The sequence below is a fragment of the Triticum aestivum genome, chromosome 4B (genome assembly GCF_018294505.1).
Source record: "Triticum aestivum cultivar Chinese Spring chromosome 4B, IWGSC CS RefSeq v2.1, whole genome shotgun sequence".
NCBI classification, from domain to species: Eukaryota; Viridiplantae; Streptophyta; class Magnoliopsida; order Poales; family Poaceae; genus Triticum; species Triticum aestivum.
In genome coordinates, this window is record NC_057804.1 from 219,437,260 (window position 1) to 219,509,348 (window position 72,089).

The following is a 72,089-nucleotide window of genomic DNA, read 5'->3' on the forward strand; positions in this document are numbered from 1 at the left end:
GAGGTAATAAAGATTTTGTCGTAAAGAGTTACATTGATGCAAGCTTTTACACCGATCTAGATGACTCTGAGTCTCAATCTAGATACATATTGAAAGTGGGAGCAATTAGCTAGAGTAGCTCCATGTAGAGCATTGTAGACATAGAAATTTGCAAAATTCATAGGGATCTGAATGTGGCAGACCCATTGACTAAACCTCTCTCAAAAGCAAAACATGATCACACCTTAGTACTCTTTGGGTGTTAATTATATAGCGATGTGAACTAGATTATTGACTCGAGTAAACTCTTTAGGTATTGGTCACATGGCGATGTGAACTATGGGTGTTAATCACATGATGATGTGAACTAGATTATCGACTCTAGTGCAAGTGGGAGACTGAAGGAAATATGCCCTAGAGGCAATAATAAAGTTGTTATTCTATATTTCCTTATATCATGATAAATGGTTATTCTTCATGCTAGAAAAGTATTAACCGGAAACTTGATACATGTGTGGATACATAGACAAAACATTGTGTCCCTAGTAAGCCTCCAGTAGACTAGCTCGTTAATCAAAGATGGTTAAGTTCCTAGCCATAGATATGTGTTGTCATTTAATGAATGGGATCACATCATTAGGATAATGATGTGATGGACAAGACCCATCTGTTAGCATATCATATTGATTCTTCAGTTTTATTGCTATTGCTTCCTTCATGTCAAATACATATTCCTTCGACTATGAGATTATGCAACTCCCTGATATCGGAGGAATGCCTTGTGTGCTATCAAACATCACAACGAAACTGGATCATTATAAAGATGCTCTACAGGTATCTCCAAAGGTGTTTGTTGGGTTGGCATAGATCGAGATTAGGATTTGTCACTCTAAGTACCAGAGAGGTATCTCTGGGCCCTCTCGGTAATACACATCATAAGAAGCCTTGCAAGCGAAGTGACTAATGAGTTAGTTGTAGGATGGTGTATTATGGATTGAGTAAAGAGACTTGCTGGTAATGAGATTAAACTAGGTATGAAGATACCGACGATCAAATCTCGGGCAAGTAACATACCGATGGACAAACAGAATAACATATGCTGTCATAATGGTTCAACCGATAAAGATCTTCATAGAATATGTGGGAACTAATATGAACATCCAGGTTCCGCTATTGGTTATTGATCGGGGAGGTGTCTCAGTCATGTCTACATAGTTCTCGAACCCGTAGGGTCTGCACGCTTAATGTTCGATGACAATATAGTATTATATGTTTATGTGATTTGGTGATCGAATGTTGTTTAGAGTCCTGGATGAGATCACAGACATGACAAGGAGTCTCGAAATGGTCGAGAGGTAAAGATTGATATGTAGGATAATGGTATTCAGACACCGAAAGTGTTCCGGAGTGTACCGTGTACATATAGGGTCACTAGAAGGGGTTGCGGGCACCCCCGGCAAAGATATGGGCTTAATGGACCAAGGGAGGGACAGAACAGCTCACAAGGGGCTGGTGCACCCCTCCAACAGGCCGGCCAGCCCCAGGGAAAGGAAAGGGGGAGGGCAAGTCCCTCCTTCCTTCCCCTTCTCAAGGGAGAAAGGAAAGGGGAGGCGCCACCTCCCCCTTCCTTCCTCTGGCGCCTATAGAAGGAAAGGGGGCCGAACTAGGGCAGGAGTCGGGCGCCCCATGGCCTCTTCCCTCTCCCTCCAACCTATATATATATATGAGGAGGGGGAGCCTAACACATACACAACATCAATAGTTAGCAGTGTGCGGCGCCCCCCTCTACAGTTTACACCCCGGTCATATTCTCGTGGTGCTTAGGCGAAGCCCTGCGTAGATCACTTCACCATCACCTTCACCACACCGTCGTGCTAGCGGAACTGGTTGATGTCTACTACACAACCTTCTTCTTGTAGACGTTGTTGGGCCTGCAAGTGCACAGGTTTGTAGGACAGTAGCAAATTTCCCTCAAGTGGATGACCTCAGGTTTATCAATCCGTGGGAGGCGTAGGATGAAGATGGTCTCTCTCAAGCAACCCTGCAACCAAATAGCAAAGAGTCTCTTGTGTCCCCAACACAGCCAATACAATGGTAAGTTGTATAGGTGCACTAGTTCGGCGAAGAGATGGTGATACAAGTGCAATATGGATAGTAGATATAGGTTTTTGTAATCTGAAAATATAAAAACAGCAAGGTAACTAATGATAAAAGTGAGCGTAAACGGTATTGCAATGATAGGAAACAAGGCATAGGGTTCATACTTTCACTAGTGCAAGTTCTCTCAACAATAATAACATAGATAGATCATATAACAATCCCTCAACATGCAACAAAGAGTCACTCCAAAGCCACTAATAGCGGAGAACAAATGAAGAGATTATGGTAGGGTACGAAACCACCTCAAAGTTATTCTTTTGGATCAATCTATTCAAGAGTTCATACTAGAATAACACCTTAAGACACAAATCAACCAAAACCCTAATTTCACCTAGATACTCCATTGTCACCTCAAGTATCCGTGGGCATGATTATACGATATGCATCACACAATCTTAGATTCATCTATTCAACTAACAGAAAGTACTTCAAAGAGTGCCCCAAAGTCTCTACCGGAGAGTCAAGAAAACATGTGCCAACCCTTATGAATAGGTTCATGGGTGGAACCCGCAAGTTGGTCACCAAAACATACATCAAGTGGCACGTGATATCCCATTGTCACCATAGATAAACATGGCAAGACATACATCAAGTGTTCTCATCACAAAGACTCAATCCAATAAGATAACTTCAAGAGGGAAACTCAATTCATCACAAGAGAGTAGAGGGGGAGAAACATCATAAGATCCAACTATAATAGCAAAGCTCGCGATACATCAAGATCATCTGATGTCGAGAACACGAGAGAGAGAGAGAGATCAAACACATAGCTACTAGTACATACCCTCAGCCCCGAGGGTGAACTACTCCCTCCTCGTCACGGAGAGCCCCGGGATGATGAAGATGGCCACCGGTGATGGGTTCCCCCTCCGGCAGGGTGCCGGAACAGACTCCCGAGAGGTTTTTGGTGGCTACGGAGGCTTGCGGCAGCGGAACTCCCGATCTATCTTGATGTTCGATGGTTTTAGGGTACGTAGGCTTATATAGGCGAAAGAAGTCGATCGGGAGGTGCTCGAGGGGCCCACGAGACAGGGGGCGCACCCTACAGGGGGGCGCCCTCCTATCTCGTGGCTGCCTCGAGTATCTTCTAACGTGAACTCCAAGTCTCCAGGATTATATTCTTCCAAAAAATCACGCTGCCGAAGGTTCCATTCCGTTTGGACTCCGTTTGATATTCCTTTTCTTCGAAATACTGAAACAGGCAATAAAACAACAATATGGGCTGGGCCTCCGGTTAATAGGTTAGTCCCAAAAGTAATATAAAAGTGTATAATAAAGCCCATAATCATTCAAAATAGATAATAAAATAGCATGAATGCTTCATAAATTATAGATACGTTGGAGACGTATCAGTATCCCCAAGCATAATTCCTACTCGTCCTCGAGTAGGTAAATGATAAAAGAAAGAATTTATGAAGTGTGAATGCTAGAAGGTGCACAAGTTTGATCAATGATAATTTCAATCACCTTTTCTAGCATGATAATATGTCATAACAGCAGTTCATCTCATAAAACTTCTCACGATAAAGTAACAAGCAATTCACATGTCAAAGCATAGACCATAAACTTTCTTGAAAACTAGCAAACTTCATTCTCAGTAATCAAACAATTGCAATTCATCTTATTTTTAGGAATAGCAAACTCCACATACTCAACTATCATATAGTCTTCTACAATTGCTAACACTCATGCAATACTAATGGTTATGGAGTTTCAATCGGACACTGAGAAAGATAGGGGCTTATAGTGTTGCCTCCCAACGTATTCACCTTTGGGTGATGTCAACAATAATAGTTCATGCTAATTTACATCCAACTGGATATATATATCAGGATCTCCCCAACACAAGGTGCTTGCCAAAGGATAAAATGAAAAAGGGAAAGGTGAAGATCACCTTGACTCTTGCATAAAGTAAAAGACATAAAGTAAAAGATCGGCCCTTCGCAGAGGGAAGCGGAGGTTGTCATGCGCTTTTAGGGTTGGATGCACAGAATCTTAATGCGAATGAACGTCACTTTATATTGCCACTTGTATATGGACCTTTATTATGCAGTCCATCGCTTTTATTGCTTCCATAAAAATATCGTATAAAACTATTTTCTTCACACCAAAAGATCATACATATTTAGAGAGCAATTTTGATTGCTTGCACCGATGAAAACTTACTTGAAGGATCTTAATCAATCCATAGGTAGGTATGGTGGACTCTCATGGCAAAACTGGGTTTAAGAATATTTGGAGGCACAAGTAGTATCTCTACTTGGTGCAAGGAATTTTGGCTAGCATGAGGGGTAAAGGCAAGCTCAACATGTTCGAATGATCCATGACAATATACTTTAACTGAGATGTCGGAAAACATAACCCATTACGTTGTCTTCCTTGTCCAACATCAACTCTTTAGCATGTCATACTTAATGAGTGCTCCCAATTATAAAAGATGTCTACAATAGTATATTTATATGTGAAATCTCTCTTCCTTCAATACTCTTTCATGAATTGTTCAGATAACCAATGCAATGCTTGCTAATCTTCAATAAATTTACAACCTCTACTTCTTAGATGTGAAGTCATTAATCCCCATGGGATAAGCAAATGAGACATATATAATTTCAGATTTATGACATTCAACTCATTCAACCATTTACTCATAGGATATAAGTGAAGCACACGAGTAAATGAAAAACTACTCCAAAAAGATATAAGTGAAGATCAATGAGTAGCTAAATAATTATGTAACTATGCGAAGACTCTCTCTCATTAAAGAATTTCAGATCTTGGTATTGTATTCCAACAGCAAGCAAAGTAAAATAAAATGACATTGCAAGGATAGCACAACTCATGTGAAGAAGCATAAACTTAGGCTCAACCGATACTAACCGATAGTTGTTGAAGAAGAAAGGTGGGATGCCTACCGGGGCATCCCCAAGCTTAGGTGCTTGAGACTTCTTGGAATATTATCTTGGGGTGCCTTGGGCATCCCCAAGCTTGAACTTTTGTGTCTCCTGACTTCCTCTCATATCATGGTTTCTCTTTTTATCAAAAGCTTCATCCACAACAAACTCAACAAGAACTCGTGAGATAGGTTAGTATAAACCAATGCAAAACCTTATCATTTTCTACTGTAAAAAATCACTAACATTATTATTCAACGTTGCATACTAAATGCCTCTGCATATTTAATACTCCTATCCTCAAATAGAATCATTAAACAAGCAAACATATGCAAACAATGCAAACATAACAGCAATCTGCCAAAACAATACAGTCTGTAAAGAATGCAAGAGTATCAATACTTTCATAACTCCAAAAATTATGAAATAAAATTCCAACTGTAGTAAATTAATCATATCTCATTATGCAAAAGGTTTCATCATTATATCATTCTCTGAATTTTCTAGGAAATTTTTGCAACAGCGGTAAACTTTCTGTTTTCAAATAGCAACATGTATACTAGCAAAATAAGCATGGTAAAGGCTATCCTTGTCTTTTTCATTGAAAATAAAGATGCAAAAGATTATTCTAAATAACATCAAGCAAATACTAACAAAATAAAATGACGTTCCAAGCAAAACACATATCATGTGGTGAATAAAAATATAGCTCCAAGTAAAGTTACTGATGAACGAAGACGAAAGAGGGGATGCCATCCGGGCCAAGCTTAGGCTCTTGGTTGTCCTTAAATGTTACCTTGGGGTGCCTTGGGCATCCCCAATATTAGGCTCTTTCCTCTCCTTATGCCATAGTCCATCGAATCTTTACCCAAAACTTGAAAACTCCACAACACAAAACTCAACAGAAAACTCGTAAGCTCCGTTAGTATAAGAAAATAAAACCACCACTTAGGTACTGTAATGAACTCATTCTAAATTCATATTAGTGTAATATCTACTGTACTCCAACTTATCTATGGTTCATACCACTTAATACTAGCCATAGATTCATCAAAATAAGCAAACAACACATAGAAAACAGAATCTGTCAAAAACAGAACAGTCTGTAGTAATCTGTATCAAACGTATACTTCAGGAACTCCAAAAATCCTACCAAATTAGGAAGTCCTAATACATTTGTGTACAACCCACAGAAAAAAGAATCCGATCAAGATAACGTTTCTGTGAATTAACAAAACTAATTTACTTGGTGCAAAAGTTTCTGATTTTCAGCAGGATCAACACAACTATCACCGTAAGCCATCCTAAAGGTCTTACTTGGCACTTTATTGAAACAAAAGATATAAAACATGATTAATATAGTAGAATAATCATGTGGACACACAAAAACAGTAAGTATAAATATTGGGTTGTCTCCCAACAAGCGCTTTTCTTTAATGCCTTTCTAGCCAGGCATGATGATGACAATGATGCTCACATAAAAGATAAGAATTGAAACATAACGGGAGCATCATGAAGCATATGACTAGAACATTTAAGTCTAATCCTCTTCCTATGCATAGGGATTTTGTGAGCAAACAACTTATGGGAACAATAAATCAACAAGCACAGGAAGATAAAACAAGCATAGCTTCAAGATTTTCAACACATAGAGAGGAAACTTGATATTATTGCAATTCATACAAGCATATGTTCCTCTCTCATAATAATTTTCAGTAGCATAATGAATGAATTCAACAACATAACCAACACCTAAAGCATTCTTTTCATGATCTACAAGCATAGAAAATTTACTACTCTCCACATAAGCAAATTTCTTCTCATTCGGAATAGTGGGAGTATCATAAAAGACTTGAATACTATAAATTGTTTCCACATTAAAAGAGTAATGTTCAGAAAAATGGTAATCATAATCATGACAAGTTTCATAAATATAATCATCACTACTTTTTATAGCAGAAGTTTCATCACAATAATCATCATAAGTAGCAACTTCGCTCTCATCATAATCGATTGAAACCTCTCCCAATATAGTGGAATCATCACTAAATAAAGTTGACACTTCCAAATCCACTTTCATATTCATCACAATAAAATTCAACATCCTCCAAAATAGTGGGATCACTACTTCCTAAAGTTGACACTCTTTCGAACCCACTTTCATCAATATAATCATCATAGGTAGGAGGCATGCTATCATCATAACAACTTTGCATATCAAAACTTGGGATGCTAAACAATCATCTTCATTAAAAGTAGCTTCCCCAAGCTTGTGGCAAACATTAATTTCAGCAAATATATTCTCAAATATGTCATTCTCATCAAACATAGCTTCCCCAAGCTTGGGTCTTTTCATATCATAAGCATAATCACTCTCATCATTAATAGTATGGATAGCACCAATAGTATAGCAATTATCATCATCATTTGGAAGTGTCGGGGAGGCTGATTCCACCAACACCTATGGGGACAGGGCCCCTTTCGGTTCGGTGAGGGCGGAGGCCGCACAAAGAGCGGATCGAGGCGGTACACGCGAGCGGTTTTTACCCAGCTTCGGGCCGCACGGATGCGTAAAACCCTACTGCTGCTTGTTTGTGTGTATTGAATCCTTGCTCAGGAGCGATGGACGCTATCAGACTGAGCGTGGGAGCGTTTTTGGTGCTTCCGAATGAGCCGAGCCGGCCGAACCCCTTCTACGTTGCGCTTGGGCCTCCTTTTATACTTTCAAGGGGTCACCGACAGGGGCAACGTAGACTAGAAGGGTAAAAATGGAAAAGGATGCGGTAGGTGCAGCTACCGCTACTGTGGATACAGTGCACCCTACCTAACTCTGACGGCAGGGGACAAAGTCATTGAATGCCTGTCTGAGTTGCCTAAACAGTGCAAAAAGTGACCGTTAGGAGCGCCACCGTTTGCCACGATGGCCTTCTCTTCATCTCCGCTTGCCACCTCGCACCCCTAGCTACACAGCCTCCTGCCACGTGTGCTTGGGAGAGTCCTAGAGCGACACGTTAGCAGGTGTGCTGGAGCGCGGGCACGAAGTGGGGGTTTCCCGCGGCAAGCTCCTTGCCGCGGTCGTCGTCTTGTCGTGTTTGGGAGCTTGTCGCTCACCGGGCCTTGCCGGGACGCAGGGCATGTCGCGGCAAGCTTTCTTGGTATGCCTTGAGTGGCCTTCCTGGCAAGCTTCTCTTGCCGGGGTCTTTTCTCTTCCCGGCAAGCTCCTCTTGCCGGGGCCTGGGTTGGCCTTCCCGGCAAGCTCCTCTTGTCGGGGCCTTGGTTTGAGTACTTTGTTCTTTAATGGTCTTCAAGGGAACCATGGAGGGTCTTGGCGGTCACCCGGCAAGCCTTGCCGCGGGATGCTGCGACTGCCCATGCACGAGTTCGGGATACTAGGGTACCCCTACTCTAGTACACCGACAGGAGCCCCCGGGCCTGGGCCATACACGGTGCCGACCACTGTTGGGCCAGGCCCAAAACAGTGCACGGGCACGCGCAGCCTAGGTCACGCCGCATATCTCTCCGCTCCCACCGCGCACGCCCAGAACGACACGCGTCAAACGTGGCGTCGTGGGTGACGCGGACGGCGTGCGTGGGGCTAAGCCCCTCGAGCATGCGTCAGGCCACGATGATGGGGACGGTTCACGCCCTCCTCCCTAAGCGGAGGTAGGCGTGGGGGCGTGGTGCATTTACTGGACGGGGCCGGTGCGCGGTTTTTGGGACGTCCACTCCCCGCGATCACGGGGCGGAGCGAGGCCGCCTCATCTGTCGCCTTGGTTCTGCATCTCCGCCACGCGGCTCCCATGCGCTTGGGGTCGCGGTCGGTGGAAGTGGGAAACTGGGCCGTCGCGAGCAGAGGTAGCGGGTTGGCCTCGACTCCCCGCTCTTCCCGTGCCTTGATTCGCTGAGCGGGGCGGCGAAGCCCCCACCTCGCTCCTTTATAAAGAGTGGGAGGGGAGCACAGAAACCCGCACTCTCTCATCTCCTCATTTCTTCAGCTTCAGCTCCCCTTTCTCTCATTCGCCATGGAGAAAGGGAACCCGGGCCCTTCATCGGTGGCTGCGAGGGTCGCCGCCAGATAGCGCATCCCTCCCTCTCCCGCGCCCGTGGTGGCAGAGCCAGCCATAAGGGGAAGAGGGAGGGGGCGAGGTCGCGGACGAGGTCGAGGACGAGGTCGAGGCGCTCAGGGAAGAGGCGGGCGAGGTGGTGTGCCCGCTTCGCCTCCGCCGGTGGCTCCTCCCCCCACGGCGGTCCATATAGGGGACGACCCTTGTGAGTTCTTCGTCAAGCTGCGCCGGGCGCCTCGTCGTCGCCTCTGGCTTCCAGCTCCGTTTGCGCGCGCGATGGAGTTGGACCCGCCCGAGACACTGAGACTGCACATGAGGGGTTGTGGGATCAGCGGCATGCGAGTCCGCGTTGTATTCCCAGCCCCTAATGTGATGTATCTTGATCGAGGGTGGAAGACGTTCGCCCGCATCCACAGCCTGATGGAGGGGTTTACCCTCCATTTTAAGTTGATGGAGGGCGATCTCCTCTCCGTCAAGGTCTTCGGGTGCTTCGGCACTCGGGCGAAGTGCTGCGTGGACAGCTCCTTCGACAGTGAAGGCTCCTCCTCGAGCGAGAGTGACGAGGAGGAGAGCGACAGCGAGATGAGGGTAGCGGGCGGCGTGGTGGTGGGTCCGACTAGGCATCGGGCGCCGCTTCGCGCGGCACCGGCGACCCCATCATCCATGTCGCCGGCTCCTTGAACTTCCCGGGGTCGTCTCCTTGGGCGACTGGCGTAGGGAGGCTGCGGAAGGGGAAGAGGGCTGGCGACAAGGCCATCAGGTCGGAGTACGAGGGTGTGGTGCCCTCGACAGCGTGCTGACGTCCTGCCGCCCCGTCTTCGAGCCCCGCTTCCGGCGCCGCCATCGCCGTCCAGCCTTCGGACGGCCCCCGGGATGTTCTCTTGGTGTCTTCTGGCACCCGTAGGTCGCCTAGGCGCTCCTTTTGCCCTTTTCGCCTCCTTGACCTGCCTCCTGAAGAGAGGGACAGGAAAGGGATTACGGGCATCTTATCTTTTTAATTTGTAAGCCTTCGGGCCTTAGCTGTATCTAAAACTTGTAATCCTCTCTTTCATGTTTTTCATCCTCTATGGACTGTACCTGAGTGGGATGTTTTTTAATGAAAAGGGGATGCTTGCCGGGTTATTTGTCTCGCGAGTTAAACCCACGCCAAGGAGCAAATCCTTGGTATCCCTCGGACAGACATTTCATCTCCCGGCAACAGGCCCTGCCGCCTTCCCACGTCGCTCGACCTTTCTCACGCCTTTGACGGAGGCGGGAACGAGGTGGGTGCGGTCTCCTCGTTTCATCCCTTTGCTACCGCGACTACGACCAAACTTGGCCCCGGGAACGAGCCCCAGGGCCTAGAGTTGAGGGAGCACGGCAGTTTCTGGGAAGAAACACGGTTTCGCATTCCCCAGTCCATAAGAGGATGCATGATGAGGGATGAAAGACTTATCTGATATTGCAGCCCCCGGCAACTCTGGTTTGCCGTGGACGATTCTTGGCACTCGCAGCCCCCAACGATACTGGCTTGCCGGGGCCCAGGTGCCGTCTGTTTTCTTCTTCTCTTGTCGTTGCCAGTCATGTCATAAGAACACTTTATTAGAGGCGCGACAAGTTATTTTTGTAATATAACTCTATCTTAGGCAAAAAGTTGCTGTGTTACTTTCTTTACTCGACTCTTGGCTGTATGGCTCTGCCCTACGCTTTCTAGGGAAACTTGCCGGTGCAGGTACCCTTGCCGCGAGCGCCGAGTGCGGAACTTCAGCAGCCTGCTGGCGGGGTCGCTACCGACAAGCAACCTTGTCGCAACTAGTTGCAGCTCACTTAAGTTGTTGAGCGGACTCGAAACAAAGTAAGGGCGCTAGCGGCTCACTTAAGTTGCTGAGCGGACTCAAAGCAAAGTAAGGGCGCTAGCAGCTCACTTAAGTTGTTGAGCGGACTCGGAACAAAGTAAGGGCGCAGCTAGCTACGAGTTGGTTCCTCCACGCACAGGTTTTCCATACAAAGCACGGTCGTTCAAGGAAAATAACTCAAAAACTTAAAAAACTGATTGCTCAAGCTTTAGCAACTTAGCTTTTCTGTCGTCTGCTTCCCGGCAAGGAGAAACTTTCTTGAACGGCCTGGTCCACACCATTATCTTCTCCTCCCCCCCCCCCGGTAAACCTTGTGGGCGAGGGAACCTTCCTTCTTTTGAGAAAGAAACAGAGAAATAAAGTAATGATATGGAGCCTTGGGCTCGTTATTGCTTACCGGGGTCTGGTGCTGCACAAAGTGTCAGATAACATATGCGAAAAAGGATTATAGCATAAAAAACTGACAAGATGTGCGGGGCACATGAACTTTACTGGTGCACGGGGTCTGCGCCCGGCTTTGTACAAAGGATTACATGCAACAGCGGCAAGACTTGTACAAAAGGTGGTTGCCGGAAAAGCTTCCGGCAACCGCGCCTTACGGGTAAAACTTACGAAGATGTTCAATGTTCCAGGAGTTGCTCACCGGAATGCCATCTTCGGTCTCAAGGCGGACAGCGCCGGGCCTAGTGACTCGTTTCACCCGATAAGGGCCTTCCCACTTCGGCGTCAACTTGTTGGAATTCTTGGCGGACTGAACACGCCGAAGAACAAGGTCGCCTTCCTCGAAGCTTCTGGCTTTAACTTTGCGGCTATGGTAGCGACGCAAAGCTTGCTGGTAGCGAGCGGCTTGCACAGCAGCCTGAAGACGGTCTTCCTCAAGGAGCAGCGCGTTATCTTGTCGCAGCTGCTCTTGCTCGAGCTCATCATAAGCGAGCACTCGAGGTGACCCGTAAACGAGTTCCGTGGGGAGAACTGCCTCTGCTCCATAGACTAGAGCAAAGGGTGTCTGGCCAGTGGCTCGATTTGGCGTCGTCCTGATCGACCAAAGAACCACCGGCAGCTCCTCGATCCAGTTTCTTCCGCACTTGTGCAGCTGTCGAAAGTTCTGGTCTTGAGGCCTCGCAGCACTTCAGCGTTTGCCCTCTCCGCTTGACCGTTGCTTCTCGGGTGAGCAACAGAAGCGAAGCAGATCTTGGCGCCAAGATCTTGGACATACTGCATGAAGGTGCGGCTCGTAAACTGCGTGCCGTTGTCGGTGATGATCCTGTTAGGAACCCCGAAACGGCAAACAATCGACCTGAAGAACTTGACTGCTGACTGTGCTGTCACCTTCCTCACTGGTTCCACTTCCGGCCACTTTGTGAACTTGTCGATTGCAACGTACAAGAACTCAAAGCCCCCGACAGCTCGGGGGAAGGGGCCGAGGATGTCGAGCCCCCAGACCGAAAATGGCCAGGATAAAGGGATCGTCTGGAGAGCTTGAGCTGGCTGGTGTATCTGCTTGGAATGGAACTGGCACGCTTCACACTTGGTTACTTGTGCAGTTGCATCCTGGAGGGCTGTCGGCCAGAAGAAGCCTTGTCGGAATGCTTTGCCGACAAGTGCTCTTGCGCCAATGTGGTGACCACATATGCCTCCATGTATCTCTGCCAACAGCTGTTGTCCATCTTCCCGGCGAATGCACTTCAATTTCACACCGTTGAGTCTTATTCTGTACAGTGTGTTGTCGACAAACTTGTACATACTTGACTGCCGGGCTACTCTTTCAGCTTCTTCTTGCTCTTCGGGAAGCTCTCCTGTCTGAAGGAAACGGACAATCTGCTGCGCCCATGCTGGAGCTTGTGGCTCGACAACAAGGACTAAAGGTGTATCTGTTGCTGCGGGAACATCCGCTTCTACGGCAAGAACCTGCGGTTCGGCCGGAGCGTGATATTCCCCGGCAAGCTTGCCGGAGCAAAACTTGTCGGGAGCGTTTGCTTCAACGGAACAAACCAAGAGGTTCGCCGGAGCAGACTGCTCCTCAGCACTCTTGGCGTCGATCTTGGGGACCTTCTTGGCGGCGGCTTCGGGAAGCTCTGCCGGAAAGTAGTCACCAGAAACCAACTTCCTCTTCTTATTCTGTCCAGTTGATGGTGTCACGGATGGTTGAGTCAGCTTGAGCACAAAGATCCCTGGTTCCACAGGTAACTTTAGTGCAGCGCACTTTGACAGGCCATCAGCAATGTCATTCTGAGCTCGCGGAACATGCTCCATTTGCAGGCCGTCAAAGTGTGCTTCTAGCTTCCTTACTTCATCAACATAAGCTTCCATCAATGGACTCTCGTAGTTCTTGTTCACTTGGCGGACGACAAGCTGCGAGTCACCCCTTACAATGAGTTTCTTGATCCCAAGGTCGGCTGCGATTCTGAGCCGGCAAGCAAACCCTCATACTCTGCAGTATTGTTCGTTGCTTGCTCCTTGGGAAAGTGCATCTGGACTACGTACTTGAGGTGCTCTCCGGTGGGTGCGATAAGCAACACGCCAGCACCGGCGCCTTGCAGCGAGAAGGCACCATCAAAATACATCAGCCACTCTTTGCTTGTCTCCTTGACGGGGATGCTCGTTTCTGGAATTTCTTCATCTGGAGTTGGCGTCCCTCTGCTATGAACTCTGCCAATGCCCTGCTTTGGATCGTTGCAGTGCTCTCAAACTTGAGGCCAAATCTTGACAGTTCCAATGCCCACTCGACAATCCAGCCTGTTGCTTCTGGATTCTGCAGTATCCTCTTCAGCGGAAAGCGAGTGACAACTGTGATCTCGTGTGCCTGGAAGTAATGGCGCAGCTTTCTCGAGGCCATGAGAAGGACGAAAAGCAATTTTTGCACACCAGAGTACCTCGACCTAGCCCCCTGGAGAAGGGAGCTGACAAAGTAAACTGGGCGCTGCACCATCTTCTTCTGCACCTCCTTGCACGTCTGCGCAGATTCATCTTTGTCGGGACCAGAGCTTGTCGGAGAAGCCCCCTGCTTGTCGCTGGATTCACTTGTCGCGGTCGCTGGCTCATCATCCGCCTCCCTCTCCGCTACTAACGCAGCACTAAACACTTGATTGGTTGCCGCTAGGTACAGCAGCAACTTCTCTTGTGGCTTAGGTGCGACAAGTATTGGAGTGGAGGACAGGTACCTCTTCAAGTCCTGCAGCGCGGCCTTCGCTTCCGGAGTCCATTTCATTGGACCTGCCTTTTTCAATATTTTGAAAAACGGCAGGGCGCGCTCAGCAGACTTAGAGATAAACCTGCTGAGAGCAGCCACGCAACCGGCAAGCCTTCGCACATCCTTGACGCGCTTCGGTGCTTCAATCTGCTCGATGGCCTTGATCTTGTCGGGGTTGGCTTCAATTCCCCGTTGAGACACAAAGAACCCGAGAAGCTTGTCGGAAGGGACTCCAAACACGCACTTCTCGGGGTTGAGCTTGAGGTTGATCTTGCGCAGATTTGCAAAAGTTTCTTCTAAATCTTGGATCAGGGTAGCCTTGTCCTTGCTCTTGACCACTATATCATCCATGTAGGCTTCCACATTCTGTGTATCTGTGGCTCAAAAGCGACATGGACTACCCTTGCAAATGTTGAACCAGCATTCTTCAACCCAAAGGGCATCCGTACAAAAAAGTATGTGCCGCAAGGGGTGATAAATGCGGTTTTTTCCTCATCCTCTTCTGCCATGAAGATTTGATGGTATCCTGAGTATGCATCAAGAAATGAAAGCAAATCACATGCAGCTGTGGAGTCAACAATCTGGTCAATGCGCGGCAAGGGAAATGGATCTTTGGGACAAGCTTTATTGACATCAGTGAAGTCTATACAAAGCCTCCATTTCCCGTTCGCCTTGCGCACGACTACAGGATTGGCCAACCACGTGGGATGGAGCACTCCTCTGACAAGGCCTGCTGCTTCCAATTTCCTGATCTCTTCTGCAATGAACTCTTGGCGCTCCAGTGCTTGCTTCCTGACTCTCTGCTTGACGGGCCGCGTATGAGGACAGACGGCAAGGTGGTTCTCAATTACTTTCCTGGGAACACCAAGGATATCAGACGGTTGCCATGCAAACACGTCGACATTTGCCCGCAGGAAATCAATGAGCGCGCTTTCCTATTTGGGGTCAAGTGTGGCACTGATGGTGAAGTTACCACCAGTGCCGTCCTCCTTGGCGGACACCTTCTTAGTCTCAGGTGGAGCTGCCATTGCCTTCTTACACTTGCCGGTGGAGCTCGATGGTGCGTCCTCGACGGTAGCGCAGCACTCCGAAGAGGTGCGCTTGCCGGAGTGGGCATCAGAGCTCTTGCCGGACTTTGTCTTCTTCTTCCCCCCGGGAGCTTCAGCGGCAAGTATGTTGTGATCAGCTGTGGCTACTGCTTCCCGGTAGATCTTGTCGGTGCAGATAAGGGCATCTCTCTTGTCGCCGGGGACAGAGATGACACTTATCGGGCCTGGCATCTTGAGCATGTTGTATGCATAGTGAGAGGCTGCCATAAACTTGGCGAGCGCTGGGCGGCCAAGGATCCCATTGTAGGGTAATGGAAAATCGGCAACGTCAAATGTGACCCTCTCAGTTTTGAAATTCATCTCGCTGCCAAATGTGACCGGCAGCGTGATCTTTCCCTTCGGCTTGCTTCTTCCCGGGCTGATTCCTTGGAATGTGCCGGTCTCCTCGAGCTCGCTGTCAGGAATCTGGAGTTTTTGAAGGACCGCAGAGGAGATCAGATTCAAGCCGGCCCTGCCGTCAACTAGCATCTTCGTGACCTTGAGGTTGCAGATAGTTGGTGAGACCAACATCGGCAAGCACCCGACCGCAGTTATGCGATCAGGGTGATCCTCAATGTCGAAGATGATAGGCGTGCTAGACCATTTCAGAGGCTTGCGTGACTCTATGGATGGCTCTGCTGCATTCACTTCCCGCATCCACTGCTTGAGTTGCGGTGCGAAGTATATAGAGAAGTACCACCGTCAACGCACAGGACCTCTGTGGCTTTCTGAAATTCCTGCTCATCGGCCTCGTCATCATCCATGTCTTCATCGTCGTCGTCATCTTCATCCTTGTCGCGGCCGCGGGGAGGTCTGTCCCCCGGCAGCCTGCACCGCAATGGTGTAGATGCTGAGAAACTCCGACGGATGCGTCTTGCCGTCGTACTTCTCTGGTACGTCTGGTTTGAAATTCTTTGCGCTGGGCCACTGGACTTGCCGCAGCTCACGGGTGAACGCAGGACAACCTACCGCGTACGGCAGATCGCCTGGTTCCCCTGGCGCATGCATGTCAACAGAGGGCCCAGCGCGCTTGTCGAATTGATGTCTTGCTTCTCTTCAGCGCTCGATGCGGGTTCGAGCGTCTTCTTGTTGTCGTTCATGGAGAACTTGGCGCTGGTTGCGACGAGCTCGTGGGTCCGACGATGCGGTGGAGCCGCTGTCGGGGTGGACCCGACGAGTAGGCGATTTTGGCCTTCGTAGTGGAGAGTGCATGGAAGTCGCACCTCCCCCAGTCTTGTTGCCATCGGCTCGCGTCCGGCTGTCCTGCCGCGGCAGCGAGGTGCTTGGTTGCCGCGCAGTGTCGCCGTTGGCGAAGCCGATGAGGCTCTGGATAGTGGCCCTCCATTCGTCGGTCTTGTCCGCCGTCGGAGGATAATCTAGGAGTAGCTGGGCCCGCGCCAAGGCTTCCGCCGGCGTGGTGGGCGGCAGAGGTGAACGGTGTGAGGAGCGGGACATGCTCAGACTCCTAACCAAGTTAGAAGGAGCAGTGTCCTGTCCAGGCGACCGGACCTCGCTGGGGCCAGCATGCTGGCGTGCATGCTGGTCTTGAACGCCACGTGAACCACCAGCTTGATCTTGGGCCAGCGGACGTATGGCGCTGCGAACGCCATGACGCTGCTGGTCCCGCGCCTCCTGAGATGCGCGTAGTGGGCATATGGACGCCGAGGTCTGCGCGGCCTTGTCCTTGGACTTGGCAGCGCTATGGGCACCCTCGTCGATGTCCATTCTTCCGTCGGCGTCCACTCCACCGTCCGCCTGCTCCGGAGGTGGTGGAGGCGACGCAGACGGGGCTGTTGCCCCTGAAGCCTTCTTTTTCGGTGGCATGTCGGTGAAGACGATGAAGATTTAGCTCGCGTGCACGCCGGATCGGGTTCGCACGATCTCGACGCCCCCTACCTGGCGCGTCAGATATGTCGGGGAGGCTGATTCCACCAACACCTATGGGGACAGGGCCCCTTTCGGTTCGGTGAGGGCGGAGGCCGCACAAAGAGCGGATCGAGGCGGTACACGCGAGCGGTTTTTACCCAGCTTCGGGCCGCACGGATGCGTAAAACCCTACTGCTGCTTGTTTGTGTGTATTGAATCCTTGCTCAGGAGCGATGGACGCTATCAGACTGAGCGTGGGAGCGTTTCTGGTGCTTCCGAATGAGCCGAGCCGGCCGAACCCCTTCTACGTTGCGCTTGGGCCTCCTTTTATACTTTCAAGGGGTCACCGATAGGAGGCAACGTAGACTAGAAGGGTAAAAATGGAAAAGGATGCGGTAGGTACAGCTACCGCTACTATAGACACAGTGCACCCTACCTAACTCTGACGGCAGGGGACAAGGTCATTGAATGCCTGTCTGAGTTGCCTAAACAGTGCAAAAAGTGACCGTTAGGAGCACCACCGTTTGCCACGATGGCCTTCTCTTCATCTCCGCTTGCCACCTCGCACCCCTAGCTGCACAGCCTCCTGCCACGTGTGCTTGGGATAGTCCTAGAGCGACACGTTAGCAGGTGTGCTGGAGCGCGGGCATCAAGTGGGGGTTTCCCGCGGCAAGCTGCTTGCCGCGGTCGTCGTCTTGTCGTGTTTGGGAGCTTGTCGCTCAGCGGGCCTTGCCGGGACGCAGGGCGTGTCGCGGCAAGCTTTCTTGGTATGCCTTGAGTGGCCTTCCTGGCAAGCTTCTCTTGCCGGGGTCTTGTCTCTTCCCGGCAAGCTCCTCTTGCCGGGGCCTGGGATGGCCTTCCCGGCAAGCTCCTCTTGCCGGGGCCTTGGTTTGAGTACTTTGTTCTTGAATGGTCTTCAAGGGAACCACGGAGGGTCTTGGCGGTCACCCGGCAAGCCTTGCCGCGGGATGCTGCGACTGCCCGTGCATGAGTTCGGGATACTAGGGTACCCCTACTCTAGTACACCGATAGAAGGGATACCTTTTTACCTTTGTTGCCCCTTCTTTTCCTTTTCTTCTTCACATTATGTGTGCGTTCAACCTTCCTCTTTGAGCTCCTTATTGATGAGATTGGTTGAATAGAAAGCTCCTCCTCGTTATCTGATTCATCATAAGAACTAATAGGAGGAGATTGGGAAGTCTCTTCCCTTTCATTAGTATTCTCATAATCTTCTATTTGCTTTATTTTCTTTAGGTAAATGGCAATATAAGGATTTTCAATGCAATTCTCCGCACAAAACATATAAATCTTTTCTAGATCAATATCAAGGAAATGCTCAAGATTAAATTCAGGAATGGGCTTAGTTAAACGTTTCAACTCTTCATAACCCAAAAGCAAACTAAGTTCATTATAATGTGCAAAGGAAATCAACTCATCACAATTTTTGGACACGATTCGGTCATGAAACAGTTTGCATTGGAGATGTCAATGACCATGTTCATTGCAAAGTTCACAAGTACGGCAAAGGAATTTTAAATTTTCAGCACTCACATCTAGCCTTTCTTGCAACCATTTAGTTTCTAAATGCCTATGCCTCTTGCAATTTATATCTTCTCTATTTGGTGCATTCATGCAAACATGCACTCCACAAAAGTTGACATGCTCATAAGAGATTTCATCATGACTAGAGCAATCATCATTAACACTATGGATATTCAAGGAGTTCATACTAACAACATTGCAACATTCAGAGCATACAAACCATGGCACATGCGGAAGCTTAACATGTCTGAGTACAGACAACTACAAATGAAAAGGGCTGGGAAGCCTGACTATCTGCAAGACCCTCTAGAGGGCACAAGATCGTAGCTGAGGTGACAAGCTAAATGTCGAAGTCCACGCAGAACTACTAGCGAGACTGAAGTCTATCTGCAAAAACATAAATTAAGCAAACGTGAGTACAATTGTACCCAGAAGACTTACATCAGAACTAACTACATATGAATCAGTATCAACAAAGGGATGGTGGGGTTTAACTGCAGCAAGCCAGCTTTGACTCGGCGGCTATCCTGAACTATGACTGCAAGTTACTCTTTTGAGGTGGCGCACACGAGTCCACATATCCACCAATCAATACACCGCTATGGATCCGCTCCTGTCTCCCTACGAGAACGCCATCCATAGCACTCACGCTTATCTTGCGCATTTTAGAGTATCCACTTTCACTTGTCTATGAACTGTATAGGCAACCTAGAGGTCCTTTACCGCCGACGCGGCTATTCGAATAGATGATGTTAACCCTGCAGGGGTGTACTTCACACATGCTCTCGCCACTTACCGCCGTGTACACGTCATGTATCTCGGCAACCTTCAAGCGGAAGCCTGGCGAGGGTGTCAGCCACGACCTGACTAACCACATAAGTCCCTAGTCCAGGTTTATCGCCTATTCAGGTTCCATCCGTAGGGAGTCCGGCCGAGGTTTCCACATCCGGCCCCGAACGATGTGTACAGGGTTCCGTGACACCAAACGGGCGCCCGGCATACCCAACCATGTACCTACCGCATCACAGCCCACCCCATGAGTCAGCGCTGCGCACGGCCTCTAGCAACTACAAACACCAGAAACTACTTGCAACTCCCGGACAGAGGACAAGGGCGGTTAATAAGTCGAGAGGGTCCATTGGTTTCGGGCCCAACGCGTAGTAGTAGCTGTTCATGGATCACAAACACAAAACTCAGTTCCTGAGGACAGTTTCAATGAGACAACCCGCCATGTACTCCTACATGGCTTCTCACCGCTACCTTTACCAAATCATGTTCACACACTTAGATCACACAAAGTAGGACATGTTCATCACCATTCCAATTCATCCCCGATGAATCAGACCTGACCCAACTCTAAGCATAGCAGGCATGACAAACAAGCATGAATGAGTAGGCACATCAGGGTTTAAATAACTCCTACTCATGCTAGTGGGTTTCATCTATTTACTGTGACAACGACATGTCATGCAGAGGAAAAGGGGGTTCAACTACCGCAATATGTAACAGATGAATTGTTGTTGTCCTAATGCAGTAAAGGAGAGAAGGAGCAAGCGAGTGGGATTGTATCGAAATGAACAAGGGGGTTTTGCTTGCCTGGCACTTCTGAAGATAGTATAGTTCTTCATCAGTGTCATCGAACTCATCATCGAAACCACGTCTATCGAGAGGGGACAAATACTGGCAACAGAGAAAGAAACACAATCAATGCAATGCATAATACGATGCATGATCATTTCATGGCAATATGTTGTGGTTTGAGCTAATGCAGCTAGCAACCAGATTAAATGAAGTTGGTTTGAATCAAAGATTCAAATTCAAACTCCATATGTGATGGTTTAAATGCCCTTTATATGATTTTTCATAAACAATAGTCATAAGTTGTTATAACATGCATGAAACTAGTACAAATGGATAGATTGGATTTTTCTGATCATTTTTCATATATAAATTATTTCATTCTGATTTAGGGTTGAATTTATATGATTTTTAGAAGTTTAAAGCAATTTCTGGGCTTTCCTGAATTAAATTTAATCCAGAAAACCATTACTGCATTAGCACTACGTCACTGTGACGTCAGCAAGTCAACTGACCTTGTCTAGGTCAAACCTGACCTGTGGGGTCCACTGGTCAGTGACTTAGTTAGTTAACTGAGTTGATTAGGTTTAAATTAATCCTAACAAAAAATGTCAGCAGGGTCGGGCCTACATGTCAGTGGCTTAACTAATTAACTAAGTTAATTAACGCTAACTAATCTAACACCTAATTAAACAGGGGCCTGGCCCACGAGTCAGTGACCCTGGGGAGGTCAAACAGGGGTCAAACCCGGGTCAACTCACCGGAGTTGACCCGCGGCTCGTCGCCGGCGATGCCAGAGATGGCGGAGGGGCTCAGGATTCCTCCTCCGACAACCCAATGGACGGCGGAGGGCATCTAGGTGACGCGGGCGCTTGTCCGCGTCGAATGGTGGCAGTGGTTGGGCCTGGGATGGCCGGAGTTGACGGCGGCGAGCTCTAAAGCGGCTGCCGGAGTTCGGGCGGTGACGAAACCAACGATGTAGCGCCCGGCGAAGTCAGTGGTTAGTACGTACGGGTTCTACGCGTGCTCACGAGGCCAACGGGCACATGCATGGGACCAAAAGGTCATTGGAGCCTCATCGACGATGAGCTCATGTGGTGGCGTGCTACAGTCAGCAAGGGGGCGAAGTCTACAGCTAGCAAACGAAGGAGAGGAGAGGGGGGTTCGATGCAGGGGCTCACATGGAGTCGGTAGGGCAGCTCAGCAAGCTTGGGGAGGCACCATGGACGACGAATGGGTGCCGATGATCTCGGTGGCCGAAGCTTGAAGAAGAGGTCGGGGAAGCTGCTGCAAGGCTTCCGGCGGGGTGTGGCTCGGTGAGGAGGAAGAGGTGGTCGAGGCGGAGCTTCTGAGCGCATTGGCGAGGCGAGGCAGTGGTTGTGGCCACGACAACGGCGAACGATGATGACGGTGGCACTCGGGTGCATGCGAGAAGAGAGCTAGAGGAGGGGGATAAGCTCGGGGGGGGGGGAGTGAGAGAGGTCCAGGGGGTGCGTGTCGATGCGATGGACGTCTAGGGGGAGGAGGGGATAGCCAGGCATGGTGGAGGTGGCCGACATGCGCCGGGCACACACCCTCTGCCTACTAGCGAAGGAGGAAGACGACAGGGGTGCCAGGTGGGCTGGGCCAACATTGTTGGGCCGGTGGGTGGCCACAAGGTAAGTCCCTTTCCTTTTTATTTTTGTTTTCTATTTCTTCTGTAACTTTAGGGCTCTATTAAAAATAGCTAGGCACTTTCAAAAATCATGCAACTGACTGTGGCAACTATTTGGAATATTTCCAACAGTAAACATTTCAGTTTGTGATTATTTGGGCATTAAAAATATTTTATACCATTTAAATGCCCAAATGCAAATAAGGTATGATTTAATTCAGAGCCCAAATATGTCATGGAAAAATGTGCATCACCTCTCGTTACTGTTTCCAGCATTTTCCAAAAATGATGAACATTTTTGAAGGCCTTTTGGGTTTACTAAAAATATTTTAGTTGAACCTAGTGAATTCCTTTGATGTTAGGGTTTAGGCAATCCCCATTTCAAGTTTCTTTCAAAATTAAACATGATGCACACATGAAGCTAGCCTAGTGCGTTGCCAAAAGCTAGGGATGTGACAACTGTACGTACCCAATCAATTCGCACTTCTGTCAACGAAAAAAATAAAAAAATAAAACTATTCGCACAACACAAAGAGAGAGTCTTGTCCTATTTTACTGTACAAATGCTATTCAAAGCTATGAGTCCATGTTATGTCCAATTAATTTTTTTGCTGGCTGTATAATTCATGTAACCTACTTATACCAACATTGTAGTGCATTCCAAATGTCTATACTACCACTGCAATTCGAACTAAATTTTAATTCGTTCCTCTATTTGAATAAGAATCTACAATCATGATTGTTGCCAAATTAAACCATCATTCGTGTATTACCTTAACAACACACCACATGATTACTATAGAGATAGATATGAACTATGTGTACTATATGAACTTGAATTCAAAATTTTGAATATGCTGGATGTTGATTCCAAATAACAGTACATTTCATGTACGAACTAGATCTTCATAATCTAAACCATGTTCCATACGTACACCGTGTTTATCAGAGAAAATATAGTGCCCCGCCCCCTACATTATGACAAGTATTTAGCCCTGAGCTGCAAAAGCCACACATTATCAGAAATTATAATCAATGTTCTATATATTATATGTAGTATAACATATTCATAATCACACCATGCGCATCACCATTATATATATATTCATTCATGCATGCTTCGGTTTAAAACACTATGATATCTTCTTCAAATATCTGAATCCACTTTTATAATGAATTATGATCTCTATTCATCTTTCACACGCACACAATCCTCTTATTTTGTAGCTAGCGCTAACTTTTTCTCATGCATGAACACGGCCGCCTCCCTCTCACCCTCCCTCAACATTCTCTAGCTCCATCACACACATTCGTCATTTCACTTTAGGTAATTCACCCACGGTGTGTGTAGGCCCCCTAGTTCCTTGTTTCCGGCAAACACCGATCGATATACCTCTCTAGCCAAGTGTGCCTACCACAAACACAAGATTTCCCTCTTCTCTTCTCACCGTCCATGACTCACTCCTGCCCCTCTTTTCATTAGTCTAATACTCGCACACTCCTTCCCCCTTGATATAGTAGGCCTCTTGCACCACCTCCTAGCTGCACCCCTCTCTCTCTATCCTTCTTTTTGGGTCTTATTTACTTCTAACACATACATGCATGTATACCAATCGATCTCCCTACATATACCTAGGCCGACTATAACTCTTTTTCCCCACACATCGATCGATGTACCTCACAAGTTATGTCTCTCCCTTTCTTCGACAAAGGACGATTGATCTTCCTATGTAGTTATGTATGCTTATCACACCCATATCATCCCCCATCATAATTTGTGCATGCCTCCTGACTCGTCTCTCACACTCACATGCACAAACAGGCAGGCATACCCTCTCTTATTGATATTGCACGCGTGCCCTCTGTTTGTCTAGCAGGCCTCTCCCACCATTTATGAGAAGCAACTCCACCAGCAACCCCTCAAACACTCTGATGTCTGCTAGAACTACGTCGGTATTCCCCAAAGAGGAAGGGATGATGCAGTATAGCGACGATAGGTATTTCCCGCAGTGATGAGATCAAGGTTATCAAACCAGTAGGAGAACCTCCTCACACCACGTAAACAACACATGCACACAAATAACAAATACTCGCAAACCGACATGTAAAAGGGGTTGTCAATCCCTTTCGGGTACAGCGCATCAAGATAGGCAAATAACATGAGATAAAAGTGGTAGATAGGATAAATAGATCACGGAACAAATAAATTGCAGAAAGGTATTTTTGTATTTTTGGTTTAATAGATCTAAAAATAAAAGCAAAGGAAAATAGATCGCAAAGGCAAATATGATGAAAAGAGACCCGGGGGCCGTAGGTTTCACTAGTGGCTTCTCTCAAGAAAAATAGCAAACGGTGGGAAAACAATTACTGTTGGGTAATTGATAGAACTTAAAATAATCATGACAATATCTAGGCAATGATCATTATATAGGCATCACATTTAAGATTAGTAGACCGACTCCTGCCTGCATGTACTACTATTACTCCACACATTGATCGCTATCCAACATGCATCTAGTATATTAAGTTCATGGAAAAATGGAGTAATGCAATAAGAACGATGACATGATGTAGACAAGATCTATTCATTTAGAAATAGACCCCATCTTGTTATCCTTAATAGCAACAATACATACGTGACGTTTCTCTTTCTGTCACTGGGATCAAGCACCGTAAGACCGAACCCATCACAAAGCACCTATTCCCATTGCAAGATAAATAGATCAAGTTGGCCAAACAAAACCCAAATATTGGAGAAGAAATACGAGGCTATAATCAATCATGCATATAAGAGATCAAAGAAGACTCAAATAACTTTCATGGATAAAAACATAGATCTGATCATAAACTCAAAGTTCATCAGATCCCAACAAACACACCGCAAAAATACTTACATCATATGATCTCCAAGAGACCATTGTATTAATAATCAAGAGAGAGAGAGAGAGGAAGACGTCTAGCTACTAACTATGGACCCCTACGTGTACAAAGAACTACTCACGCATCATCGAAGAGGCACTAATGGACATGATGCACCCCTCCGTGATGGTTTCTAGATTGGATCTGGTGTTTCTGGACTCTGCGGCGGCTGGAATAGATTTTTGTCGACTCCCCTAGGGTTTCTGGAATATTGGGGTATTTATAGAGCAAAGAGGGGGTGTGGTAGGACAAACGAGTAGGGCACAACCCACCCGGGCGCGCCTGGGCCCCCAGGCGCACCCTGGTGGGTTGTGCTCCCATCGGAGCTCCCCTCAGGCGCGTTCCTGGCCCACTGGATGTCTTCTGGCCCAAAAGAATCCACAAAAAGTTTCGCTGCCTTTGGACTCCGTTTGGTATTGATTTCCCGCGATGTAAAAAACATGCATAAAACAGCAACTGGCACTGGGCACTATGTCAATAGGTTAGTACCAAAAAATGATATAAAATTACTATGAAATGATTGTAAAACATCCAAGAATGATAATATAACAACATGGAACAATAAAAAATTATCGATATGTTGGAGACGCATCAACATCCCCAAGCTTAATTCCTGCTCGTCCTCGAGTAGGTAAATGATAAAAACAGAATTTTTTATGTGGAATGCTGCCTAACATGTTCATCACATTTCTTTTCTTTATAGCTGAAGGAAATATTCCCTAGAGGCAATAATTAAGTTGTTATTTATATTTCCTTATATCATGATAAATGTTTATTATTCATGCTAGAATTGTATTAACCGGAAACTTAGTACATGTGTGAATACATAGACAAACCAGAGTGTCCCTAGTATGCCTCTACTTGACTAGCTCGTTAATCAAAGATGGTTATGTTTCCTAACCATGGACATGTGTTGTCATTTCATGAACGTGATCACATCATTAGGAGGCTGATGTGATGGACAAGACCCATCCGTTAGCTTAGCATTATGATCGTTACAGCTTTATTGCTACTGCTTTCTTCACACTTATACATGTTCCTCAGACTATGAGATTATGCAACTCCCGAATACCGGACGAACACCTTGTGTGCTATTAAATGTCACAATGTAACTGGGTGATTATAAAAATGCTCTACAGGTGTCTCCGAATGTGTTTGTTGGGTTGCCATAGATCAAGATTAGGATTTGTCACTCCGTGTATCGGAGAGGTATCTCTGGGCCCTCTCGGTAATACACATCACTATAATCCTTGCAAGCAATGTGACTAATGAGTTAGTTACGAGATGATGCATTATGGAACGAGTAAAGAGACTTTCCGGTTACGAGATTGAACTAGGTATGATGATACCGACGATCGAATCTCGGGCAAGTAACATACCGATGACAAAGGGAACAACGTATGTTGTTGTGCGGTTTGACCGATAAAGAACTTTATATAATATGTAGGAGCCAATATGAGCATCCAGGTTCTGCTATTGGTTATTGATCGGAGATGTGTCTCGATCATGTCTACATAGTTCTCGAACCCATAGGGTCCGCACACTTAATGTTTGATGACGATTTGTGGGGACCCCGACTCATAAGTCGTGATCACCGAATGCACGTGTACAGTGATCCCAGAGATCAATGCTCATTGGCTGAGATGATCCCTTGGCATGCGTAACCTATGGGGGTCACCGGCGTCGATAGGCAACAACGGGCTGTCCAAGGGGTGCACCATCCTTCTTGATCCTGTCCGCCTTTGTCTGAGCTAGGCGGAGGACTTCCTTGGTCTCGTGGAGTTCCTTCCGAAGCTCCATCGACTCCGAGGCCAGGTGTTGTGCCAGGCTATCAGCACACAAGCTGAAGTAGGTCTAGAAACGGAGGGGAAGTCCTTCGTCCATGGTTGGGGCTGGTGCGCTGCTCTTGTCATCACCTTCCGATAAGGCAAGTAACGGGTGGCTGGCTCACTTGCCATCTCTGGCAGAAGATCCCAGAGGCGAGTCAGTGCCTTGAGGGCAGCAGTCTCAACAGCGAGGAGCAGGGTCACCATCTGGGGTCCCTCAAAGAACCAGCTCGTCGGGGAGCCATTCGCCCTCACGACTACCTCCACGTGATACTCCTTCTTGGTGTTGTTGATCTAGTGCTCGTGATAGGAGAAGGTGGGGGAGCGAGTGAACTAGCACTTCTTGAGGCTGTCCTCAAGAAGCACGGGAAATCCAGTGGTCATGAGGTCTTCGGGTACGGCGACCATCTACAAAGGTGGAAGGGGAAGGGTCAATAGAGAAGTTATGACCCATGCTTGGGATATTCTTAGAAAAAGATGGTATATAGGTAGTTTTGGTAGAGAGTCTCGTTCTATCTAACATCCATGCTAACTAAGGCTTCCTACAGCCAGGATGGCTCTAATACCAGCTCTATGGCGACCCCGACTCATAAGTCATGATCACCGAATGCACGTGTACAGTGATCCCAGAGATCAATGCTCACTGAACACACAGAAGCTGAATAACAAGAGTCTTACATCCATACATACCGTTTTACACAAATTATGACCAGTATGGTCAAGTCTTACATAGATAAAGCCACAAGGGTTGAATACCAAATAAACTTAAACAACGGAAATCTTCGTCGATAGGTAGAACGCATGCCATCTGCCTTAACCCTACAGACATTCTGATTCTGAAATGTCCTAGTTCGCATGTTCGTCTCCAAAGAACTATTCTTCGAACTCTTGTTCTTCCATGCCTGGACAATTAAATAACCAGTGGCAAGCCAATGAGTACTTTGAATGTACTCGCAAGCAACCCATGTTTTGGCTCAAGATACAACAATGCATGACATAGGTGAATTTTTGCAGAAAGCTAATTTTGTTGTGCTATGACATGTTCAACAACTGGTAAATCATGCATCATATGAATTCAAGTAACCATAGTGACTGGTTACAGATATCATGCATCATATGAGTGGGCTTCAACCCAACTCAATCATGTCAAGTCCTTTGACTTGACCCAAGTAGTCCTTCCCACTTAACCAAGCACACACACTGGTTTGTAAACAAATGGACGTAGCCCAAGAGCAGTTACCCAACTGTCCTTGATCGTGGACACGGCTATTCAAATAGTTTTACACTCTGCAGAGGTTGCACACTTTACCCACAAGATCAGGGGAACTTCCGTGTCATCCAGGACCCGCGGTACCTCAAGTACCCGGGGTAAGCACCCGATCATTACCTTTCCCTAGCCGTAACTAACAAGGAGTCCACTCGATTGGTAGTAGGCCTCGTTCCTAACATTGTCACATAATAGATTCTTTTCGTGGAGCCACGCTCCCATATTCATCACATATCACAAGCACGGGGTACCAGCGGTGTGTCCGGTGCCCTGTGAAAATAGTCATGGCCGCACTACCTGGCACGACCCCATCCTGAGAGTGACCACAAATCACTCCCGTCACTAGTAATGCGGCATCCAAGTTAGCACGTACTAGGTAATCAATAATGCCCTTTCCCATATAAGGGTAGATTGGTTGCGCATGTAAGGTTGGGATAACGGTCGCAACTTAAACCAATCCGTTTTTGAAAGCAACACACACACACTTGCCTCGGTACACCACTTCGCCATCAAGTGGTTACCCATCTCATTATCTCCCTCAGGCATAAGTGGCACCCAACGGGGTTTTCGAAAAGTCTTTTGAAAATACTTTGTCTCCATCACCATGCATATTCCCGTCCCTTTTTGTGTAGCAACTACTTTAGCATCCTAACTACTCTCACTGGCATAACCTCATAAGAAGGTAGGGTCATGCACAATGCAAGTATCAACGAGGAAGTAACAGTAACGGAGGCAAACCACCCCAAGTGGTCACCTCATCATCATGACTCTGATGCAAGCAATAAAAGTGCTATATGACATGCATAAAAAAGGTTTCTCAAACATGGTCAAAGGGCTACTTGCCTTGATTGGCTTGGTCTTCAAGGTCTTCAAATCCTTCTCCTTCTTCTTCTTCAACAACTTCGTCAAATACGGGATCTAATCATCGCAAGAAAACAACAGAAAATAAGACAATAATAAAAACAAAAAAGTAAAAATGCTCAAAAAAATGTTAACTTATTTTTGTAAAATACTAGGAGAAAAACTTAGAAGGGGAAAACTTTTAGTTTTGGATTTGGAGCTACAGGGACAGAGCAATGGGTTTTCAAACAAGGATTTGATTGCTCAATTTTGAATTTAAATTTGAACAGTACAGAAAAGTTGGTTGGGCATGTATGAAAGTTACACCATTAAATAGGTGGGATTTTTCAAGAATTTAGGAACTAGAATTATTGCATTTGGATTAATATTTAATCCTGTGGAATTTTTGGAAAAGAGCCAGAAAAATAAAAAGAGAAAGGGCACTCTGCCTGCTGGGCCAGAACAGCTGCAGTGCAGCAGGCCCATGGGGGAAGAGGCCTAGGCGAGCCGGGGTGGCGCGCGCACCATATTTTTATACCTGACGGGTGAGGCCCAGTGTCAGAGCAAGAGAGAGCGGGGGCGAGGGAGAGGAGAGGATGACAGGTGGGCTCCACCTGTCATCTCTAACCTCGCGGCAGAGGGGTCGGCGAGCTCACCGGTGACGCTACAGGGCACGATAGGTCGAGCGGGTGGCACCGTTGGACTCAGGGGGACGCCGCCTTTTGGTGGGTGGTGGAGGTGTTCGCCGGAGCAGCCTGGTTCGCCAGCAACGAGGTCACGCGGCGGAGGTGCTTCGGGTGTCGGTGGTTCCGGTTGTTTCCGGCTGCAAAAAGAGCGGGGAAGAGATGGGAAAGGGTTAGTGATGCCGCGCAGTTTCAGATCGAGAGAGAACGGGGGCGGAGGATGCCTGTACCACGTGGGCGCCGACGACCCGAGGCGGCGGAGCTCGAGCTCGATCTCGAGCTCAGGCTTCTCTGGGTCGAATGGGTGGAGCGGGAGGTAGATTGGGAGTGCGAGAGAGCGACAGGAAGCGAGAGAGGGGCTCGGGGCGCCTTATATAGGTTGGCCGAAGTCCACCGTAGGCGCGGCCTACGGGCGCCCCCAGGATCGATTTGGGTGGCCGTTAGAGAGGGAATGGAGGGCTCGGGGTGCTCGTGGGAGTGGTCTAAGGTGCGCGGGAGAGAGAGGAGGAGCGGGACGAGCTGCGGGCGGGCCACAGGAGCGGCGCGAGCATTGGCCGAGCAGGGCGGCGCTCTGGCGCGAGCTGCAAGAGAGAGAGGAGGGCGCGGGAGCAAGTGGGCGGCCTTCTGGCATGGAGCGGACGTCGAGGGGCATCGACTGGCGCGCGGGGGAGGCTTGATGTGGTAGGGGGACGCGGCGTCAACGGTCGGGTGCCCTGCGAGGCGCTCCAGAACGCGACTTCGGCCGGCATCTGCGGTTTTCCCGCGTCCACACACGTCCACTTGCGTCTGGCAGCTGAAGGGGGCGTGGGTAAAATCTAGGGAGAGCCTTGGATGCTTTGGAAACCTGAGGGGAGGGAAGGAGGCTGAGAGAGAGAGAGGGAGGAATCCACTGTCCAGAGAAGAAAAATGGGGTTCTCCCCCCTTCATCATTGCTTCCTAGGGTAGAAAAGCATAGATGTGCTAGAGGGGGACTAGGAGGGGTTGTGGTAAAACGTAGAACTCATGGAGATTAGTGGAAGTGGTCAAATTGTTGTTTTTAGAAAAATGGCAGAAGGTGCTTGTTGATGATTTGGGCAAGAAGATGAACTCCCCTTGTCATAAGGCTTAACAGGGTCAAATGGCATGGGAAAATAGGAGGTTCCACCAAGATTGAGTTTATTTGCGCAAAGTTGCCAATGCAATATTTGTAAACCCTAGAAATCAACAGAAATGATTTTTCCAAGATCTAGTCATGAAAAACTATTCTCCTTGATCCACCACTTGGTGTAGTGTCACCATTTAGGGTTTAGAGCATGCCCACAAGGTTTGAGAGTAAAAGTAGAAAGTTGACAATGTAATATTGTTCAAATTTGATTCTGGATAGAGAGGGTTTTAGGGCATTTTTGTGAGCCAAAACAATTTAGATTGGGATGAAACCTTGCAAGATCATCACATTATGCATGTCTGACTTTCTAGAATTTTCTTGGAATTTTTAGAGAATATTTCCTTTGTAAATATTTCAAAAGCTTGAAATATCCAGAAAGGGTTTTTGAGGGGTTTGACCAATATTTTGAACATGACCATGTGTTGAAACCCTTATATATGGACAATATATGTCCACTGAGTCTCCCTAGATTTTCACAAATATTTTTAAATCATTAAAAATAATTTTAACCTATTAAAGACCATTTCTGGCATAAAGAAAAAAGCCTTTAAATAAAATAGCAAATTACCTTTTAAAATTATATTTTTGTGGTTTATGGGAGTCCTATACCTAATAGGAGTGAAACATACTCTTTGAAAGATTTTTCATGCCCTAAATCAAGTACTTGTATTGCAAACCTCAATTTAGGGGGTTTTGGAAAACTAAATTTAGAAAATGCTTTTTGGCCAAATTAGTTTTGTAAGAAAATTCTATATTGTACTATACACATGGCATGATTAGTGGGCAGAAGTTTGGGGCAATGAGATGGTGTATATAAGATGAAGTTATGTTGAGCTTAAAGAGCACTTGAAAAACCATAGAGAGAAAACCAACTCCGAAATAAAAGCCAAAAGATGCAAAGGTTTTTGTTGGTCCAAATTTTCATGCTTTATTAATGCAAGTGACATGTTAGAAAACACTGGGCATGACACGATTTGTATTATGAGTTATGTGATTTGATGACCGAAGTTTGTTCAGAGTCCCGGATAAGATCACGGACATGACGAGGAGTCTTGAAATGGTCGAGACATAAAGATTGATATATTGGAAGGCTATGTTAGGACACCGGAAAGGTTTCGGAAGAGTTCAAACATTTTTCGGAGTATCGGGAGGTTACCGGAACCCCCTGGTGGATGTAGTGGGCCTTAGTAGAAAGGAGAGGAGAGCCGCAAGGGAGGCCCCGTGCCCCCCATGGAAAGTCCGAATTGGACTAGGGAGGGGGCGGCGCCCCCCTCTTTCCTTCTCCCTCTCCTACTCCTTCCCTTTCTCCCGCTCTTGGAAAGGAAGGGGCTCCAACTAGGATTGGGAATCCTAGTTGGACTCCCCCTATGGAGCGCTCCCCTCCTGGCTGCCGGCCTCCTCCCTCCCTCCTTTATATATGGGGGTAGGGGGCACCCCAAAGCACAACAGACAATCTCTTAGCCGTGTGCAGTGGCCCCCTCCACAGTTTAAAACCTCAGTCATATTGTCATAGTGTTTAGGCGAAGCCCTGCGCCGGTAACTTCATCAACACCATCGCCACGCCATCGTGCTGATGAAACTCTCCTCGACCCTCTACTGGATCAAGAGCTCGAGGGACGTCATCATGCTGAACATGTGCTGAACACGGAGGTGTTGTACGTTCGGTAGTTGGATCGGTTGGATCGTGAAGACGTTCGACTACATCAACTGCGTTACTGAATGCTTCCGCTTTCGGTCTACGAGGGTACATGGACACACTCTCCTGTCTCATTGCTATGCATCTCCTAGATAGATCTTGCATGATCGTAGGAATTTTTTTGAATTACTACATTCCCTAACAATAGCATGGACATTTGGACTTTTATATGGTTCAAAGCAATAGTCTAGTTTTGAAATGAAGACTTTAATACTCAAGCATACCAACAAACAACCATATCTTTCAAAATATCAACACTAAAGCAAGTTATCCCTAGCCCATTATGCTCAATGATTGATCCATTAATGAAACACACTCAAATATTAGCTACACCCAATGCTCAAATACGATCATAGTGCTCCTTAGTTGGTGCTTTATAAGAGAAGATGGAGACTCAAATTCAAAATAAAAATTGTACAAAGTAAAAGTAAGTCCCTTCATAGAGGGAAGTAGGGACTTGTAGAGGTGCCAGAGCTCAAAGCAAAAATTGAGAGATAAAAACATTTTGAGAGGCATACTTCTCCCACCAACGAAAACTACTTAGAGCTCCCAAATCTTTCCATGCTAGATACATCATAGGCGGTTCCCAAACAGAAAATAAAGTTTATTCCTTTTTCCACCATTACTTTCACTTTCCATGGCTTGTCCGCATCCACGGGTGCCCTCCATACCAACACTTTCCAAGGAATTTATTATTTGACAACATAAACTAAATTCATTTGTCATTTCAGGACTGGGCATCCCTAATACCTTGGTCGTACTCCCATGCAATGACAAGTGAATAAACACTCATCGCGAGAATAACACATCTATAATGGAAATTATTGGCCACCACTCATAGCCTTGCGAGCGATAAAGCACACAAAAGAGAAATTTATTTTGAAAATTAGAGATGGCACATGCAAATTTGCTTAGAACGGCATGGAAATACCGCATATAGGTTGGTATAGTGGACTCTTATGGCAAAACAGGTTTAAAGGGTTTTGGATGCACAAGTAGTGATCTTACTTAGTGCAAAATGAAGGCTAGCAAAAATATTGAGAAGCAACCAACCAAGAAACGAAAAATCTCGTACCCAAGCATTAATCATAAGTAACACCAAATAATGCACCATAAGTAGGATATAAATTTCATTGCATAACTATTGACTTTCGTGCTTGCATAGGGAATCACAAACCTTAACATCAACATTCTTACTAAAGCACAATTACTCATCAACATGACTCACATATTATATCGTCATATCTCAAGACCATTACTAAGAATCAAGTTTATTTTGTCTATTGATCTTCATGAAAGTTTTTATTATATCCTCCTTGGATATCTATCACTTTGGGACTATATATATCACTTCTGATAAGCTCAGACAAATTTAAGTGAAGAACATGAGAATAAAGTTTTCTTTCTCTCAAAATAATATAAGTGAAGCAAGAAAAAATTTCTTATTTTTTTTACTAACTCCCAAATAAATCTAAGTGAAGAATGAGAGCATTTCTTCAAAAATAACGAAGCACTAGAGCAATTCCATGGCTCTAAAAATTTAAGTGAAGCATAGGAGCAAGCATAGCATAATTTTTGGGTTTCTCAATAAGGTGTGTCCAGAAAGGATTCAACACTTAAAACAGAAAGCAAAACAAGCAACGACTCGTATCATACAAGACGCTCCAAGCAAAACTCATAATATGTGACGAATAAAAATATAGTTCCAAGTAAAATACCGATGGTTGTTAGAAGAAAGAGGGGATGCCACTTGGGCGTATCCCCAAGCTTAGTTGATTGCTACTTCTTGAATATTATCTTAGGTGCCTCAGGCATCCCCAAGCTTAGCCTTTTGCTAATCCTTATTCCTTCATCCACCGTAAGATCACCCAAAACTTGAAAACTTCAATCACACAAAACTTAACAAAACCTTCGTGAGATCCATTAGTATAAGAAAGCAAACCATTACTATAAGTAGTGTTGCAAACCTATTCATATTCTATTTTTGCATTATATCTACTATATTCCAACTTTTCTATGGCAAAAACTCATCGAAGAAAACCATAGAATCATCAAAACAAGCACACAACACAAAGAAAACAAAATCTGTCAAAAACAGAATAATCCGTAGAAATCTGACTACTTCAAATACTTCTATAACTCCAAAAATTCTGAAAAATTAGGACGACGTGACTAATTTGTTTATTAATCTTCTGCAAAAAGAATAATCTCAAAAGCACTCTTCTGATAAAAATGAAAAATAATTTCGTGAGTGCAAAAGTTTCTCTTTTTCAGCAAGATCGAATCAACTTTCACCCGAATCATCCCAAAGGCCTTGCTTGGCACAAACACTAATTTAAACCACAAAACACATCTAACTAGAGGTATAATTGTGTATACAAGAACATAAAATAAGAAGTAAACAATTATTTTATTCCTTGGGTTGCCTCCCAACAAGCTCTTTCTTTATAGCCATTAAGATAGGCTTGAGACTTCAATGATGCTCACAAGAAAGTAAAGAATTGAAGCACAAAGGGAGCATAATAAAAAATGTGACAAACACATTTAATTCTAACATACTTCCTATGCATAGGCATTTTGCAAATTATCAAGACAAGAAACATCTAGCATATGCAAGTAATATAACATAAACAATAGCAATCTCAACATGACGAGAGGTAATTTAGTAACATGAAAATTTCTACAACCACATTTTCCTCTCTCATAATAGTTGCATGTAGGATCATACTCGAATTCAATAATATAGCTATCACATAACATATTCTCTATATGATCCACATGCATGCAAAGTTGACACTCTTCCAAAGTAGTGGGATTATATTCAAATAAAGTCATGACCTCTGCAAACCCACTTCCAATATTATTGCAAACATATTCATCATGAGACTGAAATAAATTTTCAAGATCATAAGAAGAATCACCCCAATCATGATCATTGCAATAATTAGTGGACATATCAAAATTAGCATCCCCAAGCTTGGGGTTTTGCATATTATTAACACAATTGACATTGATAGAATTTATAATAACACCATTGCAATCATGATTTTCATTCAAGGAACTATGTGAATCACTTCATAAATTTCTTCTTTTAGCACTTCATCACAATTTTCAGATTCACGAATTCAAGTAAAACTTCATAGAGATAATCAAGTACACTCAACTCACTAGCAATTGGTTCAACATAATCAGATCTTTTGAAAAGATTAGCAAGTGGATGAGGATCCATATCAATCGATTTTTAGCAAGCGAAGATGCAAGCAAATAGAGGGCACATGGCACACAAGCAAACATGAGCTCTGACAATAAAAAGGCAAACATAAAAGAGGGCGAATAAAATGGAAATTTTTGTGAAGTGGGAGAGAAGAAAACGAGATGCAAATGACAAATAATGTAAATTACGAGTAGATGAGATTTGTGATTAGGAACCTAGTTGATGTTGAAGATCCTCCCTGGTAACGGTGCCAGAAATTCCTTTTGATGTCTGCTAGAACTACGTCAGTATTTCCCCAAAGAGGAAGGGATGATGCAATATAGAGATGGTAGGTATTTCCCTCAGTGATGAGACCAAGGTTATCGAACCAGTGGGAGAACCTCCTCACAGCACGTAAACAACACATGCACACAAATAACAAATACATGCAACCCGACGTGTAAAAGGGGTTGTCAATCCCTTTCGGGTACGACACCTCAAGATAGGCAAATAACGTGAGATAAAAGTGGTATATATGATTAGTAGATCATGGAATAAATAAATTGCAGCAAGTTATTTTTGTATTTTTGGTTTAATACATATGAAAATAAAAGCAAAGGAAAATAGATCGCAAAAGCAAATATGATGAAAAGAGACCGAGGGGCCGTAGGTTTCACTAGTGGCTTCTCTCGAGAAAAATAAAAAATGGTGGGAAAAAATTATCGTTGGGCAATTGATAGAACTTCAAATAATCACGACGATATCCAGGCAATGATCATTGTATAGGCATCACGTCGAAGATTAGTAGACCGACTCCTGCCTGCATCTAATAAAATTACTCCACACATCCACCGCTATCCAGCATGCATTTAGTGTATTAAGTTCATGGAAAAACGGAGTAATGCAATAAGAACGATGACATGATGTCGACAAGATCTATTTATGTAGAAGTAGACCGCATCTTGTTATCCTTAATAGCAACGATACATACGTGTCATTTCCATTTCTGCCACTGGGATCAAGCACCATAAGATCGAACCCATCACAAAGCACCTCTTCCCATTGCATGATAAATAGATCAAGTTTGCCAAACAAAACCCAAATATCGGAGAAGAATTACGAGGCTATAATCAATCATGCATATAAGAGATCAAAGAATAATCAAATAACTTTCATGGATAAAAACATAGATCTGATTATAAACTCAAAGTTCATCGATCCCAATGAACACACCGCAAAAAGACTAACATCATATGGATCTGTGGTGGCTGGAATTGATTTTCGTCGACTCCCCTAGTGTTTCTGGAATATTGTGGTATTTATAGAGCAAAGAGGCGGTGCGGGAGGCCAACGAGGAGGGCAAAACCCACCGGGGCGCGCTTTGGCCCCCAGATGCGCTCTGGTGCGTTGTGCTCCCCTCGAAGCTCACTTCAGGTGTGTTCCTGGCCCACTGGATGTCTTCTGGCCCAAAACAATCCACAAAAAGTTTTGCTGCGTTTGGACTCCATTTGGTATTGATTTCATGCGATGTAAAAAACATGCAGACAACAGCAACTAGCACTTGGCACTATGTCAATATGTTAGTACCAAAAAATGATATAAAATGATTGTAAAACATCCAAGAATGATAATATAACAACATGGAACAATCAAAAATTATAGATATGTTGGAGACATACCACACTCTAGCTCTGTCTCTCTCCCAACCTTATTCCTCTCCTACACATATGCAAAGATGCCGGTCGATCTCCCTCGATACATAAGGTAGGTCTCTCTCCTCCTCCACACATATACCAACCATTTTACCTCTATAGTTAGGTCTCTGTCCCCCCTCACACATTGATAGTCAAACGCTATAGGTGGGTATCCATGCCACAGAGACAAACTACACTTGTCCCCTCTGAAGTTCCAGTAGGCCAGCCACCCTATATCTTTGACGTGGGCACACACAAATTTGATGGCACTCTATCAATCGTGTGCGCAAACACACACACAGACACACACACAGACACACACACACTTCATCCCTCTCTTCCATTCTATGGATACCTCACGCCGATGATACCTCCACTCTCTTCTCATGGATCGCCCCCTCGATATATATGATATATCCAGAGCTCTATATCACACACATTGCATATGTTACATTTTTTATTTGAAATATCATCGACACATATTCCCTATCTATCTCTCACACACCCCCTCCCCAATAAAAAACACTCAGGAACCCACACACTATCTCTATCTAGGTTTGTGTATATCTCTCAGACAAACCCACATAAGTGGTGTACGTACATGAAGAGAATAGGTGCACGTGCTCATGCTTCGTGCCCAGCCACACCCGCGCGGGGGCACAGTGGAGCTCATTTCTGTACGAAATGGCAGCCCATGTGCTAATTTGAGCGCGTGTAGCGGTTGTTTACCCACGGAGGTCGTGTACCATGCGTGCACGAAACAAAGTTCGACTTGATGTGTTGGCGCGTTATGTTTAAATGAAGTTATATTGCTCAATGGAACGTATACAGAATATAAAACGATCTTTATGGAGAAAAAATAGTAATCTCCACTATATATAATGGAGCCTGCCTGACGGGGTTTGTCTCTCTTCAGAGTATCTCACACAAGGCGGTGGTGGCCTCCCTATCTCTCACCATTGGTCACTGATCCGGCCGCATCCCGTCCGCCGGCGGAAAGGGAGGATCTGCATCATTTCTCCGATCGACGGTGCCGAGGCGGCACATAACGATCTATGGTACCCGCCGTTCTCTTTGACCAAGCTCCGGCGTGGTAGGGCCTACGACACTTGCTCGCTGCCACAGTATGGTCAGATCCCGCCCGCCGCCGCCTCCTAGTTACATCTCGATGACCCCCAGGTATCCCCTCTGGCCTTGCTCCACTACCCATATTCCCACGTCGCTGCATGCGGAAAATCTTGCATGTGAGTCTTCCCTAGTTCTTTGCCATAACGTCGCTCGTCCTGCGTACTTTCCATATTGCAGTCTCGTCCTTGCACCATTTTAGATAAACTCAACTGTGATGTTATCTTCCCTTAAGACAAGGAATATTCCTCTTTTTTGTCGTCGTATGTGTCATCAACTATTATTTGCCAATAATTATTTCCTTTCTACCTCTTTTTTGCAAACATGGCTATCCATTTCACCTCGTTGCTACTGTGACCTTTTGGTGAACTACACAAATCGCTTTTTTCTTAAGAGTGTTTTGTGTAGTTCTACCGAAATGTCACACAGACAACATCTCTACATTTTAGTGCGACTACACAAAGGGAGATTAGTTTTGCTCTATCCTCCTCATCCAACTCTGAGCCTAATCTTCTCCAACTATTAGCTTAATCTTCTCCAACTAGTTAGTCTTAAGAGAGACTGCAAAGGTGACCAGCTTCTATTTGTGTGTTTATTGTTTCATCAACAGTCCTCTATTATTGTAATCACACTTAATATCTTTGGAACACGGACACCCAGCTCTACTTTTGTGGAACTGCACAAAATGATCGGATTGTTGCATGCTCCCGATAGCTACTTTTCCCCCCAACATGCCTTGTTGATTTAGACAGAGCTCGGGGGAAGTTGCTTCCAATGAAAGCATGGATCAATTGTAATTTAACACCTTCTCACAACTTTTTCTTCAATTGTGATGTAAATATTAGCTCTAATCTGTGATACGTCTCCAACGTATCTACTTTTCCAAACACTTTTTCCCTTGTTTTGGACTCTAACTTGCATGATTTGAATGAAACTAACCTGGACTGACACTGTTTTCAGCAGAACTTCCATGATGTTGTTTATTGTGCAGAAAACAAAAGTTCTCGAAATGGCATGAAAATCCATGGAGATAAGTATTGGAAAATATAAAAAATACTGGCGAAAGAATCAAGGCTAGGGGGCCCACACCCTGTCCACGAGGGTGGGGGCGCGCCCTCCCCCCTGGGCTTGCCCCCCTGTCTCATGGGCCCCTTGACGCTCCACCGACCTCAACTCCAACTCCATATATTCCGTTTCACGGAGAAAAAAACCCAGGGAGAAAGTTTCATCGCGTTTTACGATACGGAGCCGCTGCCAAGCCCTAATCTCTCTCGGGAGGGCTGATCTGGAGTCCGTTCGGGGCTCCTCGCTGTCGTCATCATCAACAATCCTCCATCACCAATTCATGATGCTCACCGCCGGGCATGAGTAATTCCATCGTAGGCTTGCTGGACGGTGATGGGTTGGATGAGATTTACCTTGTAATCAAGTTAGTTTTGTTAGGGGTTTGATCCCTAGTATCCACTATGTTCTGAGATTGATGTTGCTATGAGTTTGCTATGCTTAATGCTTGTCAGTAGGGACCGAGTGCCATGATTTCAGATCTGAACCTATTATGTTTTCATGAATATGTGCGAGTTCTTGATCCTATCTTGCAAGTCTATAGTCACCTATTATGTGTTATGATCCGACAACCCCGAAGTGATAATAATCGGGATACTTCTCGGTGATGACCATAGTTTGAGGAGTTCATGTATTCACTATGTGTTAATGCTTTGTTCTGGTTCTCTATTAAAAGGAGGCCTTAATATCCCTTAGTTTCCACTAGGACCCCGCTGCCACGAGAGGGTAGGACAAAAGATGTCATGCAAGTTCTTTTCCATAAGCACGTATGACTATATTCGAAATACATGCCTACATTACATTGATGAATTGGAGCTAGTTCTGTGTCACCCTATGTTATAGCTATTACATGAGGAATTGCATCTGACATAATCATCCATCACTGATCCAATGCCTACGAGCTTTTCACATATTGTGTTTTGCTTATTTACTTTTCCGTTGCTACTGTTACAACTACTACAAAACTATTATCTTTACTTTTGCCACCGTTACCATTACTATCATACTACTTTCCTACTAAATACTTTGTTGCAGATACTAAGTTATCCAGGTGTGGTTGAATTGACAACTCAACTGCTAATACTTAAGAATACTCTTTGGCTCCCCTTGTGTCGAATCAATAAATTTGGGTTGAATACTCTACCCTCGAAAGCTGTTGCGATCCCCTACACTTGTGGGTTATCAAGACTAATTTCTGGCGCCGTTGCCGGGGAGCATAGCTCTATTCTTTGATCCAGTTGGGATTTATATCTACTGGTCACTATGAGGAACTTGAAAGATGAAAGAACTAAGATTTTGCCCTCAACTACGAGGGGAGGTAAGGAACTGCCATCTAGCTCTGCACTAGATTCTCCTTCTGTTATTAGTAAGCTTGCGACACCTAAACCTGCTACTGCTATGAATTCTGATATGTTGCATGTTATTGATGATGCCACTTCTGCTATGCATGATACCTATGATGAAACTACTTCTATGCGTGATACTACTGTGCCATTAGGTGAATTTCTTGATGAACAACTTGCTAGGGTTAGAGAGAATGAAATTATTTAAGATGCTATTCTTGATGATAGTGATGATGAAAGTTCTCCCCCTGATTATGAATTACCTGTTGTTCCTGAGGGTTATGTGATGGATGAGGAAGCTGCTAGAGATAATTTTCCTTGCTAAGATAGATATGATCTTAAGAAGTTATTAGCTAAATGGAAGCAGCAATATCTTAATGCTAGAATGAAACCTGACCCTGCTTTTGCTACTTCACCTATCTGTGTTACTGATAAGGATTATGAATTCTCTGTTGATCCTGAAATAATTACTTTGGTAGAATCTGATCCTTTTTATGGACTTGAATCTGAAACTGTTGTGGCACATCTTACCAAGTTGAATGATATAGCTACCCTGTTTACTAATGATGAGAAGTCTCGCTATTATTATATCCTTAAGATATTTCTGTTCTCATTCAAGGGTGATGCTAAGACTTGGTTTAATTCTCTTGATCCTAGTTGCGTGCATAGTCCCCAGGATATGATTTATTACTTCTCTGCTAAATATTTCCCTGCTCATAAGAAACAAGCGGTCTTGCAGGAAATATATAATTTTGTGCAAATCAAAGAAGAGAGTCTCCCACAAGCTTGGGGGAGGCTTCTCCAATTACTTAATGTTTTGCCTGATCATCCTCTTAAGAAAAATGAAATACTTGATATGTTTTTATAATGGACTAACCGATGCTTCCAAGGACTACTTGGATAGTTGTGCTAGTTGTGTTTTCAGGGAAAGAACAGTCGACCAAGCTGAATTACTATTGAATAATATGTTGACTAATGAAAATGATTGGACTCTCCTTGAGCCAATTCCTGAACCAATTGAGCCAACTCCTGAGCCTATTCCAAAACCCACTCATAAGAAGAGAGGTGTTCTATTTCTCGGTCCTGAAGATATGCAAGAGGCAAAGAAATCAATGAAAGAAAAAGGTATTAAAGCTGAAGATGTTAAGAATTTACCACCTATTGAAGAAATACATGGTCTTAATATACCGCCTGTTGAAGAAACACATTATCTTGATAACCCGACACAGGTAGTAAAGGTAAATTCTCTCTGTAGATATGATAAAGTTGAAATTCCGTCTACTAAATTTCATAGCCTATGCTTAGATGAATTTGATGACTTTATGGCTAGGCAAGAAAGTTTTAATGCTTATGTTGGTAGAGAATTAAAGAATAATTCTTTCGAGATAGGATGCTTGAGTGATTATATGGCTAGAGTTAAAGGTGAACTTAAACTCATTAGCAAATATGCTTCTATGGTTACCACTCAAGCAGAACAAGTACTTAAAGCTCAAAGTGATTTGCTCGATGAATTAAATAATAAACATGAATTTGCTGTTAGAGTGGCTACTAGAACGGGTAGAATGACTCAGGAACCTTTGTATCCTGAAGGCCACCCTAAGAGAATCGAGCAGGATTCTCAGAGAAATAATTTAGAGGCACCTAGTTCTTCCAAAAAGAAGAAAAAGAAAAACGATAGGACTTTGCATGCTTCTAGTGAACCTGTTGTAGACACACCTGAGAATCCCAATGATATTTCTATTTCTTATGCTGAAACACAATCAGGTGATGAACATGAACCTAGTGATAATGTTAATGATAATGTTCATGTTGATGCTCAACCTAGCAATAATAATGATGTAGAGATTGAACCTGTTGTTGATCTTGATAACCCACAATCAAAGAATCAATGTTATGATAAGAGAGATTTTGTTGCTAGGAAGCACGGTAAAGAAAGAGAACCATGGGTTCAGAAACCCATGCCCTTTCCTCCTAAACCATCCAAGACAAAGGATGATGAGGATTTTGAGCGCTTTGCTGAAATGATTAGACCTATCTTCTTACGTATGCGCTTAACTGATATGCTTAAGGTAAATCCCTATGCTCAGTACATGAAGGATATCATTACAAATAAAAGAAAGATACCAGAAGCTGAAATTTCCACCATGATTGCTAATTACACTTTTAAGGGTGGAATACCAAAGAAACTTGGAGATCCAGGGGTACCAACTATACCATGCTCCATTAAAAGAAATTATGTTAAAACTGCTTTATGTGATCTTGGAGCCGGTGTTAGTGTTATGCCTCTCTCTTTATATCGTAGACTTGAATTGAATAAGTTGACACCTACTGAAATATCTTTGCAAATGGCTGATAAATCAACTGCTATACCTGTCGGTATTTGTGAGGATGTGCCTGTTGTGGTTGCAAATGTCACTATCTTAACGGACTTTGTTATTCTTGATATTCCCGAGGATGATAGTATGTCGATTATCCTTGGTAGACCCTTTTTGAACACTGCAGGGGCTGCTATTGATTGCAACAAAGGCAATGTCAATTTTCACGTTAATGGTAATGAGCATATGGTACACTTTCCGAGGAAACAATCTCAAGTTCATAACATCAATTGTATTGGAAAAGTTCCAACTAGCATTATTGGAGGTTTTGAATTTCCTCTCCCCACTGTCAAGAAAAAGTATAATATTCTTATTGTTGGGGATGTTCATATCCCCGTTGAGGTAACTTACTGTTATTCAAAATTTCTCCGGTTTCGTGTTATTCCGAATGAGTTTGTTAACAAGACTTGATCAACCTTGTTAGTGGATTCATTTTGATGACCATGAGATGGATGAAACTAGAAGGCACAACCTTCTGTACCCTCTTTTTACTTTCTGTTAGTTAGAATAAATAAAGCAAAGATAGTATTATCTGTTTGTTTTCTGATTTATCCGTGCAATAAAAAATATCCCAAAAATAGAAGTGCTCCAAATGCCCTGCAAATTTAGCATGATTTTTTATTGAATATTTGAGGATTTTAGGCACTGAAAACACTGCAGGAGGGGCAAGCACCAGGCCACGAGGGTGGAGGGCGCGCCCACACCCCCTAGGCGCGCCCCCTGTCTCGTGGGCCCACGGTGGGCCCCCTCCACTTATTCCTGCACCCACACACTCCATCTTCTTCCCAAAAAAAAATCCCCATCCAGCTCAAGCACGAGTTCTAGCTCATTTTGCTGTGATTTTCGATCTCCTTGCTCAAAGCTCCATTCATAAAACTGCTTTGGGAGATTGTTGCTTGGTATGTGACTCCTCCATTGGTCCAATTAGTTTTTGTTCTAGTGCTTTATTCATTGCAAAAATTTTCTGCATAGGTGACCTTGTTCCTGAGCTTGCATGTCAAATTTATGACGTCCCAAGTAATTCTGATGCATGATATAGGCTCTAGGCACTTGTAGGAGTAGTTTCTACCAATCTTGTTTAGTTCATTCACTTTTATTTTGAAGTTACTAAAATTTCAGAAATGGCAGCATATCGAAATACCATATTAAAATATCAGCTCGGTTTGAAGGACTTGAGTTCCATCATGTCACTTGAGACAATAATCAGGAAGCCGACATCCTCGCTTGTATGGGCACTAAGCACGACTCTGAGCCACCTAACACTTTTGTGGAAAGGCTCTTTAAGCCATCCGTAGTATGGCAGGATGAGAGCAGAGAAGATAGTACGGACCTAATCACACACCCAACTGCCGAACACAGTACCAACACCATCGGGGGTCCGGATATAGAGATAACACCCTCTGCTCATGAGATCATGGCTGTTATCACTCCCTGGACTGAACCATTCCTGGCCTACCTTAATAGGCAGGAGCTTCCCGACGATCGAAATGAAGCTCGGTGCATAGTTTGGCGCTCTAAAGCCTTCAAAGTGCATGAGGGTGAACTGTACAAAAAGAGCACTACCGGAGTCCTCCCAAGGTGTATCTCCTAAGAGGAGGGAAGGCAACTCTTGGCAGAAATACATGCTGGCCTGGGCGGTCATTATGCCGTAGCTCGAGACCTCGTAAGTAAGGTGTTTCAGACAAGATTTTTCTGGCCCACAGCTCGAGCAGACGCTCAAGCCCTGGTTCAACTTTGCATGGGCTGTTAGCTTTTTGCTAATCAAAGTCACATGCCTCCCACCACATTAAGAACAATCCCCATTACTTGTCCCTCGCAGTCTGGGGACTTCATATGGTTGGCCCCCTTAAAGGGGGAAGCCACAAAATGAAATACTTGCTAGTAATGGTAGATAAATTCACTAAATGGATAGAAGACAAACTAGTAAAAACAGCTGAGGCAGGGCTAGTGATCGACTTTTTATTCAGCGTAGTCCATCGCTATGGTGTCCCGCACAGTATTATCACTGATAATGGCTCCAAGTTTACAGCTGATGAGGTGAAAACTTGGTGTGCTAAGTTGGGCATTAACTCGACTATGCATCCGTTACCACCCTCGAACAAACATCCAAGTCGAAAGGGCCAAAGGTCTAATCATGAGTGGCATTAAGCCCAGACTAGTGTGCTCTTTACGAGAATCAGACAAGCACTGGGTTGAGGAACTCGATTCCATACTTTGGGACTTCGGACCAAACCTAATCGAATGACCCGATACACACCCTTCTTTACGGTGTATGGCACAGAGGCCGTATTGCCCTGCGACATTATTCATGACTCACCTAGAGTGCATATGTATGAAGAGAGAGAAGCCGAATTAGATCAGCAGGATGACCTAGACGGACTCGAGGATGAGCGCTATGTTGCTAAGGCTCGTTCTGCATTCTATCAACAAGAGGCCAAGCATTACCAAAGTAGAGAAGTGCGGGATAAGACATACAATGTCAGAGAACTTGTATTACGTCTCCCGGAAAAGAAAAAGGACAAGCTCAAACCCAAATGGGAGGGCCCCTTCTTCATAGATGAAGTCCTTACTGGAGGAGCCTATCACCTTCGCAGTGCAGCAGATAATCACCTTGAGCCGAACCCATGGAACGCTGTCCGGCTCCGAAGATTCTACGCATAAGTTCGGCCTCCTTAGGTTTCACTTAAACTAGGTTTTTTCCTTTTTCTCTCCCTTTTTGATTTTTTCCTTTTCCTTCGCAATGTATGTTCGGATCAATTGCATTATTCGTGGTACACATCTTTAAATGTATACACCCCACCATACATGGGGGCTTCTTTAATGAAGCACATTATTAAAAGCTTATAAGCTTCCTTTGTCCATGACGGTTGTTGCTTTTGCTATTTTATGCACCTCTATAACTTAAGTTTTTGCCAAGCTGGGTTGCCTTGCTCCTATGTTTATACCCTACGTTCCCGATTGGTTGCCTAGGGTGTAAAGGGAGTACCTCTACGATTGTTACAACCGGGTTATCCGGATCTGTACATCAGACGGGTGAAGCTGAAAGCTAGCGTTCTTAAGGGAATAAGTGGTCGGCAAATAAACGACGAACTATTTTTTGGAACAATTACAAAAACGGCTGTCTGTAATTCAGATATGAGCCTAGGCCTGCATCATTCAGCATGAAAAACCCAAGGAAAGGAACCCCTAACGGAACTATTTTTCTTGGAAGATGTTTCTTATGTATAATAGTAATATAACATATCTCCCCGAACATATTTTGTCTGTTTGAGCAAAGTGACCAGATTGCCTGGTTTCTGGAGATACTAAACATTTCTTAGTTAAACATAGTATAAGGAAACACTCCAAATTCTTGGTTCGGAGGTAGAAGCCAAATGTCTGCGATGAAAAAAATTTCTTTTACTAAGTTCGGCAGGAGACAATTTCAGCCATAAAGTACATTGATACATAGAACCGAACGTCTACTCTCTTTCGATGCCATCTAAAAGGCTATCTAGCTTACAATCTTGCTGCGAATATTTGCTGCTATCATTACTTGGTCATATACCAAATTTACAGGAATTTATTTCCTATCTAGTCCCTAAGGTCCAACTCGGGCCATATGATTCATATCGAGTCCGGTGTAGCGTGTCTTCACCATGGCACATGCCTCTCGCGCACCTTCCCGACACACAAACGTCTTCCACAGCTTGAAGCGACGCCGAGCACCCTTTAATAGATCTGCCAACCCCTCCATACTTTCTGGAGAGGCATCAGATGGCCATAAGTCTTTGGCCATGTTCTTCATGGCTTTTCGCGCATGCTCGTGCAGCTTTGGCAGTTCTTTTAGAACGTCGCTTTGAAGCCCGGACATTTCCTCTCCTAGGTGGCTGGTTAACAGACCTATAAGGACCGAATTATAATATTCCGTATAATATAAGTATATCACTACTTCGAATGGTTGTAGAGTCATACCGAATATGCTGCTCTTCAGCTTTTGGTTCTCCTGTTGCGCATCCAAGAGTTGAGCCTTCAAGCTCTTTATCTCTTCAGCCTGCTTTTTAAGTTCCTCTTCAAGATTTTTTATCTTTTCCCCCCGTCATTGGGGTACTCTTCATTTCTTCAAGCTCTGTGACGGCGGCATTTAGCTGTGTACGACTTGTCTCGACCTCCTAGGACAATGCGTTGTTCTTCTCCTTGACAACCTGTGGTAATAAATGATCCTCAAATCGGTTAATTCTTACCGCTTTAAGTCTCGGGGGCTACTGGTATCTATATATTAGATTTGCATAAATTTTCACCTGGATATCCTTTGAGAATAGGTGAGTAACTCCCGTAAACCCATCCCGGGCAGCTCGGATGTACGCGACCACGGTGCTAAGAGCGGCAAACTCTTGCTCTGAAAAGGTCGGGGCACGCAGGGTCTCTTTTAAGAGACGGTGATTCATCGCACTCTCCACCTCGGAGTTAGTGATGGACACTTCATACGGATCTTCATGAGGTGGATGAGGTGGCGCCGCCCCTTTATGCACCCTCTTCCTAGTTGACGAATTCAGCATGGCATAGGATGCAACTCGGCTTGCTGGGATCTTTGGCACGGTTCGCCGTATACCTCTCCTGAGATGATAGAGGGAGGATGAAAATGGCAATTTGGCTTTACGCCCAAGTATGAAATAAGAAATATACCTTTTTGGTGATGGAGCAGGCTCAGTGGCGCTCCCAGCTTCCTGTCGCTTCGCACAGCCACCCCTTGCGGGTGCCATCCTTCTTGTTGCTCGACCTTGGGTACGACTCCTGAGCACCGATCCTGCGAAACACGGCCTAGTGCAGAGGGTAAGTTATGAGCAGAAATGTCACTCTCTTTAAAAGATTTCCAAACACTTAACTTAACGAAGGGGTAAAAATCGGGGTAATCGGCCATAATAGCTACTTCCGAGCCATCAAGGCTCACCTGGTAATAAACTCTGTATTCAAATTCCATGAATATATCCGGATCCTCATGGAATCCGGAGTCTTCACTACGTGCATGGTCCTCTGGCTGAGGGGGGGGGCAATAGATGTTTTCGACTACCTTCCTCCACGCCTGTTTCAAAAGGCAGTCAGAATATCCAGTCAACACACCCCAATGATGAAGAAAGAAAGTGTTGATACACAACGGACACTTACCCAATCGATGGGCTTGAACATGAAGAAGCCACCCCGACAATTTAAACAGGCGAAGTCTTCTTCTTCTCCCTTATAAAGGTCCACCAGCATGGTAGCCAATGCGGCTTGGTTATATGGACCCTTTTGCGTATAGCGAGACGCGTCGTTCTCCGTGTTGTAGTTCCATAAAGGACCCACAATGGATTTAAGAGGCCAAATACATTGCTTTATCGCAATAGACATGACTTAAACGATGGAGTGTCCGGAGTGGGTCAGCTGTAACACCCAATATGCGACTATACTCCACACATGTCGAGGAACGACTTGGGGCATAAGCGCATATTGGTATGGTCGCAAGAGTGGTTGTATCTTTGCACATCTCATGTACTGAATAGATAGAGTACGAGCTATGGCTTACAATCGCCATAATGTCACACAATTATCGTCAAGTAATACAATCATTCAAGATGAACACAGAGTCCGGCTAAGGACAAAAACAAACGAATAAAAGACAACCACCCAAGCTAAGTCCTGATCGACCCAACTGGGCACCACTAATGATCTTCGGGAAAGGAAACATAGTAACGGCCACGGTCTTCGTCGAACTCCCACCTGAGCTCAGTGGCATCACCTGCATCAGTCTCATCGGTACCTGCAACTGTGTTTGTAGTATTTTGTGAGCCACGGGGACTTAGCAATCATATCACCCACGATATCAAGACTAATAAAGCTTAACTGGGTAAGGTATGGTCATTAGGTGGAGTTGCAGCAAGCTCTAAGCATATGTATGGTGGCTAACTTACGGATACCAGATTAAGATGAGAAGCTACGCAACGGTCGCAAACTATTAATGATCAAGAAGTGATACTGAACTACTTACATTCAAACATAACCCCACCATGTTCTCTTCCCGAGCCACATCGAAAAGAGACCATCATGGTTACACACGCGGTTGGTGTATTTTAAAGAATTTAGTGTCAAGTTTGCTACAACCGGATATTAAAAACTCCCATCTGCCATATAACCACGACATGACTCTCGATAGTTTAAACCCTGCAGGGGTGTCCCAACTTAGCCCATGACAAGATCATGATCCGCGGAGACAATCCTCCATCGCGGGACAACCCGAGTATTCTAGGAATCCCGGTGCACTAGCTCTTCGAAGAAAGGAAAACAATCCAAAGGAGATCTCCCGATGAGTCAGATCCGTGTCTAGAGCCGCGCGCTCTCTATCTACGGACTCACCCGTCTATGCAAAGTGTACGATAGCCAAAAGACCTCGAGTTGCCCCGAGGCGGCACCGCCGACTGCTAGGTAGGTGGAGCAACACTCATGTCGATTACTGGCCCGGGGGGTTAATTAAGAGGCCTCAGGTTAATTACTCCCTATGCAAATTTTAGTTAATCTTAGGCAAATGGTAAAACCAATGTTGGATCTCCTCGCGAAAGCTTTACTTTAGGCGAAGAGACAAGGGGGGCCCATAAACCCCGACCGTGTTAGGAACGCAAAATCAAGAAACATAACACCGGTATGACGGAAACTAAGGCGGTAAGAGTGGAACAAAACACCAAGCAAAAGGCCAAGCCTTCCACCCTTTACCAAGTATATAGGTGCATTAATTAAATAAGAGATATTGTGATATCCCAACATATCCATGTTCCAACATGGAACAACCTGCACTGCACCTGCAACTAGCAATGCTATAAGAGGGGCTGAGGAAAAGCGCTAACATAGCCAAACAACGGTTTGCTAGGAAGGCTTATTAGAGGCTTTCATGGCAACATAGGAAGCAATATAACAAGTGGTAGGTGAGGGAGTCCTGGATTAGGGGGTATCCGGATAGTCGGACTATATACTTTGGCCGGACTGATGGACCGTGAAGTTACAAGACTCAATACTTCGTCCCGTGTCCGGATAGGACTCACCTTTGCGTGGAAGACAGCCTTGGTGATCCGGATATTAGATTTCCTTCTTTGTAACCGACTCTATGTAAACCCTAGCCCCCTCCAGTGTCTATATAAACCGGAGGGTTTGGTCCGTATAGGGACGATCATAATCATCATAGGCTAGCTTCTAGGGTTTAGCCTCTACGATCTCATGGTAGATCAACTCTTGTAATACGCATATCATCAAGATCAATCAAGCAGGAAGTGGGGTTTTACCTCCATTGAGAGGGCCCGAACCTGGGTAAAACATCGTGTCCCTTGCCTCCTGTTACCATTAGCCTTAGGCGCACAAATCGGTGCTTTCATTGAGAGTTCCTCTGTGTCGTTGCTGCAAGGCTCGATGGCTCCTTTAATCATCAACAACGACGCAGTCCAAGGTGAGGCCTTTCTCCCCGGACAAATCTTCGTGTTCGGCGGCTTTGCACTGTGAACCAATTCGCTCGGCCATCTAGAGTAGATCGACAGCTACGCCCCTGGCTATCAGGTCAGGTTCAGAAACTTGAATTACACGGCCGATATCCGCGGAGACTTAATTTTCGACGGATTCGGGCCTACGCCAGGAGTGCCGAACAGTCACGATGAGCACAGCTTAGACCTGCTGTCGGACAATACTCGGGATATCGCACCTGCAGGATCCCCGGACATAAATCCGAGGCAGATTGCGTCGTTTGAGGATAGGTGGATGGACCCTGCCCCGGAGGCCGTACACTCATCGGCGGGAGAGCCGAACACAGACTTCATCCCCAAGGAAGCCTGTGTCTCCGGACCCCTGGACTCGTGTCCGGTTGTAGGTCCCAGACCACGCGCCCCTGAGCCCACCGATTCTGGCTGGGTTCCGGTAATGGAATTCGCCACTGCAGATATCTTCCAGCACTTGCCCTTTGGCAACATGCTGAACTCATTAAAATCCCTCTCTTTGTTAGGAGACTCTTGGCCTAACTATGTCCGGCTCAGGGGGGAAGAAGGCGGCGAAGAAATTCGTTGCCCACCCACCACCCACTTCATAGCCACCGTCGACGACGTAACAGACATGCTTGACTTTGACTCTGATGACACCGATGGTATGGACGTCGGTGCAGGAGACGATTGAGAACCACCACCCACGGGGCACTGGAGTGCCACCTCATCATATGATATATACATGGTGGATATGCCTAAGGAGGACGATGGCGACAAAACGGAGGATAAAACACCTGGACAAAAGCAAAAACGACGGCGCAGACGCCGCTCCAAGTCCAACCATAGTAAAAATAGCGATAAAAGCGCTAGAAAGATCGACACCCCAGTCAACTCCGAAGGCAACAACGACCATATGGACCCAGCGATGGAGCAGGATGAGACAGGTCACGCCGAACACAACTCGGAGCAGACGCCCGATCACAGTGATCCCGAAGGCCGAACTCATCAAACTACCCCAGGACAAGAGCACAGTCCGGACGACAACGCATTCATCATCCCGGAAACACGTTTGGAACGAGATAACCTCCACAGAAAGCTTATGGCCGCTGCGAGAAGTCTAAAAAAGCAGAAGCAAAGGCTTAAGGCCGCACAGGAAACACTCAATCGCAGATGGAATAAAGTGCTAGACACCAAAGAGAAGTACGGCGACAATCGCCACACAAAGAGCTATCCAAAGAGCAAGTTGCTGTTAGAATTCGACGACGAGGCCGTTCCACCGAAGAACAATATGGCCAGTAGGCCAGACCAACCACTTCATAACCGTAGTAAAATAGCTACTGACGCTGCACACGATTTACGTGAGCTCCTGGATAAAAAGGTCGGCGCGACGAGGTCCATTTACGGATCTAGAGGACACCCCCCGACGCAGGACTATGGTCACCAAAACGATCAAACTGATCGAGTACCAGTTCAGAATCAGGACCAAACACAACAATAGCCGACGGCATGCCACAACACGTCCAGATATAGAGGGGCTGCTCACCCTCTGTGCTTCCCGAAGAGGTACTGGACCACGAATTTCCACAGGGTTTTCAACCTGTGAACATAGAGGCATATGACAGAACGACAGACCCCGGGGTCTGGATTGAGGATTTTATCCTTCACATACACATGGCTCGTGGGGACGACCTCCATGCCATCAAATACCTTCCCCTCAAGTTGAAGGGACCAGCTCGCACTGGTTGAAAAGCCTCCCCGAAAATTCAATCGGAAGTTGGGAGGAACTCGAGGATGCTTTCAGGGCCAATTTTCAAGGGACCTACGTCCGACCTCCCGACGCGGATGATTTAAGTCACATAATTCAACAGCCCAGAGAGTCCGCCCACAAGCTTTGGAACAGATTCCTCCCTAAGAAGAATCAAATTGTCGATTGCCCGGATGCCGAAGCCCTAGCGGCCTTCAAGCACAGTATCGGAGACGAGTGGCTCGCCAGACACCTCGGCCAAGAAAAGCCGAGGACAATGGCAGCCTTAACAAGCCTTATGAGCCGCTTTTGGGCGGGTGAAGACAGCTAGTTGGCCCGTAGAGGCACCAGCGACCCAAGTACATCCGAAATCAGGGATGGCAACGGGAAGCCAGAGCGCAATAAAAACAAACGTTGAAACAAGGAAGAAAGTCCGGACAACACAACGGCCAACGCCGGATTCAGGTGATCTCGACCCGGTCAACAAAAGAAGCCATCTAATGGCAGCAAAGAGGGATCATCCGGCCTGAACAAAGTCCTGGACAGACTGTGCCAAATTCATGGCACCCCCGAAAAACCTATGAACCACACTCATAGAGAATGGTAGGTCTTTAAGCAGGCCGGAAAATTAAATGCCTATCACAAGGGAAGGGAAACACCAAGTGAAGACGAGGATGAGCCTCGCCAGCCGAACACTAGGGGATAGAAAAAATTCCCACCAGAGGTAAAAACAGTAAACATGATCCACGCGACTCACATACCCACGAGAAGGCGCGAATGTGCGCTCAGAGACGCGTACGCTATAGAGCCCGTCGCCCCCAAACTTAACCACTGGTCGGCCTGCCCGATCACCTTCGATCACAGGGACTACCCGACTAGTACGCAGCACGGAGGATCAGCTGCCTTGGTGCTCAACCCAATAATCGACGAATACCATCTCACTCGCGTCCTCATGGACGGCGGCAGTAGTCTTAATCTAATATACCAAGACATTGTCCGCAGGATGGGGATAGACCCATCCAGAATTAGCCAAAGTAACACCTCCTTTGAAGGGGTAATACGAGGCGTCGAAGCCCGCTGCAGGGGCTCCCTCTTACTAGAGGTGACATTCGGTTCCCCAGGCAACTTCAGAAGCGAAGAACTAATCTTCACCATCGCCCCCCTCCGAAGTGGTTATCATGCATTGCTCGGGAGAACGGCCTTCGGCCGCTTCAACGCAGTATTGCACTACGCCTACCTTAAACTCAAGATGCCCGGTCCACGTGGCGTCATCACCGTCAATGGAAATACAGAGCGTTCCTTACGCGTAGAAGAGTATGAGACCGCTCCAGCAGCCGGACTCTAAGCGGCCTCTAATACCAAAAAGCATGATTGGTCGTTAAGACGACGAACACGGTTAGACGAGTCCGGCAGCCTAGATAAACCTGATCTGGGCGCCACACATGTAATCCCATAGAGGACACCAGGGGCTATAGATATTTAATAAAGCCCAACTCTTGGCTTGACCTTATTAACAGGGCAATGTCTTACACTTTTACTATCCATTGGTGATAGCCAACTCTTCGCACGCTTACGTCATACTCTTCTACATGAGTTTTCCTTTTTACAGACACCATTCGTGTGACACCCTCCCAGGACACGGCACAACGGAGACAAAGGCACAGACGTGCAGCAGGGCCCCGCTCAAAGTTTCTCTTTAGATTAAGCCCCTGTGTAAACCTTCTTTATTGTCTCTTGTTGCTTACACATCCCATGGGTACTACACCCACAGATGATACTGCCGTTATTGGCATTTCGCCACGATAGACTAATGCATGTACCTGGAAATACAGGGTTCATAATAAAAAGCATTACTCAGCCCAGTATATGTTATAAATTCCGAATACCTTCGGGAGTGTTCGGCGTCGCGAGTTTGGCCTTATATGCATCAGCTCCGAATCATGTCTTTGGTCAAATGTTGGGTTTGCCGGCTCCTGGATTTGCCGCCTTACGTTCCGTTCTTATCGGCTAAGGCGGCCAAAGGAGAACTACTGCGATTGTGCCCTGGTTATTCCGGATGAGCACCTCAGTAGGGAAAGCCGAAAAGTGACTGTCATGATATAGCGAGAGACTATTCAACCACTCGAAGACTTAGCGGAATCTTTAGGATTCCTCCGCATTAACGAAGGACCGTTTCCCGGTCATGTACACACGCGCCCGTATTCGGATGCACGCAAAAGTACCAGGGGCTACATAGTAGCCCCACCATCAAACTCCTATGGCTAAGTGAAAGTGTTAAAGCTATATAGTCCGGTTGCCTAGTTCGACGTGCGATCACCTCCTTAATGGACCAAGACGTTGGATCAAGTGTGATTACGCATATTTTTGCGAACACCCCCGCATTATATTCATGGGGGCTGAAGCCAACGACTGCTAACTTTCAAAATTGCATATATACATAAAACGGCCGCACAGGAGGCACAATAACACTTTCGGGCGAAAAGTATAAACATAGCCTCCATAACTAAAATAACATTGTTTTTACAATGAAACGATTTGTCACTCGAACATGACATTCTTTGAGCACTCAGCCTCTATTAAGCGAGCACTTTCTGCTACCTGCTCCAAGTAGTGCTCAGCCGGATCCTGGCCTCCCGCCGGATTCTAGGTCACAATGATGGTGGCCTCCACATTTGTCCAATATGCTTTAACACGGGTAAGGGCCATCCGTGCACTCTCTATGCACGCTGGCCTCTTCATGGCATCGATCCACGATACGGCACCAAGGAATTATTGCACTAAACCAAAATAACTGTCCGTCTTAGGCCCCTTCGGCCATGAATGGTCTATTACAGACCGCATTGCAAGACCGGACAGCCTATGGAGCTCGGCCACAACAGCCATCCTCTCACTCAACGGCAATGGGCGCGTTGGAGCACTGAATTGTGACCAGAAAAGCTTTTCCACTTCATTATCTTTTTGATTCTCGAAAAACTTGGCCACATAAGCCGTACTCTTCGCCAAATCCACATACGCGTCTGCAGGGCTCCAGCGTCGATCCAGAGGAGCATACTTTGGATCTAAAAACTTCATCCGCAACAAATAGGGGTTTACAGCCGCGATTTCTCCAGCCTGTCGAAGCTCCTCCCACGCATCCCTAATTTCGGACCGCGTCTCCTTGGCCGCATCAAGTGCCTTCTTCATGTCAGCCGAATTAGCCTTATTCTCTTTCTCAAGGATCTCATACCGGTCGGCGGCATTTTTCAGCTCCACAGCCATCTCGGCTATTTTGTCTTCGCCTCGGCAATGAGCAGCTTGTTCGGCTCTCAACTCTTCGGCCGCCTTTAGGGCAGCCACATTGCTAGCCCGGGCTTGTTCCTTGGCCAGGGCAAGTTCCGCCCTCAGGCCTTCCATAGCAGCAGCTCCGTCTGCAGTCCAAGCATATCACATTAACATTATGCTCCTCTCAATTTTTCCTATAACAAATAAAGAAAGCAGAGCACATACCTTATGCCTCGTTAAGCCGCTCGTTCACAAGTGTGATATCGGCATCAATAACTCCAATATGTCGCCTCAGTTCGATGACTTCAACGGACTGGTCGGCTGCCGGACCTTTAGCCACCTGTGCATAAACACAGTGTGATCATTACTCAATGATGTGATCCTCCGTTTGCCGCCTTGGGCTGCAACCAGAGTCTCAGGGGCTACTATCCATATGGAGCACACCTAGCGCCTGCGCCACAATCAAGAATTACGTATTTCGTTACATACCTCAAAGCCTCTGACCAGGCTTGTAAAAGCTTCATTCAACTCGCTTGTGGCGGATGAAATCTTCTCAAGCACCATGCTCATTAATGAACGGTGATCCTGTAAGAGAGCAGCTTGCTCCAAAAGGCCCGTCAGCATATCCGGCCGGTCGGCGAACTGTGCCGGACCTTTCTTATCACCCCCCGTGGGAGCCGAACGCTCCGGGCTCAGGGCGGCCGAAGTACTAGCTTCTGGCCTCGGCAAATCTGGACTCCTCCGTGACGACACCTCATGGTCGCCCGCCCCATGAGGCGGAGAGGTTGGTGGGGTTTCACTCTCCATCATCTCTGGAAGGAGATCCCCCGAAGACGAACTCATTCAGGAAGAGCTGCTAGCCGGACTACAAATAATGGATCTTGGTTACTGTTCTCGGAGGAGCAAGCTCTAGCTTTGTATTTACAATTAACTTACAGCTTGGCTGAGGGCTAGCCCGTTTGCGGGCATGGCGCGGCGAAGACGCCTTTCGGGGCAGGGCCCCCTGCTGAAGTTTTCTTCCCTTGTCTGGGCACCCCCGTCTCCAAGTCTTCGGAGGAGACCTTAGATTCCCCTCCCCGACTATCCTCCTTTGGGGAGGTAGGATTCCCCCGGTTTGGATGTGCAATGTGTGAAGTTCTGCTTCTCTATTCTTCCCTTTGTCTTTCCCCGAGGGCACTTTACTTAGCACACGACCAAGCATCTTGGCTATGGCGGGGCTAGACGAACCTTCAGGAAGTGGCGCGGGACACCTGATTCTCTCCGCCTTGCTGAGCCATTCCTAGCCACGGAGGATTTTCAGAATAATGTTATGATAAATATAAACAAAGTGTTCGGTTTCTGGGTTACTTACTTGGGTATCTGGGCGGTTGCAGCTCAGGCCCGCATCCTCGGTGGTGTCTGGACACTTTACTTGTGGTCCGAAGAATAACTTACACATCCCTTCGAGCGTCATGCCGAAGAAGTGCAGAATAGTTCGCGGACCTTCCAGATTGAACTCCCACATCCGGAGAGGCCGGCGTTTGCACGGCAACATCCGTCGGACTAGCATTACCTGAATTATGCTGACAAGGCTAATGTCCCTTGCAAGAAGCTCCCGAATGCGGCTCTGCAGTGTTGGTACATCATTAGCAGGCCCCCAATCCCGTCCTACATTGTCCCATGATGCCAGTTGAGGTGGAGGGCCCGAATGGATGTCGGGGGCAGCCACCCACTTTGTGCCTCTGGGAGCCGTGATGTAAAACCACCTCCACTGCCATAGATCGGACACCTCTGGGAAGGAGCCCTCTGGCCATGGGGCGTCGGCGTTCCTTCTTATTACAACACCTCCGCACTCCGCGTGTCGCCTCTCAATCATGTTCAGTTTCACATTGAAGGTCTTGAGCCATAAGCCGAAGTGCGGGGTGACGTGGAGAAAAGCTTCGCACACAACAATGAACGATGAGATGTGAAGGATGGCATCCGGAGCTAGATCATGAAAATCTAGCCGGTAATAGAACATGAGCCCCTCACAAAGGGATCAAGGGTGAAGCCTAAGCCGCGGAGGAAGTGAGAAACAAATACGACGTTCTCGTTGGGCTCGGGAGTAGGAATGACCTGCCCTAGAGCAGGAAGCCTGTGCTTGATGTCGGCAGTCAGATATCTGACCTCCCTAAGCTTCACGATGTCGTCCTCTGTGACCGAGGAGGCCATCCACCGACCTTGAAGGTTGGATCCGGACATGATTGAAGATCTGAAGTGCTTGAGCTTGGGCTTCGGGTGTTAGAACTCGAGATGCAAAAAGGTGCAAGCGTGGTAGAAAAGAGGGATAGGCCTCGGCCCCTCTATAAAGGGGGTGAATGTCAAGCGTCCTCAGCGTAACCGCTCGGGACTTACCTAAAAACACGGAGTCATACCAATAGGTGCCGTGGGGTTGCACACGCTCGTATTGATGGAGGATCCCGTGATAAGTGGAACACGATCTCTGCTTTGCCAAGGCGTGCCAATAAAACCGCCTCGCAACGTGTGTCGAGGCAGGCCAAGAAAACCGGTTCGTATTGGACAGGCCATGATGCAAGGGCTCCCCGCAAGAAAAATTATCAACAAATCAGATTTGAGGGGTGTTGTGCCCTCTACGATGGTGTGCGGAAGTTATCTCACAGAGCCGGACACAATCCCTAAATCTACTTTGGATTATTCGGAGATGGAACCCACCTTGCAATGCCGAAGACAATCTACGCGCCGGACTCATCGTCATTGAAGCCTGGTTCAGGGGCTACTGAGGGAGTCCTAGATTATGGGGTATCTGGACAGTCGGACTATATACTTTGGCCGGACTGATGGACCGTGAAGATACAAGACTCAAGACTTCGTCCCGTGTCCGGATGGGACTCTCCTTTGCATGGAAGACAAGCTTGGTGATCCGGACATTAGATTTCCTTCCTTGTAACCGACTCTGTGTCAACCCTAGCCCCCTCCGGTGTCTATATAAACCGGAGGGTTTGGTCCGTTTAGGGACGATCATAATCACCATAGGCTAGCTTCTAGGGTTTAGCCTCTATGACTTTGTGGTAGATCAACTCTTGTAATACTCATATCATCAAGATCAATCAAGCAGGAAGTAGGGTTTTACCTCCATCGAGAGGGCCCGAACCTGGGTAAAACATCATGTCCCTTGCCTCCTGTTACCATTAGTCTTAGGCACACAGATCGTGACCCCCTACCCGAGATCCGCCGGTTTTTACACCGACAGTAGGTATCATGACATAGCGATAGAACGGACAACTAGCAAGTAAAGATATAAGTGATAATGGGGGTGATGATCATCTTGCCTGGAATGTTTTCAGAGGTATCGAATCCTTGCTCCTCGTGAATGTACTCAACAGGATCCTCGTTCACGAACTCGTCTCCTGGCTCTACCCAAAACAAGAACACAACCATGGAACACCAATCAGTCATGGTGCAATGCGTAAGCAACATGATGCAAGACATGATATGGAATCTAAGATATGAGGTGCTTCGGAAGGGGTGCAAACGAGCTGAAAGGAGAAACAATGAACATGGCACAATCTTGGTAACCCAAGCATGCCACTGGATAGATTGATAGATTTTGGTTGAAATCGATATAAAGATCACCGGAAACGGATGCACAGTTTGAAAATGACAAGCCAAACAAGATGCAATGCAAATCTGTCATTAACAGCAACATGACAAATTGTGTGCATTGTTGAAATATTCTAGAGCACCCAACCATGAAAACAAAAGACGTGGATTTGAAGTACATGTGAATCTCTACAAATCATGAACACTGAGCTGCTGCTTGAACTCACTAGAACATGTTTAAAAGAGCATGGAAAAAATGCAAATGATACCAGTTTTACAGACAGCAGAATTTCACTGAACATGGCAGAAACAACATCAGGTTGGAAAGTTTAGAGCTAGCAAACAACATGTTACAGGAACATATTATGGCAAACAAGAGCATGTCATGCTAATAATATATGCACTTAACAAAAATCACTTAGTGAACATCCTCCAAAGATCTACATAAATTATGATAGCATCAACGCAAACATGACAAGTGATATGAACTAACCCAGACTTGGTAGAATTTCATGGCATGGCAGGAGCAGATTCATGATAGCATGTTTACAAGCTTGATTAACGCACTACAGAGAATATCATGGAATGCAATCAATTCTAGTAGCAAGTGGGCATGATTAAGAGCATGTTCATGTGCAAAACTACCTCATAGCATATTTGAATTTAATCACATGAAAAAGACAAAACAACAACATGATGTAAAATGGCATGTTCATGGACTTAATCAAATGCAAAAACTAAAGCCACCGCTGGATTCACTGGATTTTTCTAGCCCAAAAACATATATAATATGTTGGGGTCTCTATAGAAAAATGCCCACAATTACACAAATATGCAATCTGTCTAAAATGGCTGTTACAGAAATGGCATTTTCCATATTTGGAAACGTCCAGGAATGGACTTGCCCGAAATGGAAATGGCATCTGTCCAGAAATGAAAATTCACTGGGTATAAAAAGAAAAAGGAAAATAGGGTTTTTTTGGGGGATGACAAGCGGGCCTAGGTGTGTGTGTGACTGACCAATGGGGTCTACCTGTCAGCATCACGAAAGAAAATAAAAGCCAAAAGATCGCGCGTGCCTGGGATTCAAACCCGAGACCTCCTGCATCAGACCGCGCGAGAGCAACCAGTGGGCTACAAGCCCGGCTTGTGATCAAGAAGGGGCGCATCTCCCTTTGAACAGAGAGAGTCCCGGTCCTAGAAAACACCATGAACGCGCATCAGAGTACCGGCGTCGACGACAAGCAAAGGCGGCGAGTTCTACAGCTGCAGAGCACCGGCGGGTATGCGGGATGGGGGTAAGGATGCGCGCGTGCAAGTGGAGCAGCAAGGGAACGTGCGCGTGCGGGCCGTCCCGAGGACGAGCTCATGCTCGCCTCGGTGGCTATGGCATGGGGCTAGGCAAGGCCTGGTTCTCGCGTGGGGATGCTACGCTGCGGGACCGCAGGAGCGGGTGACGCCAGCGTAGCGAGGAGAATGCGTCTAGGCTAGAACCGGAGCATGGGGTCGCGCCGGTGCGCTACAGCAAATATACACACAACATAATCTTCAGGCTTCACAGGAGAACAGCGAGCGTGTCAAAGACACAGATCGGGCGAGTCCTGCAGGTGCCTACACGCCATGGAATGGATGGGAGAGGGAGGTGCATTACCCAGTTCACCCTAGGGCATGACGAGGCCGACAGAGACATGCTGGAGGCAATAGGAGGGATCTCTTAACTTGGCGAAGCTACTGTCCATAGCGTGTGTGTGCTGGGTGCGTCAGGTTCGAGCCAGGGATCGACCGTGGCGTGTGTGTGCGTGAACGTGTTGGGTGCGTCAGGTTGCACAGCGGGACGAGCTGGGCGCGGCTGGTTCGAGCCAGGGATCGACCGTGGCGTGTGTGTGCGTGAACGTGGTGCACGGGGGTGTCCATGCACGCATGGGTGCGTTGGGCCTGCGTTGGCGAGATGTGCGCGAGTACCTGTGGGGCGATCAGGTCAAGCTCGTTGTGGACGGGGCGCGTACCGTGCGCGTCATGGGCACGAGCGGATCGCAGGGCAGTGTAGGAGTAGGGGGCGTGGGTTCGTGCCCGGCTTGGGCTCCTGTATAAAGCTCGTGTTGGTCGCCATTGTAACTTGGGCTGAGTTGTGTGGAGGAAAACAGAAAACGGAGGTGTTTGTACTCCGGCAAATCTTGTGTCCAGCTTGTCTCGCTAAACCGACGTGTCTCCGGTGATCACCGGCGTCGGGGGGTTCCATTTCTGCACCAACATTTGGTATTAGAGCGACAGGTGACGGAGCTCGCCGGCGGTGATGGTGCTGGGTCCATATGGCGGCGGCACGGGCGGGTCGGTGTCCATGGGGATGCCGATGCTCTCGCCGGACGGCTACACCGTGTGGGCGATCAAGGCGCAGGCCATTCTTGATGCCCACGCACTGTGGGAAGCGGTGGCGCCGGGCGACTCGCCGGTGAACAATAAGAAGTGCAAGACGGCGCGGGCACTGATCTTGCAGGGGCTGCCGGAGGATGTGTTGCTATCGGTGGCGACGAAACCCACTGCCAGGGAGGTATGGGACTCCCTGTCGGTGCGGTTTGTCAGCGCCGAGCAGGTGCACGCGGCGAGGAGGGCGACGCTGCGCGGCGAGCTGGACCGGATGAAGATGGAGGAGGGCGAGCAGCTGGACGCATATGCCGGAAGGCTTGCAGGCATGGCGGCGCGGTTCGCAGGGTTGGGATGACGCTGGGGGACACGGAGCTGGTGAAGAAGCTCCTGGACACTGTCCCGGACCGCCTCTTCCCCGTCGTCGCCGGCATCGAGCAATTCTGCGTGCTGGAGGAGCTCACCTACAACGAGGCACTAGGGCGGCTGCGCGCATTTGATGAGCGCGTGCGGCGCCGCGGGCAAAGCAGCGGCGAGCGCTAGGACGGCCAGCTCCTGTACACTACAGCGTAGTGGCGGGCGCAGGAGCGGCGTCACGGCGGGGCTCGGGACAACGACGATGACGCGCGCAGTGTGGCGACATCGGGCAACGGCGGCGGCGGGAAGCGGCGCGGCCGCTGTCACAACTGTGGGGAGCGCGGACACTTTCGATGTGAGTGTTCGCAGTGGCGCAAGGAACCGGCGGCAGAGCAGGCGGAGCTGGGCGTCGCCAAGATCGAGCATGAAGGACTCCTCTAGGCCATGGCTTAGGGGGTGTGTTGGAATAAAGCCATGGCGTCGGACGAGCCGGGCGCATGGGCGAGTCGGGTGCGCAGCAGGACGTGCTGGGCGCGTCAGGTTGCACAGCGGGACGAGCTGGGCGCGGCTGGTTCGAGCCAGGGACCGACTGTGGCGTGTGTGTGCGTGAACATGGTGCACGGGGGGTGTCCGTGCACGCACGGGTGCGTTGGGCCTGCGTTGGCGAGATGTGCACGAGTACCTGCGGGGCGATCAGGTCAAGCTCGTTGTGGACGGGGTGCGTACCGTGCGCATCATGGGCACGAGCGGATCACAGGGCAGCGTAGGAGTAGGGGGCGTGGGTTCCTGCCCGGCTTGGGCTCCTGTATAAAGCTCGTGTTGGTCGCCATTGTAACATGGGCTGAGTTGTGTGGAGGAAAACAGAAAACGGAGGTGTTTGTACTCCAGCAAATCTTGTGTCCACCTTGTCTCGCTAAACCGACGTGTCTCCGGTGATCACCGGTGTCGGGGGGTTCCATTTTTGCACCAACATGGGAGGTAGTCGGACTTGGTGTCTTCGGGCTCGGCTATGCGTGGGAATGACACGGGGAAGGTCTCCTCTTGCGTGTGGGTGACGACAGGGCCGACATTGGAGCTCCTACACTGGAGGAGAGCTCTTGCTCCCCTCAGCCATGGTGACGACTATGGCATGGAGAGGTCTCACCCGGTGGCTGAAAGGGAAGGAGATGGGTAGAACGGAGGGAGGAGGAGGACTAGGGCACCGGGGCATGTTATATAGGGGCCTAGGGGGGTGTCCGGCCGTCAAATCACTCGGGAGGTCGACGTGGCGTGCGTGGATGTCTTGCCGTACAGGAGGAAGGAGATGAACATGGGCGTTGGTGGGCTGCTGCAGGGAGGGGCTGCTGGGCTGCGCCTGGGAGGCCGATGCCCAAGTAGCTGCGGTTGTTGCTGCTCCTTTTCTTTCATTTCTTCAGACAAAAAATTAAAAATAAAAAGCACAGGGGCAAAGGAGAGGTGGATGAGTGATATGAGAAGATCCTCATGACCGTGAAAGTACCCACTATTTGATAAAATTGAGTTGGGCATTTTTAGAGGTAGAAAAATAAAACAAGTTTGAATAGAATTCAAACTTGGAGCATTTTTGAACCTAACCAACACAACTCCAAAATGCATGAGATTTGGCAGAGAGGTTCTGGACATGTAGCAAGATTTATAGGGAGAAGATGAACATTAAAGGAGTAGGTAAAAGGTGCACTTGCAAAAAGAAATAAAAGAGAAGGAGAGGTGGTGATGATGCAAGATTCATCCATGGAACATGCAACAACATAATATGTATGAAAACATACCATGCACATGATGAGGATGAGAATGCAAGATGACACCAAGCACAAATGCAATATGACAAGGTGAGCATGCTAATGAAAAGGATAATCAACATAACAAAACAAGATGAGGCCAAACATGATAGAACCCACAAGAATTGGATGAAGGTCAAGTTGATATGTTGCCAAATTGGGACATGTTACATCTGGGGTGTTACAACTGTCCTCCACTACAAGAGGATCTTGTCACGAGATCTAGGACTGAAAGAACTTCAGATATTAGGAACAGAGGTGATCCTCTTGCTCCCAAGTAGCTTCTCGGTCGGAATGGTGAGACCACTTAACTTTGAGGAACATGATTGACTTGTTGCGAGTTTTGCGCTCAGTTTCTTCAAGAATGGCAATGGGATGCTCATGATAAGATAAGTCCTCTTGGAGATCAATCTCTTCGAAGTTGATAGTGCGCTCGGGCATCTTGAAGCACTTGCAAAGTTGTGACACGTGAAACACATCGTGCACATTTGATAAGTTGGAAGGGAGCTCGAGTTGGTAGGCAAGGTCGCCTCTTTTACCAATGATCTTGAAAGGACCCACGTATCTTGGGGCAAGCTTCCCTTTGATACCGCGTTGAGTGCCTTTCATTGGAGAGACTTGGAGATAGACATGGTCTCCAATCTTGAAAACCAAGTCACGGTGCTTGCCATCGTAGTAACTCTTCTGGCGCGATTGCGTGGCTTTGAGATTTTCACGTATGACTTTACACATTTCTTCAGCTTCTGTGATCAAGTCATTGCCAAGAAGTTGGCGTTCGCCAGTCTCGGACCAGTTGAGAGGAGTACGACACTTCCCATATAGAATTTCAAAAGGGGCCTTGCCTGAACTTGCTTGGAAGCTTTTGTTGTAGGAAAACTCGGCATATGGTAGGCAATCTTCCCACTTCACACCGAAGGAGATGACACAAGCTCTGAGCATGTCTTTGAGGATTTGATTAACTCTTTCAACTTGGCCACTCGTTTGAGGACGAAAGGCCGAGCTGAAACGAATGTTTGTGCCCATGGCCTTCTGGAAGGAGTACCAGAACTTGGAAGTGAAAATGCTTCCGCGATCTGAGGAGATCAATTGAGGAATCCCATGCAATGAGACAATTCTGGAGGTCTATAGCTCGGCCAACTGATCTGCGTTGATAGATTCTTTGACTGGAAGGAAATGAGCCACTTTTGTGAGCTTGTCAATGACAACGAAGATAGCATCATTTCGACACTTGGACTTGGGGAATCCGGTGACAAAAGCCATCTCGATATGATCAAACTTCCATTCAGGAATATGTAGAGGCTGGAGGATTCCAGCTGGACGCTGGTGTTTTGCTTTAACTCTGCAGTAGACATCACATTCATTCACGAATTGAGCAATCTCTCGCTTCATTCGTGTCCACAAGAACATCTGCTTGAGGTCATGATATATCTTTGAACTGCCCGGATGGATGGAAAGAAGAGAATTGTGCTCTTCGTCATTATGACCTTCCCTAGATTACACTTAGGAACCACTAGCTGGTCCTCAAAGAATAAGGTGTCTTTGTCATCAATGTGATAGAACTTGTGTTTGGATAAGCCTTTGGCAACACCATGTTTCACCTTCTTCACCATGGTATCAAGGAGTTGTAGTGAGTTGAAGGTTGGCAAGAAAACCTTGAGGAACAACTTGGAGGTTGAGCTTGCGGAATGCTTCACAAAGATCATGCTGGAATCGCTTGAGAATTAAGCTGTTGCAATAAGCCTTTCTGCTCAGCGCATCTGTAATAACATTCGCCTTGCCAGGAGTATATTCAATGCTTGGATTGTACTCCTGGATCATTTTGACCCAATGAGTCTGTGGGAGGTTGAGGTTAGGCTGAGTGAAGATATACTTGAGGCTCTTGTGGCCGGTGAAAATATCCACTTGTCTGCACAACAAGAGATGTCTCCATGTGATTAAAGCATGGATAACTGCCGCCAACTCAAGATCATGAGTGGGGTAATTCCTCTCATTTGGCTTCAACTGCCGAGAATTGTAAGCCACCACTTTCCTTTCTTGCATAAGAACAACACCGATACCTTGCAAGGAGGCATCACAAAAGACTTGGTAAGGCTTGGACTCATCAAGAGGAGTAAGAACCGGAGCAGAGACAAGCTTCTCCTTGAGTGTATTGAACGTGACATCACACTCGGGAGTCTAGGAATACTTGACATGCTTCTGGAGGAGGTTGGAGAGAGGCTTAGCAATTTTTGAGAAGTTCTAGACAAATCTTCGGCAATAGCTTGCAAGCCCGAGGAAACTGCAGAGCTGCTTGACGTTCTGAGGAGGCTCCCAGTTGACAACTGTAGCAACCTTTTATGGATTGATAGAAATGCCCTTGGAAGAGATGATGTGACCAAGGTAAAGAACTTCATCAAGCCAAAACTCACAATTAGAGAACTTTGCATAGAATTGATGCTCTCTCAGCTTGTCAAGTACCAATCGCAAATGCTTGGCATGATCCTTTTTATTCTTGGAGAACACAAGGATATCATCAAGATATACTAGGACGGATTCATTGGTGTAGGGGTTGAAGATGAAGTTCATCATGCAAGAGAAGGTTGGAGGGGCATTGACAGTCACGAAAGACATGACAATATACTCATAAGAACCAAAGCTCATTCAGAAAGCTGTCTTTGGGATACTTCTTCACGAATGCAAATCTGGTGATACCCCATACGGAGGTCAAGCTTGGAAAACACCTTTGTACCTTTGAGTTGCTCAAATAACTCATTGATATTGGGAAGTGGGTATTTATTCTTGATGGTCTTTTTGTTCAATGGGCGGTAATCGACACAAAGTCGTTTCGTGCCATCTTTCTTCTGGACAAAGAGAACACCACAACCCCATGGAGAAGAACTCGGTCTGATCAAACCCAGACATTCTTGTTCATTGAGTTGTTTCTTCAATTCTTTCAACTCTTCTGGCCCAAGCTTGTAGGGACGCTTGCAAACGGGTTCTGTACCAGGCTCTAGCTCAATGACGAACTCAACTGGCCGGTGAGGAGGCATACCCGGAAGATCTTCTGGAAAGACATCTTGATACTCACAAACAACTGGAACCTGAGAAATAGCGTTGATCTCGCCTTTCTCATTGAGAGAAAATAACCGAATGGTTTCATCACGGGCGGCAAAGATAATCACATCTTCAGAAGGATGAGTCAATTTAATCTCTTTTTCAGTACAATCAAGAAAAGCCTTGTGCTTAGAAAGCCAATCCATTCCAAGAATGAGATCAATATCGGAATTCCCTAGGACCATTGGATTAGCCAGAAAAGAATAGCCGCCCATCTCGATGGTGACATCTGGAAGCACCATGCTAGAGTTCATAATCTTTTCCGGAGAAATAATAGATAACGGCTTGAGAAAATCTTTCGTTACAAACCCATGTTTGGCAAAAAAGGGTCTTGACATGAAACAATGTGATGCACCAGTATCAAATAATACTTTAGCAGGAAATGAGTTAACTGAGAGGTTACCCATGATCACATCTGTAGATTCCTCCGCTTGAGCTGCATTCAACATGTTCACCTTTGCACACTTTTGATTGTTCTTGACAACTGCATTCCTTGCTGACCTGGCAGGAAAAGAGTTAACTGGAAGAGTACGCATGATCACTTCTGAAGAATCCTCTGCTTGAGCTGAATTGATCATGTTCACCCTTGCTGACTTGGGATTGTGCCTGAAAATTGCATTGCTTGCTGACCTGACAGGAGGAGGAGGCGGAAGGCGCCTCTGGGTGCACTTGTTGGAGTAATGCCCTTTCATACCACACTTGTGACAAGTGACCTCTGAAAGTGGACGAAAAGGTGGAGGAGGACCACCTTTACCTTGCATCCTGAGACTGAGACTTGTTCTGATATTTTGGTTTGGGTGGGTGGGAAGATCCACGACCACCTGACTGCTTCTGCTAATAAGGCGGACGAAATGGAGGAGGTGGAGGAAGCCAAAACTTCTGTTGTTTTGAGACCACTTGAGAGGAAGAAGAAGAGTGGAATGCATCCCTGAATCTCTTCTTGGAAGCTTCGCAGTTATGCTGAGATGCTTCCTGCTTTAGAGCCACGTTATAGAATTGATCAAACTGAGTTGGCTCAACAAGAACGAGGGCTAACTGAAGGTCCTCCCAGAGGCCACCCCTGAAGTAATAGATCACACACTTCTCATCTGGAACGTCTTCTCTAGCATATCGAGCAAGATTCTGAAACTTGACGTTATACTGGTACACAGTCATACTGCCTTGCTTGAGATTACAGAATTGCTCACGCACATGCTCTCGACAACACTTGTTGGAATGTGATGAGCTCGAAAGTCCCGACAGAAGTCGGTCCAGGTAATCACTCGACCCTCTCTGGAATCTTTGTACTGCCGATACCAATCAGTTGCCTGGTCCTTGAGCTGGAAGGAAGCAAACTTGATGTAGTCGTCAGGTCTGACATTGCTGCATTCAAAATGCTTGTTGATGTCCACGAGCCAATCATCAGGGTCCATGGCCTCCACACAAGCGTTGAACGACTTTGGCTGATTCGCGAGGAACTGATTGAGCATAGCAAAATGGGGTTGATTATTGAATTGCCCTTGACCTTGGTTGCCTTGGTTTTGGTTGCGCTCTTGCAAGAGCTGAATTAGCATCTAAGCATTGGCGTTGGTGGCCGCCATCAAATCTTGCCATGCCTGTGGAGGCGGTGGGGGAGGTGGAGGATCTGATTGCTCTCCTTCACCCTGATCTGGGTTATTGCGAGTTGCGGGAGCCATCCTAAAGAAGATGACATCTGTTAGAACCACCATTGAAAAGATAGATAAGTTGAATCAAAGGCTAGACAGGTGCAATGAAGTCTTCACAACAAGCATCCAAACAGAAAGACTGAACGAATGCATTCCAAAGTTAGTATGATACGACCATTTGAATGAGAATCCACTTGGATACGAGGTTGAAGAATAAAACAACAAGGTAACAACTAGAACAAATACATGGTAGAGATTTCGCCAATATCATACCAAATATATGTTGGAAAGATAACCTAGAGCTACTTGAATTCCCACCTATTAACTCCTGAAACTTTCTGGTTATGCAATCCAGTGTTGGGGATACATGGAGGCACAAATATTTCAAACAACTAACAAGCCCTACGCTCCAACTGTATCCATCCATCAACACATAACCAAGAAACGTTCGAAAATTGTGTACCTCAGACCTTCGAACGCACCATGATACTAGTCATGGAAGATCATCCGTGTTGTCTCCTCCAGTACTGGGAATAAGCCACGACACTATTTGCCACCATGAAAAGTATGGAAATGTTTCAATGTCGGCGAGCTCTAGTATACCGGAACTGCAACGATACAACTGTCATGACAACACCTCGGAGCTCAACTCCCTAGGACACTGCCACAACCCCTAAATGTCAGGAGGCAGCAAGAACAATGTTCTCTTCACAATAATATCGGAATGATCCCAAGATACTCGGGTGATCCTAAAAAGAATTTCGGGTGAAAAAGAGGAGAGTGAAGTCAAAACATCTACGTCAGGAGTCCTCACCAGAGTGACGGAGAGGATAAGGAGTAAAAAGAATCCTACTCTCCGATATATATATATATATATACCTAAGACTCAACATAGTTTTGCTTCTAGACTCAACAACGTCAGCGGTTCGATCAAGCAGGGGCTCCTAAGTCGGGATGGCTCTGATTACCAACTTGTAACACCCAATATGCGACTATACTCCACACGTGTCGAGGCATGACTTGGGGCATAAGCGCATATTGGTATGGTCGCAGGAGTGGTTGTATCTTTGCGCATCTCATGTACTGAATAGATAGAATACGAGCTATGGCTTACAATCGCCACAATGTCACACAATTATCATCAAGTAATACAATCATTCAAGATGAACATAGAGTCCAGCTATGGACGAAATCAAACGAATAAAAGACAACCACCCAAGCTAAGTCCCGATCGAACCTACTAGGCACCGCTACTGATCGTCCGAAATGGAAACATAGTAACGGCCACAGTCTTCGTCGAAATCCCACTTGAGCTCAATGGCATCACCTGCATCAGTCTCATTGGTACCTGCAACTTTGTTTGTAGTATTCTGTGAGCCACGGGGACTCAGCAATCATATCACCCATGGTATCAAGACTAACAAAGCTTAACTGGGTTAGGTATGGTCATGAGGTGGAGTTGCTGCAAGCTCTAAGCATATGTATAGTGGCTAACTTACGAATACCAGATTAAGATGAGAATGCCACGCCACGAGACTGGGCCTAGGCGAGACAGCCGCCGCCCGCCTATTGACCAGAGGCCTATAGTCACGCAAGGCATGACAAAGCAGTCATAAACCAGCAGTGGAACACAAAAAGCTCATATATTGACCATACTAATTCCAATAGCCAAAATACATTAAATTCTCTAGTCGCTTCCCATCCACTGGTCCAGCCTATTCTTGGATGAAGATATATTTTGGATAGCCTTTAGTTACATCGTCTGCATCTAAAAATGGAGGAAGCAAGAGTGAGTACGATAAATCATACTCAGCAAGCAGATACTTCACTATTCAACAAAAGCAATGGTATGAGGGTGTAGATCAACAGACGAACTAAATCCAGAGGATAAACAATGTAATAATCATTGGAACTTGTTTTATTGGAGATGTGTAAAATGAATAGAATAATCGGAGACGAACAAGGAAGTTATTGGCATCACACCTAACCGCAAGCTTCCCAACCTGGGAGTCACTGGGGTGAAATATCACACTTTTACGCTCTTATGAGGGGTACTCCGACATCGAGAGCGTCGACATCGAGAGCTCTCGTACCCACTATGACCCGGACACCTGGACCCACTGATGTCGGTCCCTCCTACGGATCCATCACCGACACGTTCCCGAACAAGGTTCGTCCTTAGCGGAGAACCCAGACAGTCCCATACCTGATCTGTGACCGGTACAATACCAGTACTAGGGAAAACCCTAGCAGTAGCGCGGGTATTTTGCCTATTAGTAGCGCGGGACGTCGTGCTACTGATAAGGCGCTATAGCTAACATGTAGCAGTAGCACCTGTCATCCCACACTACTGCTATACATGGCTACCCGTAGCGCGCTTTACGGAAGAGCGTTGCTGCTAATATCTGCAACGCTTTCTAGCAGGAAGTGCTACTGGTAAGGGAGTGCTACTGCTAACTTTGTTCCCCTCGCTACTGCTAGTTTTATTAGTTTTTGTTTTTTCGGCATATTTGTTTTGTATTTGAATAGGCTTTATACAATAATCTTAAGCATATCACACACATACAAATGTAATCATAGCATATATATACAAATAGTCTCATCAAATGATTTCATCATCATAATCATCATCCAACACATAGTGATCTCTCGTCATCATCTCGAAAATAGCGATACAAGTCTCGATTACTTGCAACTACATCATCATCCATCTAAACAATGATATACGCGAGAAGAGCTACACTATGAGTGAGAGCGGAACTATGAAGTACATTGATACGTCTCCGTCGTATCTACTTTTCCAAACACTTTTGCCCTTGTTTTGGACTCTAACTTGTATGATTTGAATGGAACTAACCCGGACTGACGCTGTTTTCAGCAGAATTGCCATGATGTTGTTTTTTGTGCAGAAAACAAAAGTTCTCGGAATGACCTGAAACTCCATGGAATATCTTAGAATAAATAATAAAAAATCCCCGCCAAAGATAAAGACCAGGGGGCCCACAGCCTGTCCACGAGGGTGGGGGGCGCCCCCCCCCCTCCTGGGCGCGCCCCCTACCTCATGGGCCCCCTGGTGGCCCTCCGACGCCAACTCCAACTCCATATATTGGCTTTCGGGGAGAAAAAAATTAGAGAGAAGAAATCATCACGTTTTACGATACGGAGCCGCCGCCAAGCCCTAATCTCTCTCGGGAGGGCTGATCTGGAGTCCGTTCGGTGCTCCGGAGAGGGGGATTCGTCGCCGTCGTCATCATCAACCATCCTCCATCACCAATTTCATGATGCTCACCGCCGTGTGTCAGTAATTCCATCGTAGGCTTGCTGGACGGTGATGGGTTGGATGAGATTTATCATGTAATCGAGTTAGTTTTGTTAGGGTTTGATCCCTAGTATCCACTATGTTCTGAGATTGATGTTGCTATGACTTTGCTATGCTTAATGCTTGTCACTAGGGCCGAGTGCCATGATTTCAGATCTGAACCTATTATGTTTCCATGAATATATGTGTGTTCTTGATCCTATCTTGCAAGTCTATAGTCACCTACTATGTGTTATGATCCGGCAACCCCGAAGTGACGATAATCGGGACCACTCCCGGTGATGACCATAGTTTGAGGAGTTCGTGTATTTACTATGTGCTAATGCTTTGTTCCGGTTCTCTATTAAAAGGAGGCCTTAATATCCCTTAGTTTCCAATAGGACCCCGCTGCCACGGGAGGGTAGGACAAAAGATGTCATGCAAGTTCTTTTCCATAAGCACGTATAACTA